Source organism: Cornus florida, unplaced genomic scaffold (genome assembly GCF_030987335.1).
Source record: "Cornus florida cultivar Cherokee Brave unplaced genomic scaffold, ASM3098733v1 CherokeeBrave_3.0.0_Hap2_Chr08, whole genome shotgun sequence".
NCBI lineage: Eukaryota > Viridiplantae > Streptophyta > Magnoliopsida > Cornales > Cornaceae > Cornus > Cornus florida.
In genome coordinates, this window is record NW_026775578.1 from 12,470,296 (window position 1) to 12,542,384 (window position 72,089).

Below are 72,089 nucleotides of genomic sequence, written 5' to 3' on the forward strand. Positions count from 1 at the left end.
TGCAATTTGTTATGAACTCTACCAACACGACAGGTTGATAATTGAGAATTGTCTTGGATCATTGGTCCAAAACTCTACCAACGCGACAGGTTAAGCAAACTATGACAATAAAAGCAAAGGCAGCAGCATCACTAGTGTTTTTACTATTGCACCCCCGAAATGAATTTAAGAATAGCAGACAATAAAGTAAAATGAGATCCTATAAGAAAAAGAGAGAAAAAAGAAAAGAAAGAACAAATCACCTTAGACAAATTACGTAAGAGAAGAAATTAGATGCACGTATTAAACAACAAAATCACCACAAAAAGATATAAACAAAGAAAGAGACCTTAACATTATACTCGCCATGTATCAGAAAAAATGTCAATACCATTACATGAAAATTTCGAGCATCCCAAGCATTGACAAGTCTCCACATGGCAACATTTGTACAGTCACGTTAAAACATAAACTACCTCAACATTTTCCCATTTTTACACCTTTTAATACTTGTATCTTCACTTTTCTCTCTTATGTAGGGGCATCAGGAGTAGCACTCCTCTTCTGATCTGAGCCTCTGCTAACTTGATTCTACGTATAAACCTTAAACTACAAAATGTACAGTTTTCTAGTACAAGCAACAATTTTATTTCCAATACAGCTGACACCTGTATTTTAAAGATAGATACAGCCGCAAAACTACATACGAGAGAGAAAGAGGTAGCTCAAACTAGCCTCAGTTAGCTGTACAACAACCTTCTTTCCTACGGCAACTACACTGTGTGGAGAGACTGAGCAGCAATTCTCCTTTCTGCAAACAAACAGAATTAAGTACTTAGAAAACTACTTATATATTGAAAAAAAATCATTATTATTTTTTATTGAGGGAATACTTGAACAAAGCATTGGAAGTATTTTAACAAACTACAAAGAAAGATGATGGACTAGAAGTAAAACCCAATTGGGTTAAAGTTAACCGGCCACAAAGGAAACAGCAAAAATCCCACAAAAGCTTGTTATAATGCAATGTTATTGCCTGAAAGAACAGTGTAGTAGCATGAGTGAAAGAGGGGGAATAAGTACCTCCAGCAGCAACTAGTTTCTCTACACGAGCAACAATATGTTTTCCGTAAGTGTACTTCTTCAATGCATTCAGATGAACTTTAATACGAGACAGGATCAGCTCGCGTTGCTGATCATCACAAGTTTCCAATACCTTTTGCACGACATAATTTGCAAATTGATCTTTCATCATTGCCTGGATACAAAACAATAAACATGAGAAGCTGTAACTAAATATGCATACTTATTCACTGCTGTGTGAACTTTAAATCTCAACAGGCCTACACTCGGGCGGACCACTTCAAATCTCACTGCTGTGTGAACTTTAGAAATTTACAGTGTGGCCCCCACAAAAATATCAACTTTAAAAAGATATGGCTCCCCTCTCAAAATATTGACATTTTTCTGTACATCTATGAAAAAAATGGATAGACTGATTTTGCATCTATGAATTAATGATTATAAAATACTTTTGCTTTATAAGTAATCTTCTCTTAGATCTTTTATATTAAGAAAATACACTGGTATTTTGTTAAAAGCGAAAATACGACAATTTTTTTCTTAATGCTTGTATTCTAGAGTGCCCCCCACCAGAATTCCTAGATCCACCCCCGCCTACACCCTAGATTTCTAAGTTCAGCTGCTGTAATTCCGAAGGGAAAAGATCCAGCACGTCTATCAAATAGCACTAAAGGTATGTCCAAACTAGGGGCTCTCATTTCAAACGGATAGCAGGTTTTAGCTTTGTATACAGCTCCAACAGACTAGTAACCCCACAACTAATAACTATTTTAAGAACCAACTTGGTTCTGTGATGGATGATTATTTATTCCATTACCTTATAATTTTTTTACTTCTGAAAATCAACCAACTATTATATAGAAATAACTATTTATATTAGTAATTATTATAGGAAACTATACAACAAATTTATTTATGTTTAAATATACATGTAGCTACATGCATCCATAGATATATAAATATACATAACATAAATATATGGAAATTTATAATTAACTACTAATAAGATTATCACATAACAAATTTTTATAGTAAATGTTAAACCAATATCCATTCCTGAGCTGACTATCCACAGTAATTATTATATAACTTGGTTACTGTATCAGACAAGGCTATTATAGATCATACTTGGTACCATAAAAAGACTATATTAAGGACACAGTAGTTGACCAAACTAGGTTACAAAATCTTGGATTTTTCATTATGACATTAAATAAATGAGCAAAACATGAAATGTTCTGTCCCAATTAGATTTTTGATTTCTATGATAAACTACTACAGAAAATTGCAACACCATGTACAGTGAGACACATGAAAAAAGGAGTGAGTGAAAAATGAAAATGTTATCAGTTAAAAGAATGTTGGTTGAGGGCAGTTATAACCATTTCATATAGTTAGTTACAGAAAGCAAACAGTGGTGGACGGACCTGAAGAGGCTCATTTTCATCAGTAGAGCCAAGCATCTCATTCACAAGGAGCAGACGTTCAGCAGGACCACCAAAAATTAAACACTTCTCTACAACATTGGAGGCAAACTTCTGCTGGCTCATTTGAACTATTCTTCCTGCTAATTCCTTTATTATTGTAGAACGTTCATGTGGCTTTCCATGCTCCAGTACATGCTGTACAAATAAATCCAATGATCAACACAAGAAGAAACCACAGAGATATCATGATATGGATAACATAATCCAGGCAGAACAAACACTTGTGAAGCCCACAACAACAATAGGAACTCAGAAATCAATCACAACAAAGAAAGAGTATGATAACATGTGCAACAATATCTAATTACACTTAACGAAACCACCTGCATATGCACAAACATATCCAATTAGATCCTTAAAAATGGCGAAGCACTTGGTTAATATGTCTCACACAATTATTAACCAAGGATTCAAGAAGAACACACCTTTTAGGCCCCATTTTGAAAAATGGCTTCACCATTTGAATAAAAAATCCATGTTGAGAGTTAATGTCCCAACTTATTAACATTGGCATCAGGAATATCTAGTGTAAGATTGTGTGTGTGTGTGTTGGGGGAGGGGGGGTGGGGGGGAGAGAGGGTCACAGGGGCAAGTGTTGGGGTTGGAAAAGGTGGTTGAGTTTTTATTGGCCCTGAAGAATTAAGTGGGATACAAACCACTGAGATATAGGTCTTGTCAAAGCTATTGGCCACAACATCGTTTGGTGTTTTACCACGGTAATTTCTAACATATAAACTCTTTTAACTCCTGTTGTCATCAAGCAATTTAAAAAGTATAGGCAAACACGACATATCTTGGTTAGGTAGATATGTAACTACCCTAGAAAAGAAAAAATCGTATATATGGTCCATACCGGATATCAAAGAATAGGTTACAAACCTGAATGACATAATTGCCGTACTGATCTTGTGCCAACATGCTAACAGATCCTAAGATCTCACACATCATTTTACTATCGGTTTTAGGGTCCCTGCAGTGTTCCAATACTCTCTGCTTCACATGAAAAACATCAGTACAGAAATACACTTCTCCCTTTCAAGTCTAAAACTTAAGTAGAAGTGTTGTCAAAGGGGCGCCTAGGCACAGCCTAGGCTCCAGGCTCATACAGGCACAAGACTTGAGCCTGTTGTGTGCCCAAGTGCGCCTTTGACAACATCTGTGCCTTTTATATGGAATATGAATACTTTAATAGTAATTTAATTTTTTCCATTATGCGCCTCACTTTACTCAGGTGCGCGCCTCACTTTACTCAGGTGGGCGCCTCACCTTGCCCTAGGCTCTAGAGGCCTCTAGCGCCTGAGTGCGCCTTGGCCCTTTAATAACACTGAAGCAGACAAATAATTGATTTTAAAAAAATTACCTGTATCACTCGGCACCCATATGGATGGGTGGAAAGGGTCACAACTTGATCAAAAAATGTTGAGATGATGAATTCAATATGTTCCTCAGGAACACATTCGATACACTTCTGGATGACATGATTACCATTCTGATCACGTACACAGCGCATGACATGACCATCTAGCTCCCCAACCATTTTAATCTTCTGGTCCAGATCAACAACTTCTATTGCCTGAATTGTTAAGAAATTGTATTAGTTACCAGAACCTTCACTTCAAACCTAGGATAAATCACACGACCCAATTCAATTAGCAATGGTGACTTCATAAAAACCAAGAATCCTTGATCTCCAGTAATTGTTGAATTAGCCCCACATATTCATAGTATGATATCATAATAAATGTAACTAACAATGAGGCAAGACAGCTGCTCCTAGATAAAAAAAAATTAAGCAGCCCCAGAATGACAAAAGAAAAAAAAAATTCAATAAAAGAGGAAAAGTTGTCGTTTTACATTTTTCTCCTGAACAAAAAAATTGACATTGCCACTTCTGACAACACAACAATGTAAGAATTATTCTATGTTTTCCAAAAATAAAAATCACTGAAAATGTTAAGAAGTTGCAAGCTTATTCCACAATACAATACAATACATACATATTATAAAATTAAATGCATATCCATATAACACCACGTATACATGGCTGATCATTAGATCTAAAAATGACAAAGGTAAAGTTTTGGTGGCACAATGGCAAGATCATGAAACGAAAAAAACGAAAAAAATTATGTGAAGAAGTAAAGTATATAGAGAAACATCAATATGCTTCAATACTGATGCTACCTTCTGGATCACCCGACAACCATACATTTGCAGGCTAAGTGTCAGCACATGCCCAAAAAGCTTGCTAGCAAATTCCCTTCTCTGAGATGAAACTCCATGCTCAAAAAACTAAAGAAAAATAACAAATCATCAGTTCATCACACATGTAAAATCCATTAAAATAGTGTACAAACATAATCATGCATTTGTGTATATGCATATATTTAGCACTTGTATGAGCCAAGAGACATTTAGAAATCTGGGTACCTTTTGGATCACATAGTTACCAAACACATCAGTCATCAAGGTTAGAGCCTGGGGGATGATTTCCTGGAAAACCATGTTTTTCTCCTCTGTTGTGGCTGTTTCAAGCTTTTGTTGAATGAATCGGCTCCCATACTGATCCGCACTGCTCATAGAGGATGTTAAATCAGAGATTCAAGTTTCAGGAACAGTCCACAGCATTCAAGCACAAAAAATATAATATGCGGAACATACCTGAACTCAACAACATAACCTGCAATTTCTGAAAGTTCAAAAGACCTAGTTTTATTGCTCTTAAACTCTTCCAGCAAAGAGGATGCAAAGCTATCATCTACATTACAACCGGCCTCCAAGTGCCAGGGTCCAATTACACCTGTCCCCAAGTTTCTCATACCAGAAGGAAATCGCATATTAAGCTCACAGTTTCTCATAGGACTACCAGGGCCAACAGGAGAGTTCGGAAATACAGGGCTCGACAAGGGACTTCCAGGATATGGCAAGCCAACACCATAAGCAGGAGTACTATAGTAACCATGGTGGTTAGAACCACTAGATTTTGTGCCAAAGGGAACACCATACTGGGATTTTTGAGGTGAAACCTGAGCTCCCAGATAAGCTTTCTGAAGTAAGTCCATGTATGAGTTCCCCAAATAACTCCTATCCATAGAGGGATCATTATAAGCTGCAACCTGTTGAGTAGCATAATCAATACTCCTCAAGTACTGAAGATACATTGGATCCACAAAAGGTGCATGAAGTGCATTCCCAGCCAACTGGTTCTCGATGCTGCTCAGATTCTGTGATTCTGATGTTGCAGCGCTTAGATTCAATCCAGAAGGCAAGCGTCCCCCCAACACAGTTTCATACAAAGGTGGCAGATTAGAAGTGCCACGATGGCTTGCGATCATGGACTGCATTGCAGGATTTATTGAGTACCCATTTAAACCATAGTTCGAAAATGATAAATTTGCACTATCCGCATGCTGATAATAAGAAGGTAAACCCCCTCCATTGTTATCAGATGTTCCTTTTAGGTATAAATTATTGGGGGAAATGGCAGTATTAGGCAGGTCAACCTTCTTATTCTGTACCAAGGACGAGTTACCAAGGTCTGATACAGCCCCACTGCTCCTGCTTGAATCAGAGTATGATACTTTTGCTGACAGTGGAGCAGAAGGCATATGCAAATGCCCAGATTCAGACTTCTTCATGTATGAATGTTGTTTGATATTATTCTGACCACCTTGATGATCGAAGTAAAAATTCTTGTGGTCATCAATATCCTGTCCAATCTGTGGCGGCAAATGGTTCACTTCATCTATCACAGCATTAGACAGGTTCATGCCAGACAAAGCAGCCACCAAATCAGTAGATTCACTCATGGTAGACGAGACACCACTGAATGAGTTTGGACTATTAAAGCTTTTTTTCCCTGATGTGCATGTTCTCTCTCCGCCGATAGGAGCCAGACAAGGACTGGGACTCCTAGCGACAAGTTGGGGATCCGGTGTTGTACTCCGAGATAAGGAAGCACCCAATACAGCCGCATAAGAATATGATATAGGAGCACCAACATTTCGGGAAGCAGACAAGTTCTGGACATTCATACCAGCTTGTACAGTATCTGCAGATGTCAATTCACCACGCAAATGAGCCAGCTCAGCTTCGGCAGAAACTGCAATCTCGTTATGTTCATCAAAAGCATTTCGGCTAGCAGGCCGAGAAGGAAGCCTGGAAGCAGGTGCTGAACAACCCAAATCATCCCGCACAGGTACTGAGTTCTACATGCACCAGGATAAACATAGAGGAAATAGTTCAAACGGAAAATCAACTTGTGTACTTACTGGGGGAAACAAAAAGAAACCCAAATTATGTTCCAGTACAAATTTCTATCAACCAAAAAGACCTTGTGGAAAGAAGGGAAAGATCACCTATAAGAAAGCACATTACCACCGGAATGCGCTAATTATAAAGTTTAGTGCACACTTTAAACAAAAAAGTTCTAACGGAGATGCCGGTAATTGGAGGATATCAAAACCACTATCTTGAATAATTTTCAGACTTCCACACAATATTGGTATGACATTATCATCGATTTTAAATCTGAATTTGTTTAAAGAGCGTTGATATTTGCACGCTCATAAGACTGTAACCTGGGCCAGTTGAGTCAGATTAAAGGCCAGTGTGACCTCTAACCCACATTGCTAAACCCAGAGATCAACTTAAGCTCGATTCTTTACCTTGGATTGAGATGAGGGAGGGTGGTCTATGTAACGCTTACTGTTTAATAATGAATTCAGCACTTGAGTATTAATAAATTACGTGTTTATTCAAAATTAAGTGCATTTGGTAACCTGATACGGACACAACTTAAGAGAACAAGTGTCGCTTAAAATGGGATAAAATTTTAAGTGATCGAGACTTAATTTTATCACTGCACACACAATACTTAAAATTCAAAAGAATAAAAGAAATTCTAAATTTATAATTAGCTCTTAAAAATTTTAGTGCTTAATTTCCATTTCATTAAACAGCACCTTAGGTTTTTGTTAGGTTGAGTGGGTCAAAATATGGAGCAGCGAGTCCAAGAAATCAAACAAAAAGTTTCTTTGTAACTAAGATCTCAAGAACCCAGCAATCAAGCTATGTTCTACTTCCTCTTCGGTTCTTGGAACATGCTTTCAATTTACTTGGAAGTACACCATCTCTTCCCCAAAATGTTGCGATAGTAAGCAAATAAAAGATTATAACTATGTTTATAAGAGTTACCCAAAATTGACACGATAATGAATTAAAATAGAACCGACGCTAACGTAATAAATTGAAGGAGTTAGCTCTCAAGATTAGATTGAAAGCAGAATGTTTGAATAAAATTTGCAAGTGAATTGAAGCTATGGGAGTAGAGATCACCTGTCTGCAATTAAAAAATATTATTGGGGAGATATGGCTACAGCTAGGCTACAAAGAATAGTTTCAAACGAATGAATCTGGTAAGGCTTATTATGAGTTACATTATTTGGATGTGAAAACATGCTTCCTTTTCTTTTACAATATCTAAAAACTAGCCTATCAAAATTTGAACAATGCATCTACTTAACATGAAATGTTATTGAAAGTACAAAGAATTTCCCCCAATTACACAGAGAGAAATTTTTCACTCCCAATCTTTCTAACCCCTTTTCCCTCTCGATTTCCCTTATTTATAGACGGTTACAACCTCCTCTGGCCTGGGCCTTATCTGCTCCCTTTTGCCTGCACTCAACTTCTCTCATTTTAATATGGGCTTCTGCAATAACTTTATGGACCTGGGTCCATCCAGCGTGAACTTGCTCCATCCTGTCTATCCATACCCGACCCGTCCTTTGCAATATGGATCATACCAAGCCCGGGTCATTTTGGTGTCCTCATCTGCCCCCAATAATCTCTCCCCTCATTAATGAGGGTGAGATTATTGAAAAGACACGATCTTGGTCTGACGGCTCGGAGCAATGACACGAGGAATCGAACGGCTGGCACAAAAACCTAAGCTTCGAGATCTGCAGCGCCACTTTTTGCCTTGACCTTTTGAGTTCCATGTCGCCTTTACTTTTCCTCTTTAAAAATTTCGGTCTTTCAACCTTCATCCTTCTTCTTATATTTCGCTTCTACTCTCCGCTGCCTTCCTGCACATTCCGGCGATCCTTTTTCAATTTCTCCGGCGAGTTTTTCCTTTTCGATTTTTAGCTACTGTGCCGTTGCTGCGTTCATCACAAACTTTCAAGGTCAGTTTTTTTTTTTAAATCTCTCTTTAAAAAAAACACCTTTACTGCCTAGGACTCCTCCCCTTCTCTATGGCTCCCCCTAATCTGAACGCCATTCGATCCAAGAATTGCATTCCTTGCGATGTTTCTCTCAGAGTCTATCCAATAAACTTAGTCGGGAGATCTGGTGAGGGTCTCCTTCCTGAGGAAGTTTTATTCTCCGCCGTTCACTTGAACGTCATTAGGTTCCCCCTACACCCATTCTTTTGTTATGCTTTCAACAAATTGGGGCTCTGCCCCCTGCAAGTTAACCCTAACTTTCTTAGGGTAATTTCAGTCCTCCTGCTCTTGAATCGTGACAGGGGTCTCAATCTTGACATTATTGACCTTCTCCTCTGCTATCGGATTAATAAGATTTCACAAAATGATTTGTACTATCACTTCTTCCCTATTGACAAATGGTCGATCTGCACTGATAAGAACTCATTTGAAAAAGGTTGGAGACGAAACTTAATTGTGGTTAGTGGGAATTGGCAGACTCCGCTCGGCCAATCCTTCTCTATCCCTTCTTCCTTTGGAACATGCTCTGTCTTTGGCTACAAAAAGCTGAAAACACATCATACTGAATGCCACTGTGAAAGTTGTCTTCCCCGTTTTTGCACTTTTCTTTGTAGATGCCTTCAAATTCCCTATGATGAACTGGTTTATAGCGTCTGCAGGGCTAGGCTAGACAGCTTGCAAGAAAGTGTGCTGAACAATGTCCCTTCAGCTATTGATTTGCTTACATCTGATAATCTCTCTGACATCTCTTTTTTAGGGTCCACAATGGAGAACATTCAGATCCCATCTTTCAGCAGGAGGAGGCGTTCTGCTTCCACCCCTTCTAACGCTCCTGCTATCACATCATCATCTACACCTGCTTCCACATCGTCTTCCCTTGCTGTCTCTGCCCCAGAGCAAGTTGTGATTGTTCCAACTGTGACTCAAGTCACAAACCGTTCTGCTGTTGAGCCTTCTGAGCTCACTCATGCTGAGAACCCTATTGTGGACCATACTGCTAAGATCCGTCTTGCTGCTCCCATCATTATGCCTTCCAACATCTCGTCTGATACTTTCTCAGAGAGCACTCAGGATGCTGGAAATTCTCAAGACAATGGAGGGCCAGCTAATGCTAGTCTGTCATAAAAAAGTTTAGGAAAAAGGCCAATGCCTGAGGGCGGTCATGACCGGAGTGATATCCCACCAGCCCGGAGGATCAGGATGGCTTCCTTCAGGGTTACTGAACCATTGCCCCCTGCCCGGTTCTTCATTCCAGAAGGCGAATCAGCCAGTACCTCTGGTCCAACTCCATCCGTTCTTCTATGCCGACCTTTGCTCAGCTGTGAAGATGGATCGACCATTGGCCCCACAGACTCAATATATAAGGACCCCCTCACCTCCTTTGCTTTCTACAAGGGTTTCTGGACCCCCAAGGACCTTGAGATTCAGAACAAGCTATCCTTTGGTGAGATGTTCCAGCGGTTCCCAGCTGCTGCTATGGAGGTGACTCTTCTTTTTTCTTGAAATGCGTTTCTTTTCTGCTATAACTCTTTAGTAGCTAGTCTGACCTGAATTTCCCTTCCTTCATGCAGACTCTATTCGGGATGTTCACTTTCCAAAAAACCATTGAAACTCTGAACAAAAAGCTTAAATCCCTCTCTGTGGGCCTTAAAAGGTCTGTTGAAGCAAAGAATCTCCTTGAGGCCAAAGTTGCTGAGCTGGAGTCTAAGCTGAGCGAGTCAGAGAAAGGGGTTGTTGACTTAAAGGCAGAGAAGGACGGTCTGGCAAATGAGAGGGATTCCCTCAGAGCTGTACGGGATACCCTGAAGACCGAACGGGATTCTCTCCAGGATGAGGTTGATGTCTTGAAAACTGAGAAGAGTGTTGCTCTAACAGAAAGGGCCTCTCTCAAAGCTGAGAAGGGAGACCTTCAGCGCTCATTCATTGCTGAACGGTTGTCTCATGCGAACTCACAGGAGAAGCTCTTAAACGAACGGTCTTCCTTGCTGAACATGATTGGCAAAGTCGAAAGGGGTATGAAAGCTCTCCTTGCTCGTTTCACCAGAACCAGTGCCATCCGGTATGCTGAAGGGTACAGAGACGGTTTTATTAACCGTTCTCCCCCTGAAGGCGAATCAAGCTCTTGTGTTGGTCCAGATGAATTAGATATTTCTCTGGATATCCACCCCCCAAATAATTATCAAAACCCACCCTGTGAACCGGCTGAGAATATCTTCATCGAGTGCATAGAGGTTGCATCCTCAGGAATTGTTCCACCCTTTCATCCTTAGAATATTCTTCCCCTTTCTACCATTGTGCCCTCTTCCTCAGTTGTTACTGACAGACCTATACCTGCTGAGAGAGTGATTCATCTTGACTCCCCTTCTAAGGATGATAGGGCAGCTGAGAATGGAGAAGACCTCAATGGTCCAGAGGATGATGGTGGGGAGAACGACAGGTCACAACCTGGAGAAGATCATCAGAACTGACATCCTGTAGTAGGATTTTTTTTATTTTTTATTTTTTATTTTTTTATTTTTTTATATTTTTATCTTCATGTATCAAGCTATGTACTTTAGGACCTTTTTGTAATGAATGACAATGCTTTTGCTCAGCATGACTTCCATCCTTCAAGTTTCCCATTTTCAGCTTTGCTGTGTATTTTCACAAGTGTTTGGTGTTCGGCCTTGTCACCGTTCTGGCTTTATTTTATTTTGAGCGGCTTTACTTTATTTTGAGCAAGTGTTCGGCGTTCGGCGTTTGGCTCGCAGTGCCAGCTTCCACTATCTTTGCTGAGTGCCTGGCGCTCGGCTTAAACGCCTTTTGCCACTTGGCTTTATTTTTATTTTTGAGCAAGTGTTTGGCGTTCGGCTCGAAGTGCCAGCTGCCACTAACTTTGCTGAATGCCTGGCGCTCGGCTTGAACGCCTATTACCACTTGGCTTTATTTTTATTTTTGAGCAAGTGTTTGGTGTTCGGCTTAAAGTGCCAGCTGCCACTAACTTTGTTGAATGCCTGGCGCTCGGCTTGAACGCCTATTGCCACTTGGCTTTATTTTTGTTTCTGAGCAAGTGTTTGGCGTTCGGCTTAAAGTGCCAGCTGCCACTAACTTTGCTGAATGCCTGGCGCTCGGCTTGAATGCCACTTGCCACCTGGCTTTATTTTTGTTTTTGAGCAAGTGTTTGGCGTTCGACTTAAAGCTCCAGCTGCCACTAACTTTGCTGAATGCCTGGCGCTCGGCTTGAACGCCACTTGCCACTTGGCTTTATTTTTGTTTTTGAGCAAGTGTTTGGCGTTCGGCTTAAAGTGCCAGCTGCCACTAACTTTGCTGAATGCCTGACGCTCGGCTTGAACGCCACTTGCCACTTGGCTTTATTTTTACTTTTGAGCAAGTATTTGGCGTTCGGCTTAAATTTCCAGCTGTCACTAACTTTGCTGAATGGGAAGGATGTCAATTAATTCTTGAGCAAAGAAAAGACTTCTTATAAAGCTTGGGAATTTCGTACACTTGCAAGTATGCAATTTAAAGCGCGCATATTGTTTGAAATTAAACTTTACTTTTATTGGTAGTACCGTTTCAGGGACGTAGCATTCCATGGCTTATTAACCACCATTCCTGCCATAGTTTCTAGGACGTACGCCCCCCTTCCCTATGACCTCTGCTATTCTGTATAGACCTTCCCATGAGGAGAACATCTTTTTGACTATCCCCACCTTCCTTTTCAGAACCAGATCGCCAAGAGTGAAGTCTCTGTGCCTTACCTTCTTGTTATGGCTATTCACAAGCGTCTGTTGATAAGAGGCAAGCCTTATTGCAGCCGTATCCCTTTTTTCCTCCAGCAAATCAAGGTTAAACCTTAGCATTCTATCATTCTGCTCTTGATCCCACACCAAGCTCCTTACAGTTGGAACCAAGTGCTCAACTGGTATCACCGCCTCGGTGCCGTATGCCATAGCGAATGGGCTCTCTCCGGTCGGCCGTCTTGGGGTTGTTCTGTAAGCCCACAAGACGTTCGGAAGCTCATCTAACCATTTTCCTTTTTCATTTTCTAACTTTTTCTTAATGCAGGCAAATATTGTCCTGTTTGTGATTTCGGCTTGACCATTAGCCTGGGGATGACTGACTGCTACTAACTTCTGGTTGATTCCATATTCTTCCAGCAGCTCTTTCACTTGCTTGCTATCGAGGTTGGTCCCATTGTCTATCACGATTGACCTTGGTACGCCAAAACGACAGATAATATTATTCCAGATGAAGCGTCTTACTTGAGTTTGGGTGACACTAGGGTACGGCTCTGCTTTTACCCATTTGGTGAAGTAATCAGTTGCTAGCAGAACGTACTTATTCTGCGATCTTGCAATCGGCAAAGGGCCAACCACATCTATCCCTCATTGCGCGAAAGGCCATGGGGTGGCCATTACGTGCAGGTCTTCAGGTGGTTGATGTATCAATGACCCGAACCTCTGGCATTTATTGCATCTTCTAGAGAATTCTTCTGCATCTCGTGCCATGTTTGGCCAGAAGTACCCTTGTGTCATTGCTTTGTGTGCTAAAGATCTTCCTCCTGAATGATTTCTGCATACTCCCTCATGAATGGTTCGCATAATCTGTCTAGCTTCTGTTAGGGTAGCACACTTCAAATATGGACCCGAGAAGAAGCGTCTATACAACTGATCACGCACAATGGCACACTTTGCCGAGTTGGACCTAATTTTTCTTGCCTCGTCCTTCTGCTCGGGGAGTGCACCATTACGTATGAAAGCCATGATCGGATCAATCCAGCTCGGCTCATATGGTATAACATTAACATGTTGAGCGCTCGGATTAGGCAGCTCATCAAAAATGGAAGGTTGAACCAGCACGTCAACCGGGATGACCCTAGCCAAAGTCTCTCCAGAACTGAATGCACTACAAGCCAAGCAATCGACATCTTCGTTATACTCTCTCGGCAATTGGATGAACCTGATTTGATCAAAGCCTTTCGCCTCACGCAGAACCGCAGTTCGGTATGCTTCCATGGTCTTATCCTTGGCCCCATATTCCCCAGTGACTTGCCGAATGACTAGTTGTGAATCACTATAAGCAATCAGATTCTTGATCTTCAGTTCTTTAGCCAACTTCAGCCCAGCTATCAACGCCTCGTATTCTGCCTCATTGTTGGTTGCGTTGAACTCAAGTCTTATCGCTTGGCTCAGCGTAGTTCCTTCTGGTGTTCGCAATTGGATTCCAATCCCTGCCCCCATTTGATTCGAAGAGCCATCCACGAAGAGCTTCCACAAGGAACAATTATAATCCTCCAACAAATCTTCAGCATCACATTCAAGTAGGAAATCCGCCACCGCTTGACCTTAGATTGCCGTCCTGGGCTCGTACGCAATATCAAATGAACTCAATTCAATGGCCCACTTGGTCATTCTCCCCGATAGGTCCGGTTTGTGCAGGATCATTCTCAAAGGGAAAGTTGTTAAAACGATGATCGGATGAGATTCAAAATAATGTCTAAGCTTCCTTTTTGCGTTGACCAGCGACAAGATCATTCGTTCGGCCCTTGAGTACCTTCTTTCCGGCTCAGACATTGTTTTGCTAACATAAAACACCGGGAATTGCTTTCCTTCTTTGCAACGGATCAGAACGGCACTAGTCGCTATACTGGATACCCCAAGATACAGAAAGAGCTTCTCATTCGGCTCGGGAGCAGACAGAATCGGAGGGTTACGCATGTATTCTTTCAGGCTAGTTAGCGCCTGTCGTTGTTCATCCCCCCAGGTTTGCCTTCCGTGCCCTCGAATTGTAGCAAAGAAAGGTTTACTGCGGTCCGAAAGCTTAGAAATAAATCGGCTCAGTGCTGCTATTCGACCTGTGAGTGCTTGCACCTCCTTAATTGTCTTTGGCTCTGCATTTCTGATCAGGGCTTTTGCCTGCGCTGGACTGGCCTCAATTCCTCTATGATTGACCACATGTCCCAGAAATTGACCGGAGCTTACGCCGAATGAACATTTGGCCGTATTAAGCTTCATCCCATACTGGCGCAACACATCGAACACATCCTGCAGGTGCGCTAAATGATCGCTCTTCTTCTTACTCTTGACCACCATATCATCAATATAAGCCTCGGCAGTGCTTCCCATTTGGCCCTTAAAAATCTTGCTGATCAGCCTCTGATAAGTAGCTCCGGCGTTTTTTTATCCGAATGGCATAACAAATGAAGTTTTCTCTTCGTCAACTGGATCTATGGGAATTTGATTATAACCGGAATAAGCATCCAGGAAGGTTAATCGCTCGTATCCTGTGGTGGCATCTACCATTTGATCAATCCTTGGCAATGGGAAACTATCCTTTGGGCAAGCTTTATTCAGATTAGTGAAGTCGATACACACTCGCCATTTCTCATTCTTTTTCTGCACTACAACAACATTGGAGAGCCAGGCCGAGTACTGAACTTCTCGGATGAATCCGGCTTCAAGCAGCCGATCAATCTCCTCAGCTATAATCTGATTTCATTCTGGAGTAAATCTTCTCTGCTTTACTGGCTTTGCATTCGGGTCTATATTGAGGGAATGGCAGGATACAGAAGGATTTATCCCTGGCATATTTGAATGGCTCCATGCGAATACATCTGTATTCCGAGTCAAGAAATCAGTCAACTCTAGTTTTTCCTCTTCAGTAAGTCTGGTTCCCACTCTTGTTGTTCGGTCCGGCTTCTCATGGTCAATTTTCACTTCATGAAGGGGTTCTGTGGTCAGAACTGGTGGCTCCTCCCCCCCCCCCCCCCCCCCCTTGGCTGGGAGGAGGTTTCTATAATTGCTATTTTGGACTGGCAGAACGGATGGGATTTTTCCCTTTTCCAGCAGATTTCAAAGTCACTGAATAACATTCTTTAGCTGCAACCTGGTCCCCATGTATGTCTATCACCTTGGTCCCATCTGGACCCAAGCATCGCATCACTTGATGCAAGGTTGATGGAACGCCCTGAACCCGGTGAATCCAACCTTTGCCCATCAAGAGGTTGTAGGATGGATGAATTTCCACGACCACAAAACTTTCAGTTAAAACTCGCTCAACAGCTTGTTCTGTCAACTCCACCATTCCAATGGGTTCCACTCACTTCCCATCAAATCCGAGCAACGGATTTCCTATGGGTTTGAGTTTTTCGGGTTCGATCTCAAGTCGGTCGAACGTCACCCTGGGCATGACATTCGCACTACTGCCTGGATCAATCAAAACTCTTCGCACAAGGCATTCTGCAACCGTCAGACTCACTACTAATGGATCTTCATGAGGAATCTGAACACGTAGCAGGTCCGTTCTATCAAACTTTATCGGTGTGGACGCGTTCTGCTGGTGCAAAGCATGCACACTGCCAATCCTCCTTTTCAACTGGGCCTGGCGTAACCGCGTTCTGAGCAATTCTTCTAACTTCGTCGTTTGTTCAGGCCGGCCATGAATTGCATTTATAATCCGAATAGGCTGGGAGTTGTGTGAGTTCGGCCTCTGGTTCCGTTTGATCTGCTCAGTCGAGCGGTTCTGCTCTTGCGCCGGACCTTGAACATAGCTTGCAAATTCCCCCTTTGCGATTAGCATCTTTACCTGCCTCCTTAGGTTCCTGCATTCGTTAGTCTGATGTCCAAAATCACTATGGAAAGCACAATGTTTAGTTTGATCCCTCTGTTCAAGAGGTTGCCTGATTGGCAAAGGAGGACGAAACTTATCTTTGTTCTCTTGGTATAGCCTTGCTAAGGTGACTCTGAGTGGAGTTACTGATTCCTCCTCCCTGGGCCTTTTCTCCGCCTTCCATGAGGTGTGACGTTGCGGCTTGTTTTTGCCGGATCTTGGCTTTGGACTTCTCTTCTGTCGAAATAATTGACGTCTTCCTCGAATTAGCTGCCTCTTCCTCCTCAAGACGAACAAAACCGTCAGCTCTCTCGTTCAGCTCATCTATGGTCTTTGGCGTATTAACCACCAAGCTGGTGTGGAACGGCGTCCCCCGATTCATTGCGAGTTTAAATGCTTGGACTGCTGTGGATGGATGACATTCCATTACCATACTTTTAACGAGGTTAAACCGGGTGAGAAAAGCTTGGAGCCGTTCATCCTCATGCTGCTTCATTGTGAAAAGGCTTAATACATCCTTAGCCGGACGTTTATTCCAGTAGTACTGGCTTATGAACTTATCGCATAAGTCCTGGAAACTGGCGATTGAGCCCTGAGCCAGATTCTTGAACCAATTGAGAGCTGGTCCAGCCAAGCTCGTAGGGAAGCATTTGCACATCAAAGGATCATTGTTAGTATTCAGAGCCATTTTCAACTGAATATGGTAGATGTGATCGACCGGATCGGTTGTTCCGTCAAACAGAATGAAAACCGGCATGGAGAACTTCTTCGGATTCGGCGCGTTCAGAATTTCATCAGTGAACGAAGATGCAACCGTTCTTGCTGATGAGCGCAACGCTTCGTTTTCCCTTGAAAACCGTGGCGGAAACCCCCAATCAGCATATCTCCTTTCTGAACTGTGGTAATCAAATGTTACTAATGAAGGTCGGTAAGGCGGATCGAACGACTTGTCCTCCGCAAACTCACTTCGCTATGGTGACAAAACCCTATGTTCATATGTCGGTGCTTCGTCCCTCATAATCCGTTCGCGATGTGGTTCCAGATGAATAGATCCTTCTCGATCCTCTACTCGACGGACATTCGGAGGCAGATCACCGATTATAACTTCATCACGACGTGGATCAACACGATTGACACCTTCTAGATCACCTTGACGATCAGCTTGGGACAGTAAAGCTCCCTCTCCCTCAGGAGGTGGCCTCGGAATTGCAGGACCTCACGACGCTCCATTCCAACTCGTAGCTCTGCATTTTCTTTCCTCAAAGCGTCGATCATGTTCATCAGCTCATCGAGCTTCATCTGCTGGCCGTTCTCCAAAGGATTTGAGTTCGCCTCTCCGATCATCATTCCAGATCGGAACAAAGTCATCAACTGCAGATTTCTTGACCAGATCGGAGTTCCGCTAACGCGCATACACCAGATCTGAACTCACACTTGCTGAATTCAGTCCGTTACTGGCCGGATTCAGTAATCACAACAGATCGCAATTGTGCAGTTAGCCGGATCAAGTACAAATCTGATCTGCTTGGATCGGACGCCAACTTCGCGAAATCAACCGAAGCCTGGACTCATCGAGACAAATCGTATTATTGCCAATGCTGATTCAGCTTTCGCAGATTAATCGTCTTCCTCGCAGAGTGCTTTGAATCGAATCGATCTGGAACAACATCAATCAATCCTTCCTGTTCTTCCCACAGACGGCGCCAATTGAAAGTACAAAGAATTTCCCCCAATTACACAGAGAGAAATTTTTCACTCCCAATCTTTCTAACCCCTTTTCCCTCTCGATTTCCCTTATTTATAGACGGTTACAACCTCCTCTGGCCTGGGCCTTATCTGCTCCCTTTTGCCTGGACTCAACTTCTCTCATTTTAATATGGGCTTCTGCAATAACTTTATGGACCTGGGCCCATCCAGCGTGAACTTGCTCCATCCTGTCTATCCATACCCGACCCGTCCTTTGCAATACGGATCATACCAAGCCCGGGTCATTTTGGTGTCCTCAGTTATGTATCTTTAAGAAGATAGATTCGGGATGGCCCAGTTGCACTACTACTCTACCTCAAGGCCAGATACAGTTTTCTCATTAATTTTCCACATAGAGCAATGAAAATATTCTCCAAACCTCAGCCAAAAGTGGTATTATATTTGGATCAACCCATTTAACTTGCAAGAAATACACAAATGTAAAGAAAGATCTAGAAAATTACTGTGAAACTGTATACCTAATGCCACTTAAATACCATTCCACCATTATAACATAAGAAATAAATTTCAAGTCAGCAAAATATTAGAAGTTAAGGTTCTTTTCTAACACAACAGAAAAACTGTTAGAATGAAAGTTCATACCAAAGATTCATTGTAACAAACACCTGTGAAGACAAGAACATAACATATAGCAGATTAGTAGTTCCAGTTTGAGTACCAATGAGGACATCTCGGTGAAGGTAGAGCTCCAAAATATCTAGAAAAGAAAAGTACATGCAGGACAAATGAAGTGCTACATTAAGCAAACAAGAAAATAATTGAATGAATTTAAGTTCCATGTTGTGTATGAATCCAACTTCCGTAGACATTTTATATACGCCTCATAAGCAAGAAATGTTTTCATGGTCTGAGATGTGACTTAATGATGCCTCATAATCTGTAGGTTAGGCCCACATCGCCTATGCCTCAACCACACATTCCAAAACAGTTATAGCATACCATGCCAGACACTAGCACTTAACAACCACTCAAAAACACAACATACCCATGGGACACATTTATATTCATGCATTTCATAACCAAGAAATGCCATCTAAAGAAAAGCGTATCCTGTCACTTTTTCGAACGAAAAAATAAATTTTTTAAGTCGGTTAACATATCAGAATGCAAATGCCACAATGTATTCACTTACCACAGCAAAAACATGCAGTCAATTTCTCCTTCTTTTCAACCAAAAAAACAGGTACTGTCATTATCTTTCTAGTACTAAAGATTACTCTACTCACTTCTCCTTATATCTTCACTGAATGCAATGAACATCGAGAATTAAAACTGCAAATTGTCAATTCCACTTCCATAGGTCCATGGATTATTCATACCAGAATCCTCACTACAAACTTCGCCCATTTCATAAAAATGCTACTTTTAAATTGTCCAATATACAATTACATAAACCAAAGTTCAAAAAAAATTGTCTTCCATTCAGTTGATCCTGATCACATAGTACTCCCGACCAGGGTTGGAACCAGAAAATTTTTCTTCTGAGAGGGGAGAAGAATTTACCTATTTCTCACATCTAATATTTAGTAAAAAGTTACGTTCTTTAATTCGTTATTGTTATCCTTTTTTAACACTCTCAATTTAGAAGGGAAGTTAAATCTCATAAAATAAAAAGAAACAACATTTACTCTCATTAATTTTATTTTATTGTGCCACTTAAATACAGACCTTAAAAGAGTTCGGTAAGTTTCTTTTGTGTATCTTAATTCCTACAAGTGAAAGATTTTGTTCAAAGAAAATCAAAATAGATTTTATTTAGCCATTGCATCCAAAGGAACAGCATTGCGGTGAAAAAAAAAAAGTCACCAAAGGGATGAGAGACGGGTATTGGAGGTTATGTTGATCATATGAATTAAATCAAGGTTCCTACAAATAGCCAAATCACTTAATGCTCGATGCTTTTTGGAACTGTAAGGTTTGGAGCGGCACCTGCCTGCTCCCCGTTGATTCAACCCATGCACCTAACCCACTTCGCTTAAGGTGCCAATAACTAATCTTTGAAAAATTTTCCGACAAATATTCATACCCAAAATAGTTAAATTAATATAAAGCAAAACAATAAAGATAATTTTACTGAAAGAGTTCAATAAAGGAGTTCTAAATGAGTTCTACCTGTGTCTCCACTAGGACATATGATGAAGTTGGGCCTTAGCACCACTGGAATGAAAATGTGCCAGCTTTTCAATCTTTCTGTTATAGGTGTTTGAAGGGATTATTTTCTTATTTAATATTAGTTCTAATCTTAAGTTAGTAATGCTATTTTTATGTTTTAATATGAATTGCAATCCTCATACAATGAATTCTGAAGATCATGATGTCAAAGAACAATAGAAACTTGGACCCTGGTCAACCACATAATGTATCATAAGAAACATAAGGGCATTGGACTTGGGACTTTAGATACTGTGATTTAGAAAAACCAACGCAATAGTAGTATCATCCGACTGAGAGATTAAGTAAGGAATGATAGCCAAGAATTGCCTTAAAACCAACAATTTTCCAGGTTTCTTAAATCTAATTTTTTTTTTTTTCCATTTGAAACTCACACACCAACTTTGCCCGTGAGGAATTGAACCAGCAACCTTTTAAAAGTAACATTAGGTTACAGTCTTTGATGATGAGCTTCTTAAATCCAATTTTAGAACAAAAAGGAACTTGTTCCTTATAATCGTGTGAGGCTAAAGTGAAGGTGATTACATACAATTTTTAGTGATTGGATTGCATTAAAATAAATTCAACCAGAAATCCAGGCCAGCATTATTTGCACTCCATCTTTTGTTTTTTGTACTTACTGATGGTGGTAAATACACTTGCACTCACAAAGTAGAGTGCCAGGACAAAATATTACACAAATAAGGCTACTAAAATTTTTTAAAGAAAAAAAAAAGCTATGGATTATGATTTTAATTCAGCAGCCGAAGCAAAGTGCATTCATTACATAAGTCTAGCTAGAGATGTTGAGGCAAATGTGTGAAACGACAATTGAAGTGAAAGGGATAAATGGGAATTGTTCCAGCAGGTCACATAACAACAGAGTTACAGCTGACATGATTTACACATGTATGATGCCCCACGGGCATCCAAGGTCCCATCCGTCAACACACTGTTAGGTACAGGCTCAAAGTGCAGAAGAAACTAAACGCGAAATTAATGTATTTGAAAGAAGAAATACAAATTTTGCTTTCTAACTAATAAGGATGCATTTATACAGTGGACTTATTGACTATTGAAGAATCATATGGCTCGACTCATTTACAGGAAACATAATTTACTTAACTAGGTATAATAATTACAAAAGCACTACTTCAAGAATATCATTTTATCAGTGAAGATCCTTAGTACTCTCAAATTTCAAACACTAGCCACGTACGAAATAATTCATTCAGTAAAACAAAACTTAATAGAAAAGAAAGTTATTGAAATAAAAAGATACAAAATCACAAAAAACGACCAAAAAAAAAAAATTTTAACACCCGCAAAGAGGGGAATAAGTCAATAAACACATTTACACCTTTTAAAGACATACATACATAGCAGAAATTTTTTTATAAGACAACTCAATATGCACAAAAGTGTACAATACTGTACATGCTAAAAATCAAGAGGAAACAATTAATATAATTAGACAAATGAAGTGATTACAAATACTCTATGCACAACCTAACATTGAGTAAGAGTACAAAATGTACATCGTATCAAGAACAACTTTCAAACATATGAAGAATAATTTATGCTAAATAACAAATGAATCAGAACACAACAAATAAATACTGAGTATATAAGAAAGCTTAATGGAATACGCCAAAAGTATGTAAGAAAATCACCTGAAATATTTCAGCAAGGCTCTTCTGTTTCTCACCTAGACCTAACCCAGGTAAGCCAATCAGTCCATCACCACCCCACTCAGCCGAACTGCCAACATTATTTTGCTCACCCTCACTATCTCCTTTCTTCGAATTAAACCCCGGGGGCATAGAAAACAACGATCTCCCACTATCAGTCCTACTTATGTTCCTTCTATCTCCAATCCCCCCAAACCCTGTACTCCCTCCTTTCAGTCTCTGCGCAGACCGCCAATCCTCTTTCGAAAGCAATGGAGGTGGCAACCTAGGGTTTAGATTCACATTAGAATAGTAATAAGATAAATAAGCAGGGTCAGACCTAAGCTCTTCTTCAGACATAACTCCATTACCGCCGCTCTTATTATGAACAAACTCTGAAAAAGCACCACCGCCGCCACTGCCACTGCCACTGCCACCGTGATTAAACAACCCACCAACTGCACTCAATGAACCCTCAACAGTAGGTGGAGCTGAGCCACTTCTATACAAATTCAACTCCTTTTCACGGTCGTCGGGGTCTTGTTGCCTCTGTTCACGAAGCAACAATCCTATCTCCTTCTCCAATTCATCTCCAAACGATCCTTCGTTACCACCAATCATCGGTCTCCTTCCCATTTCAGACAACATTTTCAGAAACCACAATCAAACACTCATTCCACAAACCCTAAAAACACTAAAAAGCAAGCCCAAATCAGAACTTCATAATCTAAAGCACCTATAACTCAAACATATATATATATATACAAAATCATCTTTAAACTCATAAAAATCAAACCTTGATCATCAAAACTTAAAAAAAGTTCATTTCACTCTGAAACAATCAAAGTCGTCGATCGAACAGAGAAGCTAAATATTGACTCGGCTATTTCATCATCAATCGAGGAACTATAAATAAAGGAAAACAAATTCCGGCAACATGTTCGCAATTAGTTGCAGCAGTGACACTAACCGCAACAAGAAAAACAGTGTAAGAAAGTGTTGCGATAAAACAGAGAGCGGAGGGTGGTGAGAACAAGAGAAATGAAAGGTAGAAGTTTAAGAAGTTTATGAGTCTGATCAATCCAGCGGCGAATTGTTCTTACAAAGAAACCCCTTTTAGGGTTTTGGTGTGTGTTCAACTACACTATACGATTAAATACAGTCACCCATTTTATATATATATATATATATATATATATAGTATTTCTTTATGTTTTTCTAACATTTATTTTGTTTTTGCAATTGGTTAAATGTTGTAAAATAAATAATTTTCCTGAAATATAGGGAGTAATTGACCAAGTGTTAACCGATTGATGTTGTGTGTATATGTTTTATGTTTGTATATTATATATAGACAGAGAGAGAGGGTGGGGGATGATGATGGTGGTTGTTTTCCTCGTGTTTCAAAGGTGGAATCTGTGAGTGACACGTAAAACATTAAATTCGGTGATTCGGGGGAGAACAGAACAGAAGTGACCGACCTACCTTGTTAGGGCATGTTGTTTGGTTTTTGAGGGGGCAAGTACAGGTAACATGTTAAAATATAGTAAAATTTCTACAATACCCCTCTGTGTAATCAATAGTGTTTGATGTTTTTCTACTTTAGTAAAGGAGACTCTAGAACTTTGCAGCTTTAAATTTTCTGTTTTTGTGGTAGTAACACAAAATGGTATGTTATTTTTACAACAAAATCTAACGAATATGCTATATTTACTACAACATCTATCCAATATGTAATATTAAAAATATCTATGTAATATTAAAAATATCAACTTTACCTAATAATAATTAATTAATTAAATGTCATTATAAATAACTATATTAATTGGTACATTAATTGACAATTTTGCTTTAGTTATATTTATATTAGGGTAAATGCAAACCCTTTGAAGTTTTCACTTTTTTAACCTAGAATAAAATTTGGTCAAAATAGTGGCCAACCTCCTTTGAGGTTTGGCAGAGTTTGTAACAAAATTGCCCTTCCTGTGAGTAAAATTACTATGTTACCCCTACTAAACACCAGGAAAACACCCCAAAAAAAAGTTGTATTATTTTTAAATTGTGTATAATTATATTAACAAATTTTTTAAAAATTATTGGGAAATCATTGCATTAAAAAATATTTTTTAATTATGTATAATTGTATTAATTGATTCGATACCATTGTGGAAAGTCATTGGTAATTTGGTCATAGTTATATTGCGTAGACAGTGTGTGTAGAAATTAAATTGAGAATGCACGTGTAATTTAGAGATAATTTTCTCTCATTCTGAATATTAATAATTTTGAAAATGGTTAATGAAAACCATTCTTATTCTTCAAGGCATCACATTTAATTTTATATCTTGTATTAATGAAATAGTTAGCCAAAATTTTTGAAAAATATTTCTTGTTATATATATATATATATATATATATATTGATTTTTGGCGAAAAGAATTAAATCCCATCCCTTTTAGGGATGACAACGGGATGGAGTTTAGGCGGGTTTGATTAAACTCTACTCCTCTTTGTTAGAAAATTTGTCAAACCAAATTCGTCCCTATTTCAGAACGAATTTGTAATTTGTATATCATTCTCGTCTCTACTCCGGTGGACAAAGTACCAATTCTGCCTAGCGTAGTTCGTTTAATTGCGGGACGGGATGGGTTGGGTTATGTCACTTTTATTATGTGAAAAAAAAAAAAACAAAAAAAAAAAAAAACAAAACTAGGTCAATGTGCTAATAAATAAGCTAATCTAACTTTTAAATTACTAAGTAGTGAATATCACTTCTAGCAACATAACATGAGTCTTAAAAATATTAAATATATATAAAAAAAAATTAAAAATACATATATAATCGGGGCAAGTTTATTATTAAATCCGCCTTGTCATAAACCTATTTTGAGTTTTTAATTACTTCATCACACTCGTTCCAAACCCATTTAAATTGTTACCAAATTTGCCCCACTAAATATAAAACGGGGCAAAAACTCGTCCGATTGGGAAAAATAGTCATCCCGATAGCCCTATGTATCCATTTGTGCTTGTCAGTATGTTACCACAGTTGTATTGTTATATTTGGAATATATAGTGAATTTTGACTAATGAGTAATAAAAAAGGAAATAAAGTAAGAAATTATTAATAAATGTAATTACCAATATCATCACATTCCTACCTATCAGGCTTTCTTTCAGGCAAAATTTGTCTAACCCAACGTAGTAATAGTCAAATGTAAACATCTTCAAAGTTTGTTGTCCTGGTTTGGATGAGTCAATTTAGGAGCAACTTTGGTATGCTTTTTTAAAAAAATTAATGTCAGATGACGGTAAAAAATATGGCGAGACTTCTCACTTGTTTGGATGGTAAGTTTTTGCATGACATGACTTTCCGAAAAAAAAAAAGTTTTTGCATGACATGCACTATATCAAAGATTGATTTTTTTTTTTTTTTTTTTTTTCTGATAAAAAATTGAAACCACCCTATACAGTTTGTAATAAAACCTCAACAATTTGTCACCATCAGAATGGTGTGACGAAACTACTCACAAAATACAGTTAATTCGACCCTGAAACATGCGCATAATATTGCAATGATTATTGTATAACTTAATGATTAATAAAATATCAGTCCATATAAAAATAGGGTGCAATTGTTTGATCAAGGCCTGAGATCGGTCCACGGCTACACTGTATAACTGGCGTGTAGTGTACTACAAATCTTGCAAAGTCAAAACTGTACTGCAAACAAGACATGGAAACATATCTGCTTCTCAAGCTCTTGTATTTTTATATCTTTTGCTAGTAGTAACTAATCTAACGACTAATTCAAACAAGAGATAGAGACACAGAGAGAGGGCTTCAACAAAGCTCATTCATGGCCACATTCAAACCTCTCAAGTCAACCTCCTTGATCATAGTAGTTTTCCTTTTTTTCCAACAATTATGTTTGATCAATGGTCACGGAGGTGACAATCACGACACACACGATTTGCATTCAAAAGGCTTGATTCTGGTGAAAATATGGTGTCTGATCATTCTGCTTGTGAGCACTTTTGTTGGCGGAGTTTCGCCTTATTTTTATCGGTGGAACGAAAGCTTTCTTCTTTTGGGCACTCAATTTGCTGGTGGGGTGTTTCTTGGTACATCCCTGATGCATTTCTTGAGTGACTCAGCCTCCACTTTTGGAGATCTTACCACAAAAACATACCCTTTTGCTTTCATGTTAGCCTCTGTGGGTTATCTTCTCACCATGTTTGGTGACTGCATAGTGGTTTTCGTTACGAGGGGAGGGGAAAAAGAAGCCAAAGTGGAGGTGGAAGAAGGAAGCAGAAGCAGAGCTCATGAGGATCATGCAGTTGAGGAGGTAGGAGGAATGGATCTCAACCCAACTCTTGTGACGACGACGTCGTTTGGGGACACAGTTCTTCTAATCCTTGCCTTGTGTTTCCATTCAGTTTTTGAGGGTATAGCTGTTGGAGTAGCAGGTAAACTAGTATATATATGTATATATATAATGTTCTCTCACCACTGCATGTGTTCATTACTTTGCAATTGAACCTACTCATTTATATCTCCATTGAGCTTGGTTCTTGAATCTAGAACTTCATTTGAAACTAAAACCAACATTAGCTAGCTCTAACAAGTCCTTTATCTACCAAAATGACTAGAAATTATCCAGAAAGGTAGGTACTACCATGACTATTGATCAATAACCACTACTCTTATTTATACCATTGAGACTTGGTACTATTACTATGGAAGAGGATCTCTCCTGTGCGGGAGTTGATTCTGTGCTTTCTATACACCAATATGGTGTAGGTACACAGATACGGAGTCTAATCCAAGTAAGATTCCTGTGCACCAAAATGGATTTTGATGCATAGAACGCACAAGACCGGATCCTAACAATGGAGGGGATCAGGGTCCCTATTACTATACATTATATCATTCAATAAATTTTGTTTTCAGCAAACAAGGGGGATGCATGGAGGAACTTGTGGACAATTTCGTTGCACAAAATATTCGCAGCCATTGCAATGGGGATTGCGCTGCTGAGGATGATGCCAAAGAGGCCATTAGTGACGACGGTGGCTTATTCTTTTGCCTTTGCCATTTCGAGCCCTGTTGGAGTAGGGATAGGCATTGCCATTGATGCCACAACTCAAGGCCGCGCAGCTGATTGGACCTATGCTATCGCAATGGGTGTTGCTTGTGGAGTTTTCATCTATGTTGCCATCAACCATCTTATAGCAAAAGGCTTCAAACCACAAGGTCACTGTAAATTCGACACTCCTTTTTTCAGGTTTCTTGCCGTGCTTGTTGGAGTGGGTGTTATTGCTGTAGTTATGATTTGGGATTAGATAACTTGTACAGAAAATGGTTTTCTGTGAATTGTATAATAAACTTGCCGGAGTGTGCATGTAAAAGGATTGCAAAACCTTTTCTTTTTTTTTTTTTTTTTTTTTTTCTTTTTCTTGGATCTATTGTACTATTTGGCATTTGGAAGCCATAATTGAGTGGAATAATTGATATCAAAGCAACTTTTTTCAGGAAAACTAATTTGCAAGGATTTATTTAAGTAGCAAACAAATAAGCATGAGAAAATTGTTCAGTGATTATGTACAATATATCCGATTATCTTGTAACCTTAAAACCATGTCTAAACTGTCTACCATGGAGGCAGTATCAAGCTGCTCTTTTCAAGCAGCAGAAGCTATGAATATTTACAAAATAATTTTGAAATATTATTTATGAATCTGTATCTTATTCGGAATAATTAGAGAAAACCTAACATCGTAACGAAACCTATCTCTAAAAATGAGAAGAAGAAAAAAACAGTAGATAAAACATAATCAATAAACTAAAATAAATGTACAAAATCAGAAGAATCCAAACCTGTTTAGTCTAGCTTCTAACAAAAAATTGCAATTTCATGGCATAGGTAAACAATGAAATTTGGTAGTAAGCTAGCCTTCTTTGTTGGGTGAATATGAGTCTCTCATCTCTCAAAATGAACTCCAAACATGCCATATTATTGTGTAAAAGTACTCCTAACATGAACATCCAACCACCAATAAAAAAATAAATAAAAAACCACCACCACAAATCGGCCTACTTCTACAAGAGAAGAAAAGATCGAGAACAATGGAGTGAAAAGAGAATGAAAGAGTAAAAGAAAAAATAGTAGATAAAACATAATCAATAAACTAAAATAAATGTACAATATCAGAAGAATCCAAATCTGTTTAGTCTTGTAACAAAAAAAAAACGATGAAATTTGGTAGTAAGCTAGCCTTTTTTGTTGGGCGTTTTCATTGAATATGAGTTTCTCATCTCTCAAAATGAACTAGTCAAAATCGTATTAAAAAACATGCCAATATTGTCTGTTAGGACTTTTGACGGTCCAAACATATCATATTGTTGTGCAAAAGGACTCCTTATTCAGCACAACTGAAGCAAATCACAAACTAACATGAACATCCAACCACCAAAAAACAAACCCGACCACAAATCGGCCTACTTCTAAAAGAGAAGAAAAGAGAAGAGTGGAGTGAAAAGAGAATGAAAGAGAGACAAAAGAGAAATATATACATGTTTGTTATGCATCTAAGTACATTATACACATTTTTATTATGCATTTTCTAAGAATTGGTGACTTATCTTGCATTTCTTAAAACATTTGACGTCCACCATGAGGTATATATGTTTATGAGATATTATATGTAATGCTATCACTCTTCAAGCCAGTGAGCCATTCTTCTGACTTCACACATATACTATTCGTAGTACGACTCTTCAACTCTATAGTCTATATATATATATATATATATATATATATATATATATAATTATCAAAGATGACTCTTCACAAGCAGCCAGGGAGCTCATGTTCGGAAAAAACAAGATATGTTAAATTTATCACTTTCCAAATGTTGCAAACAAAATATAAAGGAAAATATTTACAAAAATTAATGTCTTTTTGGAACTCTTTAGGAATTATCCTAATGATGGAAAATTTAGGGAAAATTTAAGGGAAATGCTAAAATGAAATAATACCCTTCAAAGGAGGTGGTGATTGCAAATTTATATATTAATAAACATTTTATCATATCTATCACACGTTAGAATTCATTCACCTGTAACTATAGATTATGGTCATTAATTAGATGCAAAAATTAGTGATGAAACTTGATGAAGAAATGAATCCGTTTGGTTTTCTTTGACGTGGAAATAGGTTGAAATGGCCAATCAAATCACTTTAACTAGACATACCCTTCAAAGGAGGTGGTGATTGCAAATTTATATATTAATAATCATTTTATCATATCTATCACACGTTAGAATTCATTCACCTGTAACTATAGATTATGGTCATTAATTAGATGCAAAAATTAGTGATGAAACTTGATGAAGAAATGAATCCGTTTGGTTTTCTTTGACGTGGAAATAGGTTGAAATGGCCAATCAAATCACTTTAACTAGACATGATTTATCAGCAATTTGTTAGTTAAATCTTTATTAAATAAACTTTCACCTGAATATTCCTTGGATACATGACTTCTAGAAGGTTGGTTCTAAAACAAGGGGAGTAAAGAAATTTGACGAAGTGAAGTTTGTTGGTGTCGTGTAAGTTGGTGTCGCGTATCCATCTGATGTACTATTAATTTGCTTGGAGTTTACTCATTTGGATTTAATTTCCTAATAAATAATACCATTTTTCGTTTTAGACAATGCTTATAACTACTCGAGTTGTTTTATCATATCCACCCTTTATGTGTTCCAATAACAAAATAACACATCAACTTCAATAACAAAATCACCAAAAATCCTAAAAATAAAATAAGAAGGTCAGATCAATCTGTTTTAATTGGGTAATCACCCTTTCTTTTTTCTCTCTCTCTTTCTTCTCTCCACTGTTCTTCTTCACCCTTTCTCCTTTATTTCTTTTTTTCATGGCTTCCCAAACCCCACATCCTACTCACTCTCCATTCTTCTTCTTCTCACTTCCATGAGACATCATCAATCAATAATGACACGGTGGTAACGAAAACTTAGAAAAGCCTTGTATGTTTATTCAATGGTCCATAGTAAAACTCAACCTGGACCATCAAGAGCATAAATAAAAAAATAAAAAACAAAAAAGAGGAGGAAGAAAGTGACCTTTTAAAGATAATTTTGTCACAATTTAATTGTTCACTTAAAAAAAATAAAATATTTTATGAAGTCAAAGTTACCTCCCATATGTATCCCAATTCTCAGTACACCAAACGCTTGGACAAAACTGAAATCGAACCAATTAAGTTCTCTTTGTCACGAGAAATTTTGATTTTTGATTTGTATCCAAAACCCTAATTTTCCTTTGGGCTGAGAAGCAATCTTTCGTGACCCCATTCAATACCTAGATTAATGTCCTTGCCAGGGAGAGTGTTTGATTATGCTTGGCTCTGTTGCGTGATCGGCTAGCTTGGCACCGATGAGGGACCTGATATGATAAATGGGTCAAGTGCAAAAAATACCCCTATATTATGCATATAGTGCATATTGCACCCCACCCGTGTAAAAAACACCCCTAAACTATAACATTTGTGCAAATGGGTCCTACTTAAAAAAATTGGACTAAAATGCCCTTAGCAACACATTTTATAATATATATATATATATATATATACACACACACGTTGCCGGGGAGTACAGGAGATAACGGGTCTGTGAATGGGAATCGGCGATGCGCGATGTCGGTGAGCAATGGGATCAACGCTCTTCACCTTCTTCAGCCCCTTTTTGTTAGGAATTGGAATGGGGAAGAAGCATGAAAATCCAGCGATGTCTCCGGCGGACAACGGCCATGTATCTTCACACCAACTACCAAAACATTCTCTGTTTCCGAAACGGCACAACACAAAAATTATAAATTAAAGTACATAGCAATTACGAAACCCATTTGTGCCCCCAAAAGCTCCAAATCAACTCTTGTAATTTTATATAAACCCGCCCCAAATTTCCTTGGAAGACATCAAAACCACCCAAAATGATATCTAAAGAGTTCCCAAAAATAAAAATCAGGCATGAATCAAGTAAGATGAACCACAAATGAAGAATTTCATTTATGAGGAAGCATTAATGAGGAATTTCACAAATCCGACGATTATGAGGAAGCATTAAAGCCTAATTAAAAATCCGGTTATTACCAAGTATAACCATTTATGAGGAATTTCACAAATCGATGCTCGTATAGCTCATGCAACAAAGATATTTTCAAATCAATTCATACTTAAAAATCAATTTGTAAGGTTATCTTAAGTTCGATGTATAGGCTTCATGAAAATCCGGCGGCGTCTCCGGCGGACAACTCAATCGACGTGGCAGGGGAAACCACCTTTGGAGGAGACTGATTTGTAGCGGCAGAAGGCCATAAGGCGGTGAGGATATGGCGCGATTCCGGCGATGAGGTTGCTCGGCGAGGAACCACGGCTGATCTGAGGTCTGGTTGGTACTATCTTAAGAGCGAGTATGAAGAGCCTAGGCCGGAGTTGGGATCTGGGCATGGGTCGAGGCCGGAGTTGAAGTACCGTTCAGGGAAAATTAGGGAGAGGCGACAACGATCCGGCGAACTGCACTTCATGTTAAAGGAAGAGAAAAACAATGTGGAGAAGGTGGCAATTGGTGGTTATGTTCGCGGGAGAGATGGGTTTGTCGCCCATCTGTTAGAGAAAGAAAGAGAGGAGGTTAGAGGACCCGGTTCAAAGAAAAAAAAAAAAAAGCTACTGAGTGCTAACAGATATAATCCATAATCAATATAAACACATAACACACACACACATATATATATATATATACAGATACAGTAACTCACCTTCTGACCCACTTCCTTTCCGGTAGTTTTCCCGATCGTCTGCAATATATGTGACCTTGGCATCAACAAGATTGGTTTGGTAGGGGTATTTTTGGAAGAGTAAAAGGGTAAAATGGACATTATATTAATTGAGGGGTGTTTTCGCACAAATTGAAAAGAATAAGAGTGTTTTTTGCACACCTTTTTAAATAGGGGTGAAAGTGCTATGAAATGTATACTTCGAGGGTGTTTCTTGCACTTACCCCTATGATAAATTGTGTGGTATGCTTGTATTTCGATCAATCAACCAATGCCATTGGTAGCTAAGTTTTGGTGACCTGTCATTTCAGATATAAAAGAGGAAGGATGAAGAAGAAGAACAGTGGAGAGAGGAAAGAGAGAGGGGAAAGAAAGAGGGTGATTACCCAATTTAAAAAGGGTGATTACCCAATTTAAACGGGTTGATCCGAATTTTTTTTTTTATTTTTTTTTTTATTTTGCTGATTTTATTATTAAAGCTATGTGTTATTTTATTATTGGAACACAAGGGGTGAGTAGGGTGAATTTGTGATTTGGGAGCAAATTCGCACAAAATTCAGCGAATTCAATTTTTACAATTAGCGAATTTGTTTTCCTAATTCACGATTTCCATATGAATTTACTTTATATAGCTAAATTTGTTACAGTGATATGGAATACTTATATTATATTATATGCATTTATTACTTACATTATTGCTCAATATATAGATTAATTACTTAAACTGCACGTGTGCTCAGCTGTATAGCATTGCTATACTACCATACCCCACACACACAAACACATATATAGTACATGTTTGAAAATATACCATTAAAAAACTTTCCAATTGGAGAATATTACAAATAAACCACCTATAAAAAAATTAGCTTATTTATTACATATATCATTAATGGAATAAAAAATAATAAATATATTTAAATATGGATTTAAATAAATAAAAAAACACAAAGCTTTGAAAAATATATATATATATAATTTAACGCTTTCGCGCTCTAGCTTTTGCTCCCGCTTTTGCACTCACTCCTACTTTACGTGACTTTGAGTTTGATGCCTCCAAATGTTTCAATTTATTGCCTTCTAACATCATTTGATTCTATCATTTTTTATATATCATGCACGTCATGAAATGTATTGTACAAAACGAGTATATACATAGGAGTCTTTATAAGGAATGTTAACACGCCTTATTTACCCAAAAATAATAATAATAATAAATAATTGCTTTGAACTAATCCAATTATATCAAAAATAATTTGTGTGGCTTCTAGAAGGTTTGGTTCCAACAATGTTAAGTAAATTAAAATGCGAGTTCGGATGATTCAAAGAATTTGTGTGATTCGTCTCTCCATCAGTTGTAATGTTAATTAATTTGCTTAGAGCTTACAAACTTCCTCATGTGGACTTTACTTCCTCTAACCTGCAATACCAATTTTGCTACCAATGTGTCATTTACCTGTTAAGTCCTGCGTCAATGAACTAACAATCATCATTACCATTTTTTGAGGTTTGTCCAGTAAATAACGGGCTACCGTTTTCATTGTTTTTAATATTCCATAAAAACAAGTTAGAAAAGTGAAATAGGAGGGAAAATAATACTTCCACACATAATATTAATACTATTAATAAATAATTTTGAAGTGATAAAATTGTTTCATTGTGATTAGGAAATAATTGTTGTTTAGTCTTGGATTGGACTCAAGTGGTTAATGTCACAATAGTAATATTATTTATATTTTTTAATAATATCAATTTCTTGATAATTACTGAGTGCACGTGGAAGTGGACAATAATATATATACACCATCATCGTGGACAATATATATATTGTCCACGATGATGGATATATATTGTCCACGATGATGGTGTATATATATATATATAAGGGCAAATTGTATAAAACTCCTTTTACTTTCAAAATTTGGCAAGAGAAATTTTTTGACATGAAACCCCCTATTTATTGAATTTGTTGCTAATTAATGTTATGATGATGAAAATGCACCTTAATATTAAATTAAAATTAATATAGATAACTCATTGGCACAGTAGTGTTAAAAATTTCTCAAAATGTTTTTTATAATGGTGCCTCGTTAATTAAAATGATAATAGCTTGGACCAATTTTTAAAATTTTCTTAAATATATTTATTTTTTAAAAAACTAAAAAGGAAAAAGATAACATAAAATGAAACTCATTTTAAAGAAAATCTATTTTTTTAAAAAAATTTCGTTATAACATCACTGTAATGGTGTGTAATTTTCTAATGAACTAGATTCAAATGTGAATCTAACTCAAAGATTAAGTTATTGCCCAAAATATACCCCTAAACTTACTTAGAGCATCTGCAGCAATTTGTTAAAACAATTTTTATTTTCTTTTTTATTTTTTTGTAAAATATACACTGCTATGTATAATATGTAAATTTTTTATTTATTTTTTAATCTCCAAAAGTGTGTTAAGAGACACTGCCATATCACCAATGTTTAAAATTGTTGTGTATTTTACATTACCTTTTAACACAGTCACATCAGTTTATTTCTTTTTTCCTCCTTTTTTCTCATTTTATTAACGAATCAACAGTATATTAAGTAAGTTTGTAAAAATTATGTGCCTCCAAGCATAACATGTAAAAATTATGTAGCTCCAGGCATGATACTGGTTGGTTGTTATTGGAAAATATATTTTTACACAAAAGATATACAACAACCACTAAAGCTAAAAATAAATAATATATCCAAATTTTTTGTATAAATATATTATGACACATCAGCTTTACACCAAAAAAAATATATATATACACAAAAGTTGAAGATGCTCTTAGGATAGTTGCCGCCTAATTAATAGTATGAATTGATAAAAAAGGATGTAATGTACCGTATTTATTTCAGGAATATACGGTCCAACTGAATATGGTATATGCAATAACAGAAAGTAATATGAGAATAGAGAACATGTAAGTTGAGAATTTTTATTTCATCAGAAAAGGGGATGGTTGGTGCAACTACAAATTCAGTCAATTTGGTTAACTAATAAGTGATGAAAAATGAGGATGTTTGGGCCAAATGTCCTTCTCTTTTGTTGTCTCACGCATTCGTACATGAAAATATTAACATGGACACAAACATGACTTGATGGAAAGATTGATTGATAAGCATGGATAGATGGTGATCCTTTAGTATGTTTTGATCATCAAGATTAATGGTTGGGAATTTTGGAACAACGGCTGATCTATCAACTAGATCGGTAATGTCCTCCGATCACTAATACTAGAAAATCAAAAAAGTTCTTTTATTATCACAATTTCTATATATTTTCATTTCTAAAATGTTTTTTTTTTATTTTTTGGCTTTAATTACCTACCCAACCAAACACACCCTAGCATGTCTATATAAACAGGTTCGCTGAGTAGTCATTCCATACTAATTAGTAAAAAACTTTCACAAAGCTTTTTATTCTTTCTAATATTGGTTACAAGACATGCATGCTTCTCTTATGCCAACACCAGCATTTGTGAGTTCTTTACTATGTGTCTTGAGCTGTTTTTGGTTGTGTCCTGAGGTTGCAGTTACAACAAATGCAGGCATTAATACAAGGCATTACAAGTTCAATGTATGTGTCATTAACTCTAATCCCCTAGTTATATATAAGAAGCGTTTGCTTTTATTGATTTTGTGTTTCATTAATATTAATGCAGGTAAGGTTGCAAAATGTAACCAGATTGTGTCACACAAAGAGCATGCTGACTGTGAATGGAAAATTTCCAGGGCCTCGCATTGTTGCTCGAGAAGGTGATCGTATACTGGTGAAGGTGGTGAATCATGTTCCGAATAATGTCAGCATCCATTGGTATACATGAAACCATCAACTTAATTCCTTAGCTTCATCTTGTTATTATAAAAATCCAAAGCTGTTTAAGCTTTGCCATTCTTTTTGTTGGATTTTTCTTCAATTCGAGGACTTTGTGTTCTGATATCATTGTTGATTTTTTTTTTTTACACTATTTGATTTTTTATGGTCTATTATTAACTTTGCATGAACAAATAAAAGTGTGAAGTAAATAAAATTGAATTTTTATTAGAAAGGTGGGAGGGAAGTGAAATATTCTTTCGAATCATTTTTTTGTATTACCTTCCAAGGAAGATGTTCTAGTATTTCGGTTCTACAAGTGAAGGCCTAGCTACTTTCAATTTTAAACTTTCTCTGAATCAATCTAGAGACTTGACTTACTTAACTTTAGAATACTTGACTAATTGACTAGAATTTTCTACAATTTTACAATTTTCAAAATTGTCGCTCTGTTTTAATGTGAAATTTTTGCTTCCTTAATATTTCTTAAATTGATTATTATTATTATTATTATTATTTTTTGAAGTTGTTGGCTTTGATTTTTAAATCTTCTTTATTTTAAGACCCTTAACGGACATGAAGAATCTCTAATTTTATTTATTTATTCAAGTATCTCCAAGTTTAAATATGACTGACAAATACTACAATATCATCATTGCTCGGATTAAAACTGTGTATTTAAGAAACAATTATAATAAGTAGTTATAAAAATGATGATGTGTCATGCTTTGATAGTTTGTTGGAGGCTTGGAAATTGAGAAAAAAATGACACTTTCTCAAATCTTCCGAAATCTTTTATTAAAGAAATAATAAAATGTGATTCAATGTGAGATCATGCAATTGAAATTATATATGGCCATATTTTTTCATCTAAAGTCTAATTTGTTGATTTATTTTAAAAAATTTCAATAAAAGGGAAACAAATTACTGTGTGTCTCATAAGTGCACAAGTATAATGGACAGAAAGAGTATGCTAATGCATAGGGGCATACATGAAGAACTTATATAAAGCACAAAGTCCAGAACAAATGGGCTGAGAAATTTAAAAGCTTGAAGCAGAAAAGCAGACCATAAGCGACCCCAACAGAAGGCCCATGAACAGAAGCAAAAGCCCAAAATAAGCCTCGCCCAAAGTTTAAATACCAGTTGAGAACAACAGTAAAATTAGAGACTTGGTTACTCATGAAGCTCATGATTAATCATGCAAATAATTCTTTAGAAATTTTGTAGGCCGAGTTTTTTCCGATTCATGTAGGGTAAAGTCCGGATCGCAAAAAAAAAAAAAAAATTAGAGACAGCCGTTGATTTTACTGACTATTATATGGTCTGTTATGCATGTGAATATAATCTGTGTTAATGTTTGTATAACTTAATTACCAATCTGACTACTAATGTTAATTGCATTTGATGAATGGTGGATGATGAGAACAGGCATGGAATCCGACAAATTCGGAACGGATGGGCAGATGGACCAGCATATATAACTCAGTGCCCCATTCAAACCGGCCAGACCTATGTCTACAACTTCACCACTGTTGGCCAGAGAGGCACTTTCTTCTGGCATGCCCACATTTCTTGGCTAAGAGCTACCCTTTATGGACCAGTTATCATCCTCCCCAAGCGCCATGTCTCCTACCCTTTTCAGAAACCCTACAAAGAAGTCCCCATTACATTCGGTAACAACCAACCCCGGAACACCATCAGTTTAATCCCATAATATACTTATTATTCTGTAGTAAAAAAGTAATATGTTTGGTTCAGTTTTCTGAAAAAAAATATAATAAAAGTCTATTCGGACTGTTTTCTAAAAAAAATCCTTTTTTAGACAATTTCTTTTTATAATTTTCTCTCAAAAAATATACATTCTTTGAGATCACGATAAGGTTTTAAAAAATCGAACCAAGCAGGCAATGTCTAAATTTCGTTCAGACAACTATATTATATATAGTACTTTGAATTACAGGTGAGTGGTGGAATGTTGATCAGGAGGCGGTTATTAGCCAGGCACTACAGAGTGGAGGAAGTCCAAATGTCTCCGATGCATACACCATTAATGGCTTCCCTGGACCACTGTACAATTGTTCTGAAAATGGTATTGTATATTTCAAAATTTCTTTAATTGAATACACAAATTAGACAATTAAGTTAATTACTAAATCAGAATCACAACCGCAGATACATTTAAGCTAAGGGTTAAGGCAGGGAAGACATATCTCCTCCGTTTGATCAACGCTGCACTGAATGATGATCTCTTTTTCGGGATAGCAAATCACACCCTCACGGTGGTTGAAGCTGATGCAATATATGTCAAGCCATTTGAAACAGACATTGTCCTCATTACACCAGGACAAACCACCAATGTGCTCCTCAAGACCAAACTCAATCCACCTAGTGCCACTTTCTTAATGGCGGCTAGACCATATTTCACCGGTCGTGGCACCTTCGACAATTCCACAGTTGCCGGAGTTCTTGAATACGAAAACCAATCTGGTTCATCTTCTCCGAAAGGTCTTTTACTCCCAAGCCTCCCACCAATCAATGCTACCTCATTCGCCGCGAATTTCAGTAACAAGTTTCGGAGTTTGGCCAATTCTCAATTCCCTGCTAAAGTGCCCCAAACTGTCCGAAAGCGGTTTTTCTTCACCGTAGGCCTTGGAACCACCCCGTGCCCCAAAAACCAAACTTGTCAAGGACCTAATAACAACACGAGATTAAAATTTGCTGCTTCGGTCAACAACATCTCCTTTGTTCTGCCTACGAGAGCACTCCTTCAGTCCCATTTCTTTGGGCAGTCCAAAGGGGTTTATGCCACAGATTTCCCAAACAACCCTCTAATGCCATTCAACTATACTGGGACACAGCCCAATAACACCAATGTGGTCAATGGGACCAAGGTGGTGGTGCTTCCATTTAACACCACTGTTGAAGTGGTTTTGCAGGACACTAGCATTCTTGGGGCTGAAAGCCACCCTTTCCATCTTCATGGCTATAACTTCTTCGTCGTCGGCCAAGGGTTCGGAAACTTTGATCCTAACAAGGACCCTCCCAACTTCAACCTTGTTGATCCCGTGGAGAGGAATACAATTGGTGTGCCGTCTGGTGGATGGCTGGCCATTCGGTTTCGAGCTGACAACCCAGGTGAGTAGTCCTTATGTTACAGAAAATTTGATATTTGAGCTGATAATTTAGGCCTGAAACATATCTAAAGTATAAAAGCTTTTGTTTCGAAGTTCGAACAAACATTATTAAAAATATATATATATTTTCAAGTACTATTTTAGGCCAGAGTAGCAATATGTTAATTTACTAGATAGATTTTGATTTTTCTAATTTTTTGGGTAATGGACCTAATGGTTATGGTGGCACATACTAATGAAGAAATTTAATTCTATGATATTTATACAATTTATCATTAGTCTCATAATTAACTAATTAAGTTAACAACTTAATTATTAAAAATACATGATGTTCTTGTACAGGGGTTTGGTTCATGCACTGTCACTTCGAAGTTCATATAAGCTGGGGGTTGAAGATGGCATGGGTAGTCTTGGATGGGAAGCTGCCCAATCAGAAGCTGCTTCCTCCACCGTCTGATCTTCCCAAGTGTTAAGACCTTTTACTGAGAATCTGAGAATCTTCCTCTAAGGATTTACCTTTGCCATGGCTTTTTCTTTTTTTTAATAATTCTTCTTCATTTTCCTTTTCTGTATGTTTTAATTTTAATGTGACAAAGATTCATAGAGAAGTGTCGTTAAAAGTCAACTTCACTACCGAGTTGGTTGGTTGATTGTTTGTTTGTGTTGCTTTTCACAATATTCCGCAAGAGTCGATTGTGAATAAAGAGAAGAAACTTGTGGAGGCGGTTTTGTATCATTCAGGAGTTGTGGGAAGTTTAATCACACTCTCTCTCTTTAATTGAATCCCATATTATACCAAACCTCTTTATATATATATATATGATATGACTTAACGAGAACTAAAACTGATTAACGTTTCGCTCAAAAAATTCATTATTCACTTACCCATTGTGTTAGACTGTTGATTAATAGCCCGAAAAAAACAAAATACAATAATATGATAGTTTTGATCGGTTATTAGTTATCCAGAGTATCCAATAATTTTTCAGACACACAATTATTTGTTTTGTCAGAAAGTAAAAAAAATACTATTAAATTATACTTTAAAAAATAATATTTTTTAATTATTTCAAAATAAATGTCCGAATGGAAAAGTTAACGTACTATTTTTTTAACTTTCTTACATTAAATTTATAAAAAATAACATTTGTGTATAATTGATTCAGCATTAATTTAATAAAAAGATATTAAAACTTATCCTTTTAAAAAAATAAAAAAAAATAAAAATTGGGAGGGAAGGACGTAGGTCTTGGCGTACACTTTTACTCAAATTTTTATTATATATAATTTAATTTTATTGTTTCCGCACTTTTAGCTCTCAAATTAGTCTATCCCGGAAATTTCCTTTGGGTAAAACTTAAAGACGCGATTAGCTCAATTTAGGTGGCGGACAAAGACCCAACCCATTAACGTGGGTCATGTGTCTTTCGTGACGTGGCTCTATTTCCCGATGACACTTAACTGAACACAACACTCGGTTTCTGACGGTGGGAGAAGTGACGCCGCTTGACAAACTCCGGTGACCAATCGATGGCATACCACCGCCCTCCCTCGGCCGGCCCCACTGCTATCATTCCACTACAAAATATCTCAAACACCATTTTGCGCATACCAAAAGAGGGGCGAGTGATCGATGATATGAACCGGCAAGGTAAGCGAACCTTTGTTTTCAAATAATTAGGTTTGCGCTTTTGCTTACTGTTGTTTACATTAGTTAATCCATTAGGTTTCGAGTTTCGATTTGATATGATAATATGAGTTTTATTTTGCAAAAGCAAATATCATAATGAAATATGTTCTGATTTTGCATTTTGATCGACTATTTTAAATTTGATGATGATGATGAAGTGACAATATACTGTATTTTTTTTTTATATTATCATAACCGGTCTTTGAATTAGTGGGACTTCTTGTGGATTAAGTATCAAATAATCGCATATAATTTAACACAAATTTTGCTGAATTAAATTGTGTGTAACTTACAAGTGTACTTGCTTTGAGTAATGGCATATAATTTTCACACCAAGTGTTCTACTCTTTTTATTGCAATATGCTTTGTCAATATGCAATGCACAGTGACACATTATTATTGATAATGAGAGTCTAATGGTGGGCCAAAAGACACTAGTGGGGAGGGATCAATGAGGTGCATTAGATTAAAGTGGCTTATGAAGACACCTTATGTTTTCTTTAGTTGATTCAACATTGCCCGGAACACTCATGCTTTGGAGGAATTAAGAACTACTTTCGGATCTGTGGGAGATGGTGGCAAAAACTGAATGGGAGGAGAGAGGGACAAAGGAGGGACAATGGTGTTCCTTTCATTGAATGAAATAGGCGAGGAAGAAGAGTGGGGAGGGATCAATGAGGTGCATTAGATTAAAGTGGCTTATGAAGACACCTTATGTTTTCTTTAGTTGATTCAACATTGCCCGGAACACTCATGCTTTGGAGGAATTAAGAACTACTTTCGGATCTGTGGGAGATGGTGGCAAAAACTGAATGGGAGGAGAGAGGGACAAAGGACCTTGTATTTTGAATCTTCTGATGTTCTTTGAAAATGAATGCCTTGGAGGTCTTTCCATTCTGGAATTGTATATTTTTTTTAAAAAGTAGCTCAAATATTTGTAGAACATGGTCAATAAGACTAGAACCAGGCAAAAGCTAGCTAGGACCCGAGTATGATTAACTCAATAAGTGATAACATTCCATACTTTCTTGGTAGGGCGCAATAAAGTATGAATGGCCTTGGAGGGCTAGCTTGTCCTTATTAATTGGCTTTACCGTTCTATAATCCTCGACCCTCAATTTGCCCAATCAGTCCATGGTGACACAAAAATGCAAGGTCATCTACAAAAGTGAGCTTAGACATGTTGCACTTAAGCTTATGACTTGGGCCGACAATCACCACTCAAAATGGTTGCATTGATGGGAGTATTTTTCTGGTTGACAATAATGCAAGGAAAATGGGGACAAAGATGATATTTGTTGAGATAGTGATTAGTGATGAAGGCATGTTTAGCTAGGTTGACCGTGGTTAAAGTAGCGTGGCTTATAACTATGAGACCTACTCAAAATGGTTAAGATAGGGATTTATCTAGTAGAAAATTAATTAATTCTTAACTAGATCCAGGAAATTTGAATTAAACTTGATCTCTGGTCGGCTTGGTCTTGTACATTCATTCACGGGCAGCGATAATCCTATGCAGCTATTACTAATGTAGAAAAAGTTGCAACATCTATGGATGAAGCATGTAGCTGAATTTGTCTGGTTGAGCCTAATTGGATGAAGCGTTGTTCACATGTGCCTATTTGTTGTAATTTATGGCATGTGATTTTTAGCTAAATATATGGGAACTAGAATGAATTCTAATTCTGGGTAGATATGTGTCAGATACTTGTTATGGATGTGGCTATAAGATGTGTTAGACAAAGCTGTAGCTAGAGACAGACCCAACAAGCATGTTCTCAAAAGGGAGAGATGAGCTGAAGCCCGGATTGAATTTGTTATTTAAAGCTTTATATGCTTTCTTAATCTCTTACTATTCAAACTTAAATGAGTTTCATCTAGGAAACCATGAAGCTTTTGGGCAATTAAGGCACACCGACACACTTTGTTCCCATCAAGCAAGTGCTTGGTGTTTTGGAGACCATGTTACACCTAATATTAGGAGGCCAAAAAGATCACATACCCACACTTGATACTTGATAAAGATGGTTGGCATTGGTAGATTGGACTTCCTGTGGAATTAGAGAAGAAATATGCATTTGTCTCAAATCTCAATTGCCCAAAATGTCATTCTTCATCTTGAGTAAGACTTCAGCTTGTAAGAATCAGATGGCAAATTGTTCTTCATCGTCTTCCCTTTGCTAACAGAGCTGCAAGCCAACAATATGGCACCTCTGAAATGTATGAATAGAAATAGTGGTGTAACCCCACCGAGGGTAACACAGTCAACATTGAGGTTTGACTTGCCTTCATTAGCACCAGCTCCACCAAGTTTTCTCCGGATTAAGGAATGGCATGGGAATAATCTAATACCCTCTAGTCATCAGGGAAAAAAAGGAAAGAAAAACAACTCTTATGGTGCTTACATGGCAAAACTAAAGGATGCATAGATATTGGTGAGCAACAAAACAAGAGGATTCAATTCCCAAATTGATATTGAAATCAAAATAAATCTCTGGGTATTATATGTTCTTGGGATCTCACTCTTTAACAGATCCCCTTTCTTTCTTTCTCCAAAGGGGGCATTTGCATTCCCTATGTGGATCTATTTACTAGTTATGTCTTCTTGTATTTTATGGTTCCCATGACTGAAGGGAATCTCTCTCTCATCAAGAAAAAAGGAACATAAATATAGAACAAGATTGAAAAAAGAAGAGGAACACAAAAAAAGATGAAAGAGATGACAAATAATACAGCTCACCCTCCAAACACAAAATGAGGAGTTTTTTTTGAGTAATTGGATTTGATTGAGAACTACTGATGTCATATTAATGTTTAAAATTTGTAAGCTTACTGCTCATCATCTTTGAATCTAAATCTAAATACATAAAAGAGAAAATTTTGTATTAATCACTTCTTCTCAATGAGATGGCAGAAAACAAACTCAATAGCCATCTGCCAGAAAAGTGAGAGAGTGGGAGCAAAGATAAAGATTGTCCTCTTGCTCAGGCTCTCTATATGGCTAGATCTCTTTCCTTTACGAATCACCGTGCTTATGCCAACACACAAGCATTGTGACGCAGCGCTTCACGATGTAAAACTTTGCCCTCTGTTCCTTTGCCAAGCTACTACATTTACGGCTAAAATTAGAGCACTTTTGTGAAGAACTCCTTGAAAGAGGAGATTTGGAACAAGTGCTTTTTTGTGAAGAACTCCTTGAGAGATTAGACTTGAAAGAAGAGCTCTTGGAGAAACTCTTTAGAAGGGGAGACTTCGAGGTGGAGCTCTTTTGTGAGAAGCTCTTCATGAGAGATGACTTTGAAGAAGTAGAGGAATAGCTACTCGATTCATCCTTCGACAGTTTCCGTTTCTCATCCATGTAGTACTCCATTACCACTGGCAGATTCTGAGGTTGATCTTTTCTCCTTAGCTTCCTTCTATAATAGAGAGAGAGATATAGAGATAGAGAGAGAGAGATGGTAGAAAATTGTAGACCATATTGTAGTGGAGCGTTTATATCTATTTATAGCAAGTTAGGGACAAGAGGGGAAAAGCCTTCATGTGGGTGTTGTCTAGTGTTTATTTAGTGTTGGGAGCACATGCTTATGCTTGCAATCATCTGTATGGGCTCTTGTGTGTTTGCATGTTGCATTTACTTTTTTACTGCTTTGGTGCTTCCATGTCTCCATCTAATTTTTCTTCTGTATGAACTTTTTGGTTCTTGAACCTCCTTTTGGAGATCCATCATTTCTTATGGAGATACGACTCCTGTATGGTGCACCATACAACAGTCATACTTTATCTTATATTTTATTACAACTTTTAGGAAGATACACTTGTATACAAGGATTTCTTTGAGGATGGGTTGAAAAGATTATTACGATTTGAATAATATACCACTGGACACCCTGATAGGAGTGTAACGGAAAATGCTAATCAGTTTTAACGAAGCAGTTTGAGTAAGTCAAATGATTAGTTTAAAATAAATCTTATACATTTAAATGTCAATTGGGCTCTACTTGTAAAGTTACTTGATCAAGTTGATCAATAAGTTAAATTGAAAGAGCTCAATGAGCCAAAAAATTTGGTCTCTACTGCACAATCGACAAAAGCTGTAAAAATAGATTGCCTCCAGATAGGAGTATTTGGGGAATGAATCCAAGTTGATGCAGCTCCGAAGTATTATTAATCTTGATCGGGGTGCAGTAAATGAAAGGAGTTCATATAAAAGAAATCAAAGCTCAACATAATTAAGTTATATGCCTATGCATATACATAGTCCATGGGCGAGAACCCAATATCCGTGGGAAGGTTGTATGGTGCTCCTATTTATTTATTTATGATATATATATATATATATATATCCCTTCACATACACAGTTAAATACTCTAGAGGAAGCCTAGTTAATACATTAAATTTGCTTACAGTTTATTCACAGAATCACTGTAATTCTAGTGGCAATGTGTGTGTGAGAGAGATGTAGAAGGTATCTGTCAAACTATAGTGGTAAGGACAATAATTTTCAGAATAATGAGTTGTACATTTGTTTTTTCCCTGGTTGGAATGTACCATTTCCACTGTCCCATGCAAGGTATCCAATGGCGGATTTATTTTTTAGTTTCTACATTATTGCTAAGCATATATATATATATATATTTCCTTCCTTTTAAATGCATAAAATGCAAGCATGATATAATTTATGCAAGAGACTGTTGATGGATGAATCCTACTAATGATCAGTCTTGTGAGAGCAGCTCTACTGCTAAAAAGCTTGAGAATTCTAAAGATCAGTCTTTTTCTTCGAGATATCAATTTTTGGTTGTAATCTTATCAGGTAATGGGAGATTAATTATAGAGACCCCTAGTTTAGATTTCTTGCTTAGTAAATGACTATAAACACTGGATTACATGAGTCAGAGGTACTAATACTACTATATTATACCTTAATTAAGTTGGGAGATATATAATATTCACATTCACATGCTTCCATCTGTATCAGCAGTCAGAGAGTTTGATTTTTTAAATTATTCTATTTGAAGAGCAGATATGATTCCAAATATTTAAATTAGGGTGATGTGCTTAACTCACTCATCTCGTGACGAAATTGAGTCGAATTGGGCTTCTACTGGCGTTCTGCACAACCTCTAGGATGGTTTGAGTGAGAAGATTTGCTAATGCTATGAATAATATTAACTTGCCAAATAATAATGTTCTTTCCGCCCCAAAAAAAAAATGTCTCTTTTGGGGAACCGTGATGGTTCCCCAAAACAGACTTTTTTTTTAAACAGAGGAAATAATACTAAGAATTTTTTTTAGTGGGAGAACTAGTAGATCATGTATGTTATACAGATATATATTTGAGGTCTCTCCTATTTACTTGAGAAAAGGTGTGTATATAAATATTTTTCTGCTTATTATTATTATTATTATTCCGTGAAAAATTCACTCACACACGCATAGTATTGCCCTTAGTTTTGAACACTCAACCTCTCATTTGAACTCATTTGAACTATGTTGTTGACATGTTGTGGTGTGTGTGTATTTATTTATTTAAGGTTACAAAAGTAAGTTTGTACTTGACAACATCTAATATGAAGTTTTAGGTTTGTTTTCAATCTATTTCTTCTAATATTTTGTATGAGACTGATAATACAGTTGTGACGGTGGATTGGTCTATTTGACCGGGTGTATATATATATATATTTTTGTGTCTATTAATGTCCCTTAAATTTTTCTAAAATGATTTGACTGGTCAAATGTTTTTTCCAATGCAAACGTTCGTACGGTTAGCAATAATGAACTCATACTCCTAGTCATATACTGTACTAAGAATGGATCATTTGTTGTTAGAAATGGTTAAGAGACAGACCATTGGATTCCAAACGACCATGTCCATGTGAACTCAACAAAAACTATGAATATTTCATTGGGTCCCTTGAGAAAAGAGAAATGCAGAAGTGCACGTGCTTGGCACGTTACCATCAAGTACACAAATGCTTCAATTTGCAATAATGTCCTTCGGATCATAGAACAACGGGCAAAAAAATACCCTAACGTCTATATTGTGTATAAATCCGCAAGTTTGAAAAAAATAATTAAAGAAGGGTTTGAAGTCACTGTTTGTTAAAATTTTAGTAAAAAATGATCAAAGAAGAGTTTGAGATAACTATTTGGTTAAAATTTTAGTCTTAGTCTTATACGCGCTACATTTTTAAGATATAAAATTTTAAAAATTTCCTTTTATCTTCCAATAATGCTCTTATAAATTTAATATATATATATATATACACACACACACAATGAAGAAGCATCTCGGTGATGATTGGAGCTACACTGGTTGAATCTGTTTCGGACTTGGTGTGCATCATCTTTAAATCTGTGATATATATGTGAAGATTGAATTGAAACAAAAGAAATTAATGCTTTCACTTGGCTTTTTTAGCCGAAAATTTAATTCTTACAGCAAATCATCTGAAATATTGAAATAAAGATAGAAATATTGAACAATTCAAGAGAAATTGATTGTCCAGTTCTTCTCTCTCTACAAAGTTTCAACTGTTTACCTAAAATCAACTGATTACAAATGCCCATGATTGCGCAATTTTCAACTCCCATTCTCTTTAGAAATTCAATCTATATGTGAAATTCAAAGATGAAGAAGAGCCTCCATTTATTTTGTCAAATTTGTGAGGTTCTGTTTTTTTGCGACTAGCGACCTTGGGTCACTTCCGATGAGGAACAAGCAGCGGGAATGGGACTCTCGCGTACAAATTCAAAAGGAGGGACACTTTAATCTTTTTAATATTTAGGTCCTTATTTATTCTAAAATTGAATTGTTAAAAACTTTTTAAAACAAATATATTAAAATACAATTTAAGTACATTAAAATTAAAAATAATATCTACTTGTGTTGGAACACATTTATTTTAAATTTTAACGCATAAAACATATATTAAAAAAGTGTTAAAAATGTATTTAAGTATATTAAAAAAAAAAATTTACAGCATGCTACAATAGAGATTTGTTGTAAACTTGTAGTGGAGGATTCAAACACATCTTACACAAGGTAAAGCTTCAAGGGTCTAAGTATCAACTGTTATTAGGGCGTTGTATCCATTAATATCTTTGAATATGTAAGATAAAATTAGAGACTAAATAAATGGGATCTGACACTGATTTATATTACATTTTATGTAATATATTTGAGTGGTCAAACAAAGTGTGTGGACCATGGAAGGGTCAAACCCTACAGATGGAGTCCAAATGGACCCATTAACAAAGGTTATTTAAACGTGTCACATGGTGTGTAACAGGGCCTATACAATGCACCTTCACTTTTTTCAACCCTTTTAGGAGCAGTGATGCTGATCATGTGGCTTGAGAATATAAACATTTGTAGGCCCACATGCTCACATGTGAACTACACACCAAGTGGCCCCACAAAGAAAAAGGAAAACCCGTATGTTAGTCAAAAACCGCGGAACATTATAATTCACACACAACAAATACAGGTCAAACCATTTCTAATATAAACTGTTGTGTGTGTGAGAGAGAGAGAGAGACAGAGAGAGACACACACACACACAGAGGGGGAGAGAGAAATTGCAAAGAGAGGGATAGATTGACCTCTAAGGAAAGTTGGAGTAGTCTGTTGGGCTAGCCCAAATAGAGCAAAGCTACATAAGTCTAGAAGCCCAAAAGCAAGAGCACTGTCTTTTGAGCAAAGCTATATGTGTTTGGCCATCAATGTTTCAAAGTGTACTGTAACAAAACAAAAATATAAAGCGTGTTTGGTAATGGTATTGAAGTGCTTTTGAAAAAGAAGTTAAAATAGGAAGTATTAATATTTCCGGTTATTTTCGCACTGCAGCAAAGATACTTAGTCGTAAAAAAAAAACAAAAAATAAAATAAATAAAAACAAACCAACCTTTTAACTAATCATTTAATTTTTCAAACTTGTAACACCTTCTTACTAAATGCGTTTTTATATTTTTACTTTCAAAAATCTTATAATAAATATACATTACCAAGCATGTCTCATGAAACACAATGCGTTTCTTGTTTCTGTTTCGAGTCAAAACAGAAGTACAATTGTGGTTGTCAAATGAGCCCATAAACTAATATAACCTTATCAATGAGCACATGCCGCACAGATGACATAAGCTTTCCTTCTTGAATGGAAAGATTGGGTGTTTGAGGTTAGGCATAATACATAGTCAGTGTGTGTTTGCTTTAAGGTGAATGATTTTTATTTTTATTTTTTTTAATTAAACCAAAATATGAATAAGTAGAGATAAACGAAGCAAATTTGTCAGTACCTGTTGCGACATGGAAGATAGTTAACTCGGATAATGATAAGCTTCAAGCATCAGTGTCGCATCATACAATACAATTTTCAGCATGGTGCTGGTTGAAACTGAAATGGTGAACGGCTAGCGTATACGAGCCAACACGCAAATTTGGCACCTTCATACAATAATTCAAAAGTTAGAAGCTTGTTCATTTGGATAAGTATTGCAGATATTTTTATTTGTGATTTGACGGGTCAATTGTATTGCGGTATCATACACTTACTTTTCAAAAATAGGTAAGGTATTTAGGCGTTAATGGAGACATATGTAACTAAGAAAAAAAGATATTTTTATGTGTGTGAATATTTATCAAACCAACCCCCCAAAATAAAAAAATTTAATAGAGAAGTATTGTTTCAGAAGCAACCATTTCAAATTGACAAAAAAAAAAAAAAAAACCACTGGTTCTATAATTAATTTTAGGGATTAATACATATAAATAGTGCTAATGGCTTATATTCACCATTTGATAAAGTCAAAGTCTTATAGTTTCGAAAAAATAGAGTTGATCAAAATGCTAACGTAGACATGAAAAAACATTGTTCATCCTCGAACTGGTACCACTTTTAGGCACATAGGTATCACTTTTTATGCACATAAGTACTACTTTTTGTATATCTGGTACCACTTTTGTTTTGGACATAGAGGTACCACTTTTTATTCACATAGGTACCATTTTTTGTGCATTAGGTACCAATTTTTTGTGCAGAACAAAAAGTGGTACATGATGATAAAAAGTGATACCTGCATGCACAAAAAGTGATACATATGTGCCTAAATGTGGTACCTATATGAAGGTAAACAGTATTTTTTCATGTCTTTATTTTTTTGAAATTATGAGATTTGATTTCATCAAATAATAAATATGAGTCATTAGCACCTTTTATATGTAATAATCCATTAATTTTAACAAGAATAGTGTCAAAATAACAATGATAGCACGACAAGAGAAAATCTTCCATTGAGGATGGAGGGAGGGGGATAATGTATGTACAAACTTGAATCTACTCGGCAATTTAGGGTTGAGGGTTTTTTTTATATTATTATTTTGAATGGTAATTTCTCAATGTTATCTGATGGGGAAAAATAAACATGACCTACCTTGACCCAACAATAGAGGCAACTAAGTGTTGACCAGCCGTCAGACCTCTTCGACTTTCGGACGATGATATATCCATTAGATAAGAATGATAATATTTCATTATCAAAGATAATGAAATATGACGTAATTTAACAGAGTAAGGATAACCTTGACACAATTTGAGGAAGTCAAAAGGGTTAAATCATATCCCCGACAAATCTGGCAATAAATGGATCTCCTCTAATCTCACATAAACGGATCTCCTCTGATCTCGCACAAGCGGATCTCTTCGGATCCCGCAAATGAATTGAGGGAGAACAACTATAAGAATGAGATCCTACCAGTCAATAAAGGTATGACAAAAAAATTATTATTAAATCCCTACCTTTCTTTTAGACCTCCGGTGACTGACTTGATCGTCGGAGAGCTCTTGGGAAGCACCACACCGGTGCCGTCAAGATTTATCGATCTTCTACTCTCTTCTTTGCAGGAAAACGGTGTCGTATCGAACCGCGTGGATTTCACCCTTAACAGTTGGCGCCATCTGTGGGAAACGACGATTCCCTTAAATCAATTACTTAGTTGGGTATATGCACTTACGGTCCGGTATGGTAACTGGAACAGAAATATCTTTGCAGGGATCCAGTCAAAGAGAAGGGTCGGGTAAACACCCAGACGTCCCGAATCACCAGGAACGGCTTGTAGCGTTAGAACTACAGGTCCAAACTCTGAATCAGGGTATGGACCAGTTGATTCAACAAAATGCAAAGGTCCTGCAATATCTTATCCCAGCGGGATCACCACCTCAACAAGAATTGTCCGACCCATATTCTCCCAATCTGAATGATGGGGGACAACATGAGGAAGACCGAGAAAACAATCCTTCTCATAAGTTCGAGGCAGAACAAAGCCAAGTCGGAAACCGACACAAAGAACCTCTTTCCCCGTCTCCACAGAATTCCCAGTCTCAAATAAGCACAACCTTCTGTGTTAAGGAAAAGACAAAGAAAGTTACCTATTTTGACCTACAGATTGAGGATCTCAAGGCGAAAATGGAAGATGTAATGCAGGCTATGAAAGGGAAAGGTCCTGTCGTAATAGATAATCTGGTGGACCAACTTGCCATTCAGCCCTGCCGTTATGAAATGCCCCCTGCCTAACAAATTCAGGATGCCCTCGTTCGAAAGCTTCGATGGGACAAAAGATCCCCTCGATCACTGGAGACCTTTCAAGCTCTTATGCATTTACACGCCGTGCCAGATGAAATCATGCGCCAAGCTTTTCCTACTATACTTAAGGAATCAGTAAGAGTTTAGTTCAATAAGCTGAAACCAGAAACCATCAATACCTTCGAAGAACTGAGTAAGCAATTTGTGAGCCACTTCATTACAGGTCAGAGGCATAGGAGACCGGCCACCTACTTACTTACCGTGAAGCAACATAAGTAAGAGTCGATCCGGGAATACATCACCTGATTCAACGCAGAGATGTTGCAGGTAGAAGAAGTAGATGACAAGGTGGCTTTGACCGCTTTCATAGGAGGACTCCAAACCTCCAGATTATTGAAGAACCTCCCACCAGCATAACAGATTTGTTGATCAGAGTGCAGAAACACATGAACGCTAAAGACGCCATGAATGCACGGAAGGGAAAGGAAGGAGAGGACAAGAAGATGTTAGCCCCTCTGTGATACCCCTCGATTCTAGAGCCACGAGTGATTAAGTCCGAGAATAGATCCGAGAGATACCAAACAATCAATATATAAACAAGCAGGAATAAAAACTGAATTAAGAATAAAAATAATAATGCCCTGAAAGAAAACTAAAATAAAAATTCTCAAACTTTAAATAATAAATTAATATTATTTAAATCCTTCAAATCCGTATAACTCGGGAATCCATCCAGTGGACCCCTAATTATTCCAACTGATAAATAAATTTACAGAATAAATATCCAAAACCAAAATAAGAAATGAAATCCTATATAGTCGGAAGAGTGAGTGACTGTATCTGCATCACCACGAACAAGCCCTAAGTCTGGTACTCACGAACACCTGAAAAATAAAGGTGGGTCAGGCCCACATGTAAGTTCCATCCTAGTACAATCCGTACATAAACCCGATACGCAAATACATGTTAGATAGCACGGCAATATCTAAATAGTCCGTAAATATAAATATATCCACACTACAGGATTTTCCCTAAACTACATGCATGTCTCAACCTGACTAGCAAACCTAGCAGGGCACACATTAAACCATCATAACCAGTTATGCATCCCAATGCATATACGCTCCCTAACCATTGATCCTGAGACTCAAGCTCATATCGTGGCATCATAAGTATATATATGTAAAGTCCATCCAAAACCAACGAAGTGCCGCTCAACTGTTCATTGCCAAGACACGACATTTACTTAGGATTTAAATGTTTTAATTAAATCCATATCCTTCCTACTGCAGAAAAATAAAGAGCAAACATCTATTATGTCGTTCAACTGTTTTAGTTAACAAGACATACATCCATTTAGAATTTAACTGTTTTAGTTAATCCGTTCCTTATGTACGAAGGGGTATGACTTAGCTTTTTGATCTAATCCATCCCTGATATGTCACCGTCCCATACCGGTACATAAAATGCAAATGTTCTACAAGTGATGCACATTCATTAGAATATCAAATATATCCAGAAACTAACATAATAGAAATCAGTTATTAATAAATTCTTATTATGCATCCAGTATATGATTAGAATCATAAATCCTCTAAATAAATTGTTAAAGTAATGATAAACAATTTATATAATTCATATCCATACAGTTGATAAACATAAATTAAAACTGTTCATCAAATAACATCCATAGCATGATATAATGTTTATCAGGGTTATAATCGAGCACATTATACTAAAAAACCAAAACCAATCCTTTCCTACTAGTCCATTAAAGTTAACCTAACCAAACTAGCGACTTAAACATTCCACAATCCTTAACACCATGCAAGTTATTACACGAATTTATTAAGTTCTTAACTATGAACCCAAAGCAAGATATCCTGATGCTCAGAAGTATATACAGAGCACCTACACTCCACTCCCAAAATACATTCCCATCAGTCTGTTTTCCTTATTACAACGACTAATAAAATTAACTTCCAAGTTTCGTGACTACATGCAAGCTATAACGACATGTCATGAAGTCCGTTAACCCAATAAACCACCCTTCTTGGCCTCCATTACACTTTATATATATTCATATGACATCCCACTAATAATCGAATATCAGTCCATTTTAATTCCTAAAGCGAACTTGAAATTTAAACCTTCCTCATTCCTTGACAACATTGCACATTTATATTTTAAAATTGATGTTGTCCATTCCTCTGGCCTGAACCAGTAAATCCTAGGTCTTAAACATGCTTTGTACATTATTTAAAAAACCCCATGAAACTCCAGAATTACACTCAGCCCCCGAAGTATCAGAAAATTACCGAAAATACCCCCGAAGGGGTTCTGTTCAAGGGAGACGGCTCCCCCCACATGGGAGCCATCTGTAGGACTCCCAGAGCCGGCTCTCCCCAGCTCTCTCTTCATGGGAGCCGGCTCCCTCCATTAGGGAGCCGGCTCTCCCCTTGAGAGCCCTCTCCAGACTTCTCTGTTCGTCTTCTTCTTCCACGGCAAACTTCAACCTTCTGTTCCCAATTTTTGTCTAGAGTTTTCAAAGTTCAAACAAGGTCTAAACAGCCCTAGAAATTCTTTGAATTCCATTACAAATTTATTTACAGAGGTTTAAATCCGAATCGTAACAGTCTATACAAGAAAGCAAATACAGTTATACCAAAAACGTAGAACAGATTTCAGTTTGATTCATTATGCATAAACACTTGTTTTAAAGTTTTATTACATCCCTGGAGTCTATTTAGAATGCACAGAACACAAGTTTATAGAAAAGAGATAGACTGAAACTTGCCTTTAGATTTCGGTTCGAAACCTTTTAACGTCATTGTTAAATTCTCCAAGACTGTTCCCTCCTCTGATCACTGTTCTCTACTTCTGTTGCGTCTTGGTTCATCCCACGCACAACCCCCCTTAATTAATCTCTCCAGACCTTCACTGTGTATCTCTCTTCACATTCCAGAGCCTCTGTTTTTCCTTTTCAAGATATTACGTGAATAAGGTTTTCTCAAAACCCTTGCAGACATATAAGAATATATATATATATATATATAGCCGTCCCCAATCCTAAGTCTGCTTATAACCTTATATATATATAGTCTTTTGTAAAGCCCTAATCCTAGTTCCAGCCTAATGATATGTCGGCTACTATATAAAATAAAACCCTAAACCTAAACTATACATACAACGCACATAAATTATATAAGCTACCAAAATTAAATTAAAACAATAATCAAATATTTAAATTAACCAAGAATTAAATTAAAACAATTACAATCAATTTAAATAAACACAATTTCCAATTAAGCAAATAAAACCATTAAACACATAGCCAGATAATCATATTTAAATGCACACATCAAATAATCAATTAATGAATTAAAATGCACACAAAATACATAAATAAATTCTAATTATATCCTTTTGAGAATTAGGGGTATTACACCCTTTCACCAGGGATGAAAAGGATACCAGCTATAAGAGATCATTCTTCAACCAAAGCGATAGGACATATCGTGAGGAGGTCTCAGATAAGTATATCGACTAACAATTGTCTCACAGCTGGAATTAACTTTATCAAGTCATTCAGAATAAAGACTAGGGGCATCTCAGTTCACCATTTCACGTGTTATTTTATTTTACAATAAAGTTACCATCACCTATGAGATGGCTAACCCTCAATTTCTATGCAATAAAATATTACGTTTTCAGTTACCTACCTATGTGGTAATATTAAGCTCATAATAATCTATTTATCTCATTAAAGGGACCAAGGGCCAACAACACATTCTTCCCTTATTAAAAGGACAAGAGGCCAACTACTCCTTCTACACAGAAGGGTGAGATAATTAAAACTTTCTTCATTTACTAGAGAGACGAGACGACTACCTCCCATATTACAAGGGATGATAATGAGTGTCCTGTATTAAAAGGAGTTGGGCTGAATGAATCCCGTAATCAATATTCCCGTACTATAAGGGGATAGTAAATAAATGTCCTATACTAAAATAATCCGGATTAAATGAATCCCGTAATCAATATTCCCGTACTATAAGGGATAGTAAATAAATGTCCTGTATTAAAAGGACCCGAGCTGAATGAATCCCGTAATCAATATCCCCGTACTATAAGGGATAGTAAATAAATGTCCTGTACTAAAAAGACCTGGGCTGAATTGTGATATCCTCAAATTTCCACGTGTAGGTTGGGCAGGCCCACACCCGAAAACACGGGAATATTAAAACAATTTAGTATTTAAACAAGCACATAATACAAAGATGAATAATAAAGAATAAATAAATCGCTGAAGAAAACTATTAACTAAAAGTTTCATTAATAATTCTCCAAAATTTACAACTCGAGAATCCTATAACTCAAGGACCCTGTAATACCCCTAAAATTAAAAAGGATAAAATTGGAATTTAAATTTCATTCTATGTGCATTTTTGTCTATTAATTTTGTAATTGTTGTATTTTTGTTTGTTTTATTTTAAATTGTATTTTAAATGCCTTATTTGGTTAATTATTTAATTGTCTTATTTTCTTTATTTGAATTATGGTTTGTTTAGTTATTTGAGTTATTGTATTGTTTGTTTTATTTTAAATTGTATTTTAAATGCCTTATTTGGTTAATTATTTAATTGTCTTTAATAAGTGCTTAAGTAGAAGTTGAATTAACAGTTTTTAGTCAGGGTTTCTTGGAGCCGTCATACAAGTATTTAACGTGTATGTGACTTAAGTTTATGGGCCGACTCTAGTTTAATTAGGGTTCTGCCTTAGCTTTAGTTTAATTAGGGTTTTCTAAAGGCCTATATATATACGTGTATGAGTTTCACTAAGGGTTTTGGAAGAACCCTATTCACAGCACAGTAAAAATAGAACGTAACAGAGAGAAAGTTGAGAGAACAGAGGCAATGGTAAGAGCTACCAAGGACAAGAATAGAGAGGGTCAAAGGAGGGTTGTGGTGGATTAGATCATACCCATAGGAGGCTTGAAGGAAGTTAGTAGTTGCCGGAAACTTAGAGACGACGCAGGGATTTCATAACTGAAATCACAGGCAAGTTCTTCTCTTTCTCCTTCCCTTTGGCTTGTGTTCTGTGCACCTAGATAATCTCTAGGGTTTAATTGAACATTAATTAGAAATTATATGTTTAGTACATGTTATATCAATGATCTGTAGGTGTTGATATCAATTCTGTAAACCAAAATTTATGCATGCTTTCGTTTCAGCATTCTGTTCTTAAAGTATGTTAAGTTAGTTGCAATTTTAGCCTCTGTAATTGTTTCCAACTACTGTAGATAGGCCATTGGAATGATACTAGGTATTTATAAGACTAGTAAGTTCAGTATTTAAGAGAAATAGAGGAACTGGAATGACCGGAGGTGGAGCAGATAAGCTGAAACGGAGCAGAACGGGGACGGAGGCTCTCAAAGGAGGTAGAGCCGGCTCCATGGATGTGGGAGCTGGCTCCCACACTTAAAGAGCCGGCTCTAAGACCTATAGAGCTGGCTCCAGGCTCAAAAGAGCCTGCTCTTTAAAACTTAGAGCAGGCTCTCTTCAATAGTGAATGTTCTGTAAACTTTTCTACGAACTGTTTGTTACTTTGGAGCATGGGAATGTTTCTGTTGATTCTGGGGTTTCAAAGAAGGATTAGAAGGTTGATTTTGGGTGTTATTAAGACCTTGAATTAATTAAATTTGATAAGGCTCCTAAGTTCAGTAGAATTGTTGTTGAAAAATAGTTTTAGTTTTGTTCTTAACACATGTTGATTCGGTAGCGAATTTAATTTCTGTAGTTGATTTTAATTGTTGTTTTCAAATCATTGGGATGATCTTTGGTATTAATAAGACCTTTAGAATCAGTTTTTGAAATCAATTGAATGGTGGAGAAAGGCCGGAGAAGAAGCAGAACGGTCGGAAACGGAGAAGTAACTGAACTGAGGCTCATAGGGGAAGAGAGACGGCTCCATGGAGGGAGGAGCCGCCTCCCCCATGAGTAGAGCCTGCTCTAGAGCAAGTAGAGCAGGCTCTACCTTTAAAAGAGGCTGCTCTACCTCTAAAAGAGCCTGCTCTTTTAGGATTAGAGCAGGCTCGCTTCATTTTGCACATTCAGTTAATGTTTTTACGAACTTTTTGCTACTGTTTGGGCACTTGGGGTTCTTGAAAAATTCTAGAACTTTAATGGGGGTTTAAATAATTAATTTAACATGTAATTAAGATCTTAAATTGCATAAACTACCCTCGTTGTAATAATGGAATTAACAGTGCGCTAATTAACAATTGTGCGTACGGTTAACGACTGGAAGGAAATAAATTGTGTAATCTTAATTTGACAATTTAAGGTGTTATATATGTTCTAAATTAAATTTTAGATGCGTGGGGGAGTCTTTTAATTAATAAATTAGACTCGTAGCATAGTTTGTGGCTGGGTGCTTAAACAACAAAACAATATACAAGTATGCAACCTAGCTTGCTATTGACGGATAAAAGGAACTGATTTGCTAGAATTAATTTTTAGCAAATTCTTGGATAATATTATGATTTTAAATCTTATTTGAATGCATGATAGAATAGTTGATTTATTAAAACTAATTTATTCATGCTTTGGATGCTTGTTGATGAACCGTTAAATAATACATGGTTTAACTTTTGGATTTAAATTGCTGAAATAATAAATATTCTTCTGCAATTGTTTGGAATGATTTCGGATTGTAAATTACTAACATGTATTTATATGTTGTAATTTACATGGTTTTGGATTTTAAATTGCTGAAACTTAAAACACTTTTCTGTAAGGATATGGATATTTGGTTTTGGACTGTAAATTACGTGCTTAGTATTTATATGTTGTAATTTATATGGATATGGAGGATTGTATGCACCGGTATGGGACGGTGACATACTAGGTATGGTTTAGCTCAAAACGTTAATTCATACCTTATGGATTTTAATTGGTGAACAGTTTTATCTGTTTAATCAATTATATGGATTTTGTAGATTGTATGCACCAGTATGGGATGGTGTCATACTAGGGACAGACTGATTCAAAATACTCAGTCCTCCCTATTTTGGAATAAGGATACGAATTATAAAAACATAATTCTCCTTATATTTAAGTCTGTGCAGTTGAATAAGCTGAACGACTTACTGGATCTCTTATATAAGTTTGTACGGCTGAATAAGCTGAACGACTTATTGGATTTCCTATGGATGGATATGAATGGATTTTAAATATATGTTTATGGTACCACGAGAGGAGCTTGAGTCTCAGACTCGTTGGTTAGGGTGCGTATATGCAGTGGATGCGTAGCTGGCTATAGTAGATTGAGGTGTACCCTGTTAGGTCTAGGTACTCATGCCTACCTTTGGGTGCGTTTTCGCATGTTGCCTTCTATTCAGGTTGAGACCCCTACTATAGTCCAGTGAATGTCCCTTAGTGTGGATATATCTATATGTATGGACTAGATAGCTATTGTTGAGATATCTAGGGTGTATCTGCGTATCGGGTCACTGTTTGGATTGTAGTTAGAGTAGAATTTGCATGTGGGCCTGACCCACTCTTATTTTTACAGGTGTTCGTTAGTTCCAGACTTAGAGCTGGATCGTGCTGAGCAGATACAGTTATTCACTCCACCGATGACCAGGGTTTTATTTCATATTTTAGACTTGGGATTCATTTCCAATCTTTTGAGTTCAGTGAGATATTTTAGGGGTCCACTAGATGGATTCCCGAGTTGTAATAGGAATGGAGAAGTAGGATGTATCAGAATCATTATTTGTTAATTAAATTTTATTCTGAGATTTTTGGATTATTATTCTAGTTTCTTTTCAGTAATTTATTTATTTATTTATTTATTTTTTCTTTTCTTATTTGTATTCTGTGTTCGATTATTACTAATTGATTTGATATCCTCGGGTTATCGGGCGTGGGCCTGGCCAACCCGTATCCGGAAATTCGGGGGTATCACAGTCCCCTTAACAAAAGTCCACTATCCAGAAGTTCATTATTAAATACTAACCTTAAATGAAAATAATAATAACATTCTACTTTTAAATAAACCAAAAGAATGGATAAGTCCTCCAGCTGCGGAACCTCAACATTGAGACTTGAACTTCTAATAACCTGAAAAATAAATCGTGGGTTAAACCCTACGAGCAAGTTCTCTCTACCAAACCTCTGAAAACCAATAAATAGATCATCTCTGATCAAAAGCAAACCTAATAAAGTTTTAACCTTAATATACCGTGATCTACATATATATAACTAATTATATACAGTATAACAATAACATCTATAGCTAGGTGCATTAATTCCAAAATCAATAATGATTTTAAGTATTTAAATCACACAGCCAATATCGAGGCTTTGACAAGTCATCTATGTCACCCCCAGTATTATTTTATTAATATGTATAAAATAATACCCTAACCTATAAGTACTAAACTATTCTAATTTAAAAATATATAATCATAATCCACCTTATACATACAATAATCATAGATGATATCTTTTAATCATCAAACCCATAGCAATATAATTACACCTTGGCAAATCAACCATGCCATTATAAATATATTTATTTATATATTGGCAATTCAACCATTGTAATACCCCTAATTTTAAAAGGATAGTCCTGGTATTTATTTTATTGTTTCTAATGCAATTTTACTTGTTGACGTGCATATGTGTTAATTTTATTGCTTTAATTGTGGTTTATTATTTACTTGTTTTCTTTGTTGGGATTTTTGTTATGAGTTTAATTGAATTTACTTATTTAAATTGTTCTATTTTAGTTAGTGTAATTATAGTAATTATTTGGTTGTTTTAATTAACTTAATTAAAGGGTTGTTTTAATTGATTTAAGTTTAACTGATGAATTGTTTAAATGTATTTATTTTATTAAATATAATTGTTTTCTAAACTTAACGTGACTGTAGGGTTGGTTGCATGTATGGTATATACATAAGTAGCCGACATTGATATTATAAACTAGTTGGGTTTTACGGGCCGAGTTTCAGTTTAGGGTTTAGGTGGACTTAGATTTAAGGTGGCCTATAAATACATGTAGGGTTTCAGTTTAGGGTTTGAGAACCCAATTCACGGCATACAGAAAATAGAGAGACGTGTAGAGGAATCTGGGAGAGAACAGAGAGGGGAAAACAAAAAGGGGTTACCGGAAAAGTTTAGAAGGAAGACGTTGAGATTTTTGGAACTAAATCTCACAGGCAAGTTCTAATACTAACTCTACCTCTTTGGCCTGTGTTCTTTGCATCCCTAATTAAATTCCAGGATGAAATAAATTTAATTTAATTTGTTTTAACTTCATTTGCACGGTTATTTGGTTTTTAAAACAGTATGTGTTTTCTATATCTGTAACTTGTTCGTTTTTAAACGGTTTTGCATAACTCTTATTCTAATGATAATTGATTAATGTCTAATGAGTTTAAATAGTTCTGGAAGATGTTTCTGTGCATCGTTAATACAATCCCAGGTGAAAGTAAACCGTTAAATTAATTTTTGGTTGGATAGAAATTGTTCAGCATCGTGTGTGTTACCGATTGGGTTTTTGGCTTGTTTTAAATCTGTTTGGAAAAATTCTTGTTCCGATTAGTTTTGATTAATGAACAATGAATTTAATTAACTTTGGAACACTCTAGGACTGAGTTTTAATCAATAATAAACTTGGGTTGAGGAATACAGTTGCCGGACATCGCCAGAATTGGAAACGAAGACGCACAAGGGAAGAGCCTGCTCTAATTAGAGTAGAGCAGGCTCAATAAAAGGGTAGAGCAGGCTCTACCCTAGGTAGAGCCGGCTCTATGGGAGTCTAGAGGCGGCTCCATCATGGGGGAGCCGGCTCTACCTTGTTGTGGAGGCGGCTCCACCTTTTACGGAGCCGGCTCCTTTGATTTTTGCTTCCAGTTTTAAGTTTCTGCGAGACCTGGGCTACGGGGATTGAATTCTTGACATTCTAGGATGAAAATAGAGTGTTTCGAAAGGTATTAAGAAGGGTCTAAACTTGTGTTAAATTTTCAGAAGGCCTGGTAATTCATAATTTTCCATAAGAAGCTAAAAGAAGGAACAACCAGAAACTCTTAGGAAAGAGATCAATATTACTGTGATGCGGATAATTCAAGTTGCTTGTTTTAAAATTAGCATTTGAACTAGGAATTTTAAGTTTAAATCATATGACAGTGTTATAGGATTAAGCATCACAATTAATATAATGTCGGTTATGCTTAATAGGAAATTAGTTGATGTTTACAAGTCATTATGTATAATCAACTAACCGGATGATATGGAGTAGTTTAAACGAGCATGTTAATTTTGATATTGATATTAGTATGCTGATAGGGGATTAAAGAATGGATTACACTTATTATTTGCGTTCTTAAACTGTTAGAGAATCATGTGTTGTTCATATATAACAAGCTTGCAATTTATATGTTCTTGTTGTACTTGTTATAGATGTGTGGATATTGATATTTATAATATCATCTGTATTATTAACAGTTGGATGGATGGTGTTATACTTGTTATGGATTGGTTGATATTGATTTTATCTCATTATTTGTATTATCAACATTGGATGGATGGTTTGTATGCACCGGTATGGGACGGTGACATATTAGGGGGATTAGCTCAAAAACGCTAAGTCCTACCTACTCTGGATTAAGGGATAGATTAACTACAAAAGTTAAGTCCTACCTGTATTTTGTGTCAGATCACTAAATAGTTGAGTGACATTTTTAGTTTGGAACGGATTTTAAATATATTTTTATGGTGCCACGATATGAGCCTGAGTCTCAGAGTCGTTGGCTAGGGAGCATATATGCATTGGGATGCATAGCTGGCTATGATGGTTGGATGTGTACCCTGCTAGGTCTAGGTAGTCATGCCCACCTCAGGTGCATTTTGCATGGTGCCTACTAGTCAGGTTGAGACGGGCCTGTAGTCCAGTGAGAGTCATGTAGTGTGATTATATATATATGTATTTACGGACTATTTAGTTATTGTTGGATTGGTTAGGATGTACATGCGTATCGGGTCTCTGCTTGGGTAGTAGTAGTATAGAACTTGCTAGTGGGCCTGACCCACTTATTATTTTTCAGGTATTAGATGTTTGAGGTCTTAGAGCTTGTTCGAGCTGAGCAGAGACGATCTTTCATTCTATCAACGATGTAGAACTTCTTTCCAGATATTCGATTTGGGCTTGTTTCTTCAGTTATTTATTTTCGTTCGGTTTGGATTTTTATTAGGGGTCCACTGGAGATGGATTCCCGAGTTGTAAACTTATGAAGTTTGGATTGTCAGAGTTTAAATATTTATATTTGAGGATTTTTAATTTTAGTATTCCTTCAGCTTATTATTATTTTTTAAATTCATTTTGTATTCTGTATTCGATTAAATATTAATTGTTTGATATCCTTCGGATCTGTGCTCGGACTTGATCACCCATGGCTCTAGAATCGAGGGGTATCACAACCATGCATCTTGAAAATATATTTATTTATACCTTGGCAATTCAACCATGCCTCCTTAAGTATATATTTTTATACCTTTAACTTAACAACTCATCCATGCTTCTTATTTATATTTTATTCATCCCTATACTTAGGCAATATATTTACACCTTTGGCAACTTATCCATGCCTACAATTCAACCATGTACCAAACCTTATAAATTAATTTACCAACCAAACAATTCATACATAGGCAAATTAACTTACCAATAAAATAACCCATACCTAGGCATTCCATACATATCATATGCATATAATTAATTTAATAACCAGCCTATCCATATATACCAAATAAGACTAATATTTTAATCACCTTAAATGATATATACATATACCAATATATTATACAATATATATATGTATAATACTTTCCACATATAATATATATATATATATATATATATATATATATATATATATATATATATATATCCACCTCTCATTCCATCACAAAAAATGTTAACTAACTATGTAAACGTCAATTAAGTGCTATTAATACTGTAGTAGTACTCTATGGCTCTCGGAACACCAAGATTACCTCTTCCAATGGTTGTTTTCGACCCTAATGGCTTAAATATCAACTCTGGGAATTCACCGAACACCACAGGAGCTTTCCGGGACTCCGAACACTGCCTCATGCGCTGTCACGCGCCACCACACGCGCCCAGACTGCTGCACGCGCATCCACGCTCCCAGACTGCTGCACGCGCATCCACGCGCTTCCCTTCATTAACAATGATTTTTAAACAAACAAATATAATCTGAATATTGATACTCAAGGTGATAAACTTATGGGTCCTAAGAGGAGAGTTAGAAAAGAACTTGCCTGGAGGTTTCAAAACAAAATCGACGCTTCAATCTTTGATTGTCTTTTCAAATTCCGGCATCCTTTTTCTCAGATCCGGCCTACTCCTTATCAGCTTTCCCTTATTCTTCTTTCTCTATCTCTCTTATTTTTCTAACGTGCAAAATTTTTAACAATAAAACCTTATCTCTATATTTATAAACATTAATTATCCTCATCCCATTCCTACTAGGATTACCAAATAAAAATAATAGTAATTATCTTTTAAATAATATAATATATATAAACGTAGATTATATTACCTATATATATATACATCTTCCATAATTAACTATTGGTTAATTAAATCATATATCCTATATATATCCTTCAATAACACCAATTAATTAATTATATTTATATATAATTAAATATATAGTTATAATTATACAAAAATGATTATTTAAATAATCACAAAACCATGGGCTTTATTAATTAACCCAATAAAGCTTCATACAAGCCTAAGACCACATCTTTTGGTTCAACTTCCCTTAAGCCCAAATCCAATTAATTTAAATAAATCAAATAATTAAATAAACACTTAAATTAAAAACTAATTACACTAAGCACATAAACAAAATAATCAATTACAACCAAGTCACACCACACCAATAAAATCAACACGCCAATAATTCAATCAATAATTAAGTACGCACACAACAATCATCATATCAATAATTCACGAAATATAAATAAAATAAAATACTTAATCAAGCACTCAAGAAAACAAATTAATTAAAAATTAAAAAAAAAAACACAATTAATTCAAATTAAATCAAATAAAACATTTAAAATAAAATAAAAGTAATTAATTTCGTTTAATAAATCCTTTAAATATCAGGGTATTACATGAATGAATCTCGTAATCAATATCCCTGTATTATAAGAGATAATAAATAAATGTCCTGTACTAAAAAGACCTGGGCTGAATGAATCTCGTAATTAATATCTCCGTACTATAAGGGATAGTAAATAAATGTTCTGTACTAAAAGGATCCGGGCTTAATAAATCCCGTAATCAATATTCACATACTATAAGGGATGACAAATAAATATTCTATACTAAAGGGACGAGCTGAGTGAAGCTCGTAAAAACTAATTCCCTTATTAAAGAAGCGATGAACTGAGTAAAGCTCGTAAAATTTATTCCCTTGCCAAAGGGATGGGCTGACTGAAGTTTGTAAAAAAAAAACTTACCCGTGGGAATAATACCCAAGAGAAGATTACCCAAGGGTACCAAAAATAGTACCCAAGGGAAGATTACCCAAGGGAAGAGTATCCAAGTGTACCAAAAATAGTAACCAATGGATGGGCTGACTGAAACCCATGAAGTTTACAACTAGTATATCGGATTTTCAAAAGAAAAATCCAGTTTTACATCACTAAAAGTCATTGACCATGGGTTTGAATCCATACCCTTCTAAAACAGAACCTTGATTTGGTATCTGTATTAATTCCACCATTGGGAAAATTACCCAAGGGAGGAGTACCCAAGGAAAGGGCACCCACGGGAACATTACCCAAGGGAAGAGTACCCACGAGAACATTACCCAAGGGCAGAGTATACATAGGAACATTACCTAAGGGAACATTACCCAAAGAAAATAAATAAATAAATTACTGTTCATGCGAACAGTAACCCGCAGGCACTATTCTCGAGGGAACAGTGCCCGGGGGGGGGAAAAGAAAAAAGTCTACTGTTCATGTGAACAGTAACCCCCCGTGGGCACTCTTCCCAAGGAACAGTGCACAGTGCCCAGGGCAAAATAAAAAAAATCTACTGTTCATGTGAATAGTACCCACATACACTGTTCCCCCAGGGCAAGAAAAAAAAAAAAAAAAATTTACTGTTCATGTGAACAGTAACCCGCGGCCACTCTTCCCGAGGGAACAGTGCTCAGGGCAAAAAAAAAAAATTCCACATTCCCAAAGCTAGATAAGCAAGTTTTGGAATGGGGGGCAACTGATAGAGAAAAATAAACCTGACCTACCTTAACCTAACGATAAAGGCAACTAAGTGTTAACCAGCCGACAGACCTCTTCAACTTTCGGACGATGATATTTCTATTGGATAAGAATGATAATATTTCATTATCAAGGATAATGAAATATGACGTTGTTTAATAGGGTAAGGATAACCTTGTCACAATTTGAGGAAGTTAAAAGGGTTAAATTATATCCCCGACAAATTTGACAACAAACGGATCTCCTCTAATTTCGCATAAGCGGACCTCCTCTGATCTCGCACAAGCGGATCTCTTCGGATCCCGCAAATGAACTGAGGGAGAACGACTATAAGAATGAGATCCTACCAGTCAATAAAGGTACGACAAAAAAACTATTATTAAATCTGTCTTTCTTTTATACCTCCGGTGACTGACTTGATCGTCAGAGAGTTCTTGGCAGCCACCACACCTGTGCCGTCAAGATTCATCGATCTTCTACTCTCTTCTTCATAGGAAAACGGTGTCGTATCGGATCGCGTGAATTTCACCCTCAACATTATCTATTCAGGTAATTTCAATGGGTTAGCTCAAATAGATAAGAACTTATCTTTGGTGACTCAAGAGATATAAGTCTAAAGTTCGAGATGCAAACAATTTATTAGGGAAAGGGGATTGTGAGTACAAATTAGAAAGAAAAAAAAATTTGTCAACTGTTCGTAAGAATGATAAAGGAAGTAGTTTTGGATGGGTGTATCCTTCTCGCCCCGCCCAAAACCCACAGGCAATTTCCCATCCTACAGTAGGAATTGATGGATACCCATAATATTGTACGGTACTTTCACCCAAAACCTGCCAACTGCTGAGTTAGAGAAATTGAAATGGATAGACGACAAGTTAACAGGAGCAAATCAAAATTATGGTGTAGATTTACCAGGAAAATAAATTGTGGTGTAGAATCAATTAGAAAAAACAGTAATAGAAAAGTTAATTGCCAACCTAAGAATTTCAAGAAAAATCTTTGATCTGATCTTTGCATATTGACATATTTTAGGAGCAAGCAACCCACAACTCCTATTACTAGATTTCATTACATCTTACAAGCAAGTATTAGGTGCACTAATCATCTTCAAAAAAAATAATAATAATAATAAATTAATCAAAGGCATATATATTACCTTCATAGTTCATGCTGATATGGTTGAATTAATATTTGCGTTACACCCCAATCTAGCCTAAATCAAAAAACATTTATTATATAACAAACATGACAAGAATCTTCAGAAATTCCTTCATGCACATCGATGTTTATGTTAAACTAAAACAAGTAGATCAAATTAAGTAATCATTAACAGTCAACTTAGGAATTTAGAAAGAACCCCACCTTAATTTTAGACTTTAATTAGCAAAAACTAACCAATAAAACTCATCATTGAATACGTGTTTCAAGCAGGTAACAAGCTAATGAACTGAGGATTGAAGAAATCCCAAAAGTAATTAAACTTTTCCGAAACAAAGAGTAAAAAAATTGACAAATATTACCTTCATAGTTTCATGGCTATACCTTTATATATAGGTATGTTTATCCACCCTTCTTGATCAAGCTGAATCGAATCCATCTAACTCTAAGTTTCTAACTCTCCATATATATATATATATATCATCTAAACTAAATATTAGTCATATATTTGGTGATGCAGCATCATCAGGATTCCCATATGTATATATATGAAAGGAGTCTTTTGAGGACAAGAAAGGAAGCTTATAAGAGACCTCCTATCAGGTGAAAGAATCCTTAAAGTTTGTGAATCTTCATGATGCTGCATCCCCAAACATTGACTGGTGGTCTGGAGATCTTCCCATGCAAGTAAGTATTAAGTAAGCACTAAAAAGAAGAGAACACAACAACCCTGAACCTAAAACAAACACCCCATCAACTATAAAACCAAAGCTACTTGCAAACCGACAAATTCATTATGCAACTATGCAATTACAAAGGCCCCACCCACCCGACTTAATAAAACAAGACCAATAATCAGATATATATATATATGTATATGAAAGATAGCCTATATAGAGTGGTGGCATTTGGCTAGGTTTTGGGGTAACTGTACCTAGCAAGGAAATTTGTTACATCTTCTACCACCATTACATTGCATGTGAAGGCTACTCGTCTAGGTTTAGCTATGTTAATTTAGCTCATAATTTTTCATTTGGTGGGTAATTGAAAGTATTGTTTCAATTTAAAAAATAATAATAATAATAAATAAAATAAAATAAAATAAAATAAAATCTTAGCTAAATACTTGAGAAAAGGAGGTAGAGGAATATAATACTAAACGAATGAATTAAACTACCCATTACAATCTGTCAATCTATCATGAAATAAAAAATATAGAGATGGAAAAAGATAATGCTTATAGTAAGTATTTGATAAATTTAGGTTAGATAATATCTTCTAGCTATATATATATATATATGTTGTTGTTGTTGTTGTTGTTAGAACTTTACTCAAGTGATGTAAACTGATTTCGAGAAAATATCCATGCTCAAGCTGACTTTAGATAAAAAGAGGCATCAATTAGAGTTGAAAAAAAAGGAAAACCTATCCTCATATACGAGGGCAGCTACATTAAACTAAGCTTTAATTAAATTAATGGAGCTCTTTATGCTGGTCATGATTAATGTAAGTCTTTAGCATATGGGTAAGCCAAAATGTGATGTAAGTGTGAAGTCAGGACACATATAAAGTGTTATTTAATTATTAATTTACTATGATTAACTGTTTGATTGTCATATAGTGCCAAGGAATGAATTAAGAAATGTAAAATAATTATTGATCCTATCAACTATAGGTAACACAATCATAATAATTAGGACAAGTAAGACTTCTTATGATTCTAACACAATCATAATAATTAGGACAAGTAAGATTTCTTATGATTCTATGATAGGTAACATAGGTTATATAATAAATTGGACATGAATAAAGTAAAATATATAAATATATAGCATTAGCGGAAGATTTATTACCAGCAAGCTGTTCATACACCAAAAATCTACAACAACACAACCAAAACAAATATATATATATATATCTGCACAATTGCTTGATTGGGACCTTAATTATTATGAATTTTTTATTATTTTATAATTAACTCCAGCTTCGAATCCCCCTTTTTATGTTTTATGTTTGGGTTAGGCCCATTAGGGACAACCAACTCATTCCTATTTAACCATTCAGAAAAAAAAAAAAAAAAAAAAAAAAAAAAAAAAAAAAAAAAAACCAACTCATTCCTAAGGCTTTGTTTGGATGGAAAGATTTAGATGGATTTGGAAAGAAAAGAAATGAAAGGATAATGAGTGTTATGTTTGAATGAGATGATTTGAAGAGGAAAGAAATGATTTGAAAGGATTTGGAGGGATAGCTATCCCTCCAAATCTCTCATTTGGAATCCCTCCCAAATTGACAAGATTTGGAGGGATGTGGAGAGAAAGGGAGCTAATGACAAAAGCATCCCTCATTTGGAATCCCTACTAACCCTACCAAAAGGATAAGATAGTAATTTCATTATTCTCTCCTTTGTGTTATCCAAATAACAATATTGTCAATTCATTTCTTTTTTCTCATATCTATATAAACATACATATAAATTATAACTATCATTTCCTTTCTTTTATTTTCTTTTCTCTTATAATCCTTTCCTTTCTTTTCTCTCTTGTGTATCCAAACGAAGCCTAAGAAATGAACTTAAAGTTAGGTAAATTGGGCTTACGCAAGCCAATTGGAGCGTCAAAAACAATCAAGTTAAAATTTGAGTACCAATTTAATTAATTAATTTATTATTTTTTTTTTACGACAATAGTTAGTAATTAGTGATAGTTAGCCTAGTCGGAAAAGGAAATCGGACCTGAACCTATAGTGGAGAGGCTCTAAAGGCCTTTGTCACTTGGGCAAATTTAAATAGTAACAGTTGAAACAAATTTTATTAAAATTTTAAATTAAATTTCTCCTAATTCTAAATCTAAAATAATCCACGTAACATTACACAATCCATGACATTACACAATCCATGGTTTGCGCCGATGTGCTGATCTAAGAAATTCCATTTATCCATGTACAGTAGTAAATTAACAACATCACTACTTGCTGATTTCTTCAAAACTAATCTTTTACCATCTTAAGTTACTAGTAAACAGCAATGTCGCCCGTGACACAAGACATTCTTACATATTTCCTAACCAAAAAAAAAAAATACGTAACACACGCAAGCGTAGCTAGCAATAGATTGATTACATTATCTACTGTGGCACTGGCCTAACAAAAAAGCATGACCGTGTAGTGTGCGAGGTAGCAGTCGCCTAAGCACAAGTTGGGCGTCTCTGCGGCATAGCAAAAAGGAGTTCAAGGTCAGGTGGCCGGAAATACCCATTTTTTGGTGGGTCCCTTTTGACCTGATCACACGAGTATCTCCTCTTATTCTTCGGTGGAGGCGGGCACAACGCGGCCTCCGGAATCTGACACCCGCCGTGCTTCGGCGTCGAACACCCTTCATCCATAACCACCTCATACACCTCTTCTATCTCCATTATAATAAATTCAAAACCCTCTCTTCTCACACTCATAATATATAAAGCATGTATGTATGTATGTAGTTTTTAAACTTCGGAAGATTAATAGATATGTTCCAAGAGTTTGGAAGGCGCCAAACCTGTAAAAAAAGCGTGTGGTGAAAATAGCTACACTGATGAGGTGTGGCCTCTACGTGTTACCATGGCATTTTCTTTCTAAGTGAATCGGACACGTGGTTTAGATCACTCTTTATTCCATTTAGTTTTAGGGTTTTACCATTTGGATTTATGACTAAAACGACTTAGAACTAAGGGTTATTGCGGGAGCACTAAGGGTTATTGCGGGAGCGAGAAGGTAACAAAATCTTTAAATTTTAGATTTGGATTTGCTTGTATGACCATTATATATTTTGTTAATTAATTAAAAATATGATTTTATTAATACAAAAAAAAAAAAAAAAAAAAAAAAAAAAATTATTTAAATCTTATTCATAATATTAGTAATGCTTATAATACAAAAATTATAGTAAATTTTTTATCACTGATAAAATTGAATTTGTAGATTGAATAAGAATTTGCTTTATGGAAATTCGCATGTTGAGTGTGAAAGTGACAACATTTCAGAAGGGCTGTTAGTCTCTTACAGGGCTGAGGGTGCAGAAGGAGACAATCACCAAAGTCGACATTTATCATGGGCCTGGATAAGAAATAATTTATCGAGAAAAGCTTATGAACTTTTTAATGTTGGGTCCAGACTAGTGGCCCGAAAGCTGCAGGGGCGGGGGTACTTCAATTAGATCCTCTACATTCTTTGGGCCATAGGTTTGAATGTGAGGGTTCAGTCCTGTCATTGTTAAAACTAGCCCAGTCTAGTTAAGTTACTAATTTGGGATTGCTTCTAATTTGGATTTTCAAAATTCATATGCTTCTAATGTAGTATATCTCAAAAACCTTAAAAAAAAAAAAAAAAAGAAAAAATTAATGTTTTTTTTTTTTTTTTTTCTCATATTTACTTACCTGCTTTATTATAAATAAATAAAAAAGAAAATTACAAATCGAGAAACCAAATAAGAAAGATTTCCATTACATTATATTTTCCTTCTATAATTACAGTAAATATTTGAGTGAAATGGGGACTTAATAACAATTCAAGTAGCACCTGTTATTGCTTTATCTACCAGGGAGTGTGTTAACAGATTTGGCACAATATTTGATAAAATGTGGAGGGAAGTGGGGTAAATGTTCTGGATATAATGCTGATTCAAAAGAATTTAACTCTTACAGAATTGATGAAAAAGGGAATATTGATTATCGAACCCGTTCGTCTGTTTTTAAAAAACGACGGACAATTTATTATGTATCAAACCCTCGGTATTTCATTGGTTCATAAGAGTAAGCACAAAACTAATCAAAGATACCGAGAAAAAGAATATCTTGATAAGAAGAACTTTGATGAATTCATTGCAAAACATCAAAAGATAACTGGAAATATAGACAAAAATCATTATGATTTGCTTATTCCTGAAAATATTTTATCATCTAGACGTTGTAGAGAGTTGAGAATTCTAATTTGTTTCAATTCAAAGAATAGAAATGGTATGGATAGAAATCCAGTATTTTGCAACGGGAACAGCAAAAAAGACTGGGGTCCATTTTTGGATGAAAATCCTCATCTTGATAGCGAGAAAAATAAATTAATTAAATTAAAGTTTTTCCTTTGGCCCAATTATCGATTAGAAGATTTAGCTTGTATGAATCGTTATTGGTTTGATACCAATAATGGAAGTCGTTTCAGTATGTTAAGGATACATATGTATCCACGATTGAAACTTTGTTGATGGTACATTTTTCCTCTATATCCTCTATCATATCTAGTATCTAAAAGCAAACAAAACAAATGCGCACATGCCTTGTCTTACACTAATATACGATACCAATTCAATGACGTATCCATTCGATATAGAAATGAATCTTCTTTATTTTAGGCCTAAATTATTCTCTTTCGTAAGTGCAGAAATGTATTATCCTTTTGTATTCCTATCCGACTCCAATTTTAAATTGAATTGATTATTGATTCATTTTACTTGATAAAATTGGAGTCCATAAAGAAATTTAGATTATTGTGTATATCAGATTAAA

General features: G+C 36.2%; 4 protein-coding genes and 1 pseudogene across 5 annotated transcripts; 3 read left to right on the forward strand and 2 right to left on the reverse strand.

Annotated features, from left to right (window-relative positions):
- Positions 1-311: 311 nt before the first annotated feature.
- On the reverse strand, positions 312-23,140 carry LOC132269413 (pumilio homolog 1-like). 2 transcript variants are annotated; one of them, XM_059770599.1, is made up of 10 exons: positions 22,751-23,140; positions 21,958-22,639; positions 5,211-6,757; positions 4,980-5,121; positions 4,734-4,841; positions 3,910-4,122; positions 3,429-3,539; positions 2,490-2,684; positions 1,063-1,237; positions 312-790 (listed from the first exon to the last, which is right to left on the reverse strand). In XM_059770599.1, exons 2-10 carry the CDS (start codon positions 22,600-22,602, stop codon positions 753-755), a joined length of 3,174 nt encoding a protein of 1,057 aa, XP_059626582.1. In that variant the 5' UTR covers positions 22,603-22,639; positions 22,751-23,140; the 3' UTR covers positions 312-752. The 2 variants fall into 2 exon arrangements, with proteins under 2 accessions (XP_059626582.1, XP_059626581.1); XM_059770598.1 differs by having other exon boundaries at positions 21,958-22,648.
- Positions 23,141-25,725: 2,585 nt separating this feature from the next.
- On the forward strand, positions 25,726-27,539 carry LOC132268404 (zinc transporter 1). Its single transcript, XM_059769254.1, has 2 exons — positions 25,726-26,423; positions 26,908-27,539. The coding sequence occupies exons 1-2, from the start codon at positions 25,814-25,816 to the stop codon at positions 27,297-27,299; spliced, it is 1,002 nt and encodes a 333-aa protein (XP_059625237.1). The 5' UTR covers positions 25,726-25,813; the 3' UTR covers positions 27,300-27,539.
- Positions 27,540-35,286: 7,747 nt separating this feature from the next.
- On the forward strand, positions 35,287-39,570 carry LOC132268405 (laccase-17-like). The gene is made up of 6 exons (XM_059769255.1): positions 35,287-35,418; positions 35,504-35,655; positions 37,087-37,331; positions 37,619-37,747; positions 37,831-38,793; positions 39,135-39,570. Exons 1-6 carry the CDS (start codon positions 35,287-35,289, stop codon positions 39,263-39,265), a joined length of 1,752 nt encoding a protein of 583 aa, XP_059625238.1. The 3' UTR covers positions 39,266-39,570.
- Positions 39,571-43,046: 3,476 nt separating this feature from the next.
- On the reverse strand, positions 43,047-43,961 carry LOC132268406 (small polypeptide DEVIL 13). The gene has a single exon (XM_059769256.1). It carries the CDS (start codon positions 43,850-43,852, stop codon positions 43,499-43,501), a length of 354 nt encoding a protein of 117 aa, XP_059625239.1. The 5' UTR covers positions 43,853-43,961; the 3' UTR covers positions 43,047-43,498.
- Positions 43,962-71,199: 27,238 nt separating this feature from the next.
- Positions 71,200-72,089, forward strand: part of LOC132269416 (NAD(P)H-quinone oxidoreductase subunit H, chloroplastic-like) — a 2,499-nt pseudogene continuing 1,609 nt past the window's right edge.

Coding starts and splice junctions, on each gene's coding strand:
- LOC132268406 (XM_059769256.1), bottom strand. CDS start 43,852: ATGGAGTACTACATGGATGAGAAACGGAAACTGTCGAAGGATGAATCG.
- LOC132268405 (XM_059769255.1), top strand. CDS start 35,287: ATGCATGCTTCTCTTATGCCAACACCAGCATTTGTGAGTTCTTTACTA. Junction 35,656..37,086: donor AATAATGTCAGCATCCATTG/GTATACATGAAA, acceptor TGATGAGAACAG/GCATGGAATCCGACAAATTC. Junction 38,794..39,134: donor GTTTCGAGCTGACAACCCAG/GTGAGTAGTCCT, acceptor GTTCTTGTACAG/GGGTTTGGTTCATGCACTGT.
- LOC132269413 (XM_059770599.1), bottom strand. CDS start 22,602: ATGTTGTCTGAAATGGGAAGGAGACCGATGATTGGTGGTAACGAAGGA. Junction 4,123..4,733: donor GTTGTCGGGTGATCCAGAAG/GTAGCATCAGTA, acceptor TTAACAATTCAG/GCAATAGAAGTTGTTGATCT. Junction 3,540..3,909: donor ATGGGTGCCGAGTGATACAG/GTAATTTTTTTA, acceptor CATGTGAAGCAG/AGAGTATTGGAACACTGCAG.
- LOC132268404 (XM_059769254.1), top strand. CDS start 25,814: ATGGCCACATTCAAACCTCTCAAGTCAACCTCCTTGATCATAGTAGTT. Junction 26,424..26,907: donor TATAGCTGTTGGAGTAGCAG/GTAAACTAGTAT, acceptor TTTTGTTTTCAG/CAAACAAGGGGGATGCATGG.